Raw genomic sequence first — 72,089 nt, 5'->3', positions numbered from 1 at the left:
AAACCGCTCAGGGATTTCACCATGAGGTCAATGGTGACTTTAAAAAAGTTACAGAGTTTAATGGCTGTGATAGGAGAAAACTGAGGATGGATCAACAACATTGTAGTTACTCTACTATATTAACCTAATTGTAATGCCCGTGGTGTAGTGGAGGAAAGAGTCAAACGCAGGAGACAGACGGGCCTGCTGGGTAATAAAACACTACTAATCACCCTAACTAAAAACAGGTGTAACCAATAAACAAATAAGGAGGGGGAGGAAAAAGTCAGTGGCAGCTAGTAGGCCGGTGACGACGACCGCCGAGCGCCACCCGAACAGGAAGGGGAGCCACCTTCGATAGGAGTCGTAACACTAATTGATAGAATGAAAAGAAGGAAGCCTGTACAGAATATAAATATTCCAAATCGTGCATCCTGTTTGGAACAAGACACTAAAGTACTGCAAAAAATACAAAGTGTTATGTTTGGGGCAAATCCAATATAACATATTACAATTTAGACATTAATCTGCTTGAAAATCTATGACAAGACATAAACATGGTTGTCTAGTAATGATCAACAACCAAATTGGCAGAGCTTGAAGAATTTTGAAAATAATCATGGGAAAATATTGTACAATGCAGGTGTGTAAAGCTCTTAGGCTTACCCAAAAAGACACACAGCTGTAATCGCTGCCAAAGGTTATTCTAACATGTATTGACTCAGGGGTGTGAATAATTATGTAAATGATATGTTTCCGTATTTCAGTGTCAATACATTTGCAAACATTTCTAAAAGCATGTTTTCCCTTTGTCATTATGGGGTTTGTGTGTCGATGGGTGAGATTTAAAAAATATATATTTAATACATTTTCAATACATTTTCAATTCATGCTATAACACAACAAAATGTGGAATAAGTCAAGGAGTATGAATACTTTCTGAAGGCACTGCAACATATAAATGCCTCATGAGCTTAGTTGCACTGTCGTACCCCATCAAAACCCCAAATATTACCCAGTTTAACTAATGTTTGTAAACAAAGTAAACATAAACAAACACTGTATAGCCTCAAAACATGGTTAAAACTATAATTTTGATATCATGGATGGTCAGTCTTTGCATCCATAGCTCTGTCTCTGAATTTAAGAGTTTAAATTTCTCTAGCCCTGTCGCTCAGCTTTCTACCAAAACAGTGGTGGGGAATAAACTTTGTTATTGTTTCAACTGTTGATTGGCCCTTTAAGGGATGCGTATGAAATTACTGTGTTTCATGCTGCAAAATTCTCTCAATTCAGATCTGACATGACACCGTACCTTGTCAGAAATGACATCATCATAGTTTTTTCCAACACTGTTCGTTTATGTGTAAGCTACCTTACTGTTTTTTGTTGTTGAAATAGCTAGACTATATAATGCGTTCTGTGGTATCACAAAGTTGTTCATATCAACATATACTGCAGCATAGAATTCAAAATTCTTACACTGCAAGGTGCGTCACCAAGCAAGAATCCTATGCAGGAAAAGGTTTGTAAAAGCTTCTTGTTGGCGGTGAAAACCTTCATTTATAAGGCGAGGCCCATTCTGCCTTCCTCCATGGCTGCCAACCAAATAAGAACCCAACCACCAGTACCGGCCAACCCTGTCAGAACAAACTCATGGGCCACACACAGTGTTGACCAAATCTCAGGCCATACCCAATGGCCATTGCAAACCTCTAAGTTTGATAGACATTTCCTATATTCCACGTAATTTGCCACCATAGCAACTATATTTTCATAACATATCACCACTCAAGCTATTAAACTTCTCCCACACGCTTGTCCACTTCCACTTCCATGTAGGAGATTGCGCAAATAGAGGTGCACTCATTAGCGTTTTTTGTTAAACAAAGCGTATGCATATCGGGCCTGATTATTGACGTGGTATTTAAAGGCGCACATTGCAATTGAAGAGATGACTGTTAATTACCCATAAACCAGTCTGATTGCATTCGCTATCTAATGAAAAGTCAGTGAGGATGAATGGCTTGGCTCTAATGAAACTGCTCCCAGTAACCCCTGGTAGATATCGTTTGGGTTTTCAAAGCACAAAGTAGGATGTGAAGTAATTCTGTAAAAAGTTCCTCTCTCACTCCGAGGTATTGTGCAGGTAATTACTTGTGTTTACTAATGCGACAACACAATTTAGTATGCGAAAGTGGCATCCACTTACTGTATGTTGTCAATTGGTTGAGTACCTATGTTTCCCCAACCTCTACACTCTGCGTTGAGTGATGAAGCCTATAACAAAACAAAGATGGAATATATTGAGGGTATACGTTTCAATAGCAGGAAATGTAGTTCTTCTATTTATATTTTACATTCCAGTCAGTCAGCAGACGCTCTTATTCAGAGCGACTTACAATTTGTGCATCCATCTTAAGATGGGTACAGTTGAAGTCGGAAGTTTAGATACACCTTAGCCAAACACATTTAAACTCAGTTTTTCACAATTCCTGACATTTAAACCAAGTAAAAATTCCCTGTCAGAGAAGAGCTTTTACTGGGCTGAGCGGGAGATCAGAGGTGGTGGAACGAAGTGCTCGGGTTTGGATGTAGGGTTTGAGCATAGCCTGAAGGTAAGAAGGCGCAGTACCCCTTGCTGCTCCGTTGGCAAGTACCATGGTCTTGAAGATGATGCAAGCTCCGACTGGAAGCCGGGGGAGTGTGCGGAGGAGTGGGATGACATGGGAGAACTTAGGAAGGTTTAACACCAGGCGGGCTGTGGCATTCTGGATAAGTTGCAGGGATTTGATGGCACAAACAGGAAGCCCAGCCAACAGAGAGTTGCAGTAGTCTAGACGAGATATGACAGGTGCCAGGATAAGGATCTGCGCTGATTTCTGTGTGAGGAAAGCTCACACTCTAGGGATGTTGTAGAGCATGACCCCGTAGCAGCGAGCCACTGCTTTGATGTTTGCAGAGAACGACAGGGTGTTGTCCAGGGTCACACCAAGGTTCTTTGCACTCTGGGAGGGGGGCACAGTGGAGTGTCACCCGTGATGGAGAGGTCTTGGAGTGGACAAACTATTCTCGGGAGGAAGAGCAGCTCCATTTGGTCTAGGTTGAGCTTGAGGTGGTGGGCCGACATCTGCCAGGCACACAGAGATATGTTTCACCACCTGGGTATTAGAAGGGGCTAAGGAGAAGAGTAGTTGAGTGTCATCCGCATAGCAATACTAGGAGAGACCATGTGAGAATATGACAGAGCCGAGTGACTTCATATAAAGAGACATTAAAGGCATGTGAAATATCAGTACTAGCCTGAAATCCTGATATGAATGGTGAAATGGATCATGTTGGATTCCAGGCTAGGAGAGTCCCTCAACCTCCACAACGGTACCATCTAAAACACATGCAACCGTATAAACCTTAATCTTCCCATGGTTCTTTTCGCGGAGCCTATTCCAAGGGTGCATTTCATTTCCCACGAGCCTTTGTGGGTTGAAAATTGACTTGCTTACCCAAAGAGAGAAAGGCGTTATATGTTTGTTTGATTCCTCCCAGTCATCAGTGGCTTCCCAGTGAGCTTTATAAGATGGGACCAGTCACCTAAAAAACCCTGTAGATTTCCCAGAATTCATGAGCGAGTTCCATTATGGTGTGAGGAGGCCTGAAATGGAAGGTGTGTTGACCTGAAACACATATAAAACATATTGGTCTGACTCACAGGGTTGCACAGTGTGGGGGGGGCCCCAGAAAACACGTTGTACCACCACAGTCCACATCACTCAAACCACTTCCCCTCCTCAACAAACAGGAAGGTGTCATTACCAACTAACCAGAGTCTTGAGTGGGTTCAAAATAACCTGGTGCTGCTGATTCTCTCTCTCAATGTTATTGTTTCAACTCCGTCCCTTTATTTGATCTGTTTATGCTTCCTGTCACTTACTCGCTGGCATAGGTGTGCATGTGTGCACACACACACACACACACACACACACACACACACACACACACACACACACACACACACACACACACACACACACACACACACACACACACACACACACACACACACACACACACACACACACACACACACACACAGTGGAAGGAAAATTCTGTAATTACGGTAGAAAAAAAGACGGGTTTGAGAGACTCAATCAAAGAAAATAAAAAAAGAGTGGCTGCATTTATCATGGAGCGCGACAGGTGGAGAACGCCCTCATCAGCCATCGCCACAGTGATTGTGCGTCATTAGGCAGTTTTTGAGATGGGCAACCAATCATGGCACACCGTTGATTGCTGGGCTCAACAAATTATTAGATACGTTTGGCTGGTTTCAAGCTGCGAGGCGCAATGCTACTCATAGTCACACATACCATGATTTGAAGGTCACTTATAGTGACAATGTAACACAGGTCATCCTTCCTCAGTGACCTTGAACATATACTCATCATTATATGTATCAGCCTGTTAATACCCAAAAGGAACAATCTAGAAATCGACTGTAATAATAACTGCCTACTCAATTCAAACCCATAGGCCTAGGATACAGTATGTGTAGTGTCGATATTCCAGCCATGTCCTCAGTGTTGGCTCACCATTGCTCTCTTCACACTCTCCCAGCCTCCCAGGTCCTGAGCACTGACGGCTGTTTAATTAGGTGACAATAACATGAGTGACATAGACAGGAAAGACCATCGGCTGGCTGCTAGTGTACATGTCCACTTTGACATGTGGTTGAGATGGACTGACCGGGGGCTTGTAAAAGACATGTCTTATCCTACGCCTCAGGATGCTCAGCCACATAGCATGTTTCCAAGTTGTGGGTTACCAAGGAAACTTATTAAGGGGAGGGAGAATAACACCACACAGCTGGTGAGAGAGAGTGAGCGACAGTGAGAGACAGAGAGAGAGAGAGCGAGGGAGAGCGAGAGCGAGAGCGAGAGAGAGGCAGTAGGCCTAAGGATACAGTGATTTAAGTCTCTCGTAGACAGATACTGCAAGCGTGCTTAGGTCCGTGGTATGTGGCCATGTTTATTTTCAGGCCAGCTGTGCTAAACCTTTTAGTGTCCCCGGTCCAATGTTGTAAAAACTTGGACATTTCTCGTAAACCAGCACTGTTTATATTCCAGACGCACCTGTGGGTAGCAGATTTCAAGAGGATAGTTTTCCATAATGTAATAATGTGTGGTTCCTTTGTATACTGTACAGTACTTTTGGAAAGTATTCAGACCCCTTTTCTTTTTCCATATTTTGTTACATTACAGACTTATTTTAAAATGGATTAAATAAATGTTTTTCCTCAGCAATCTACACACAATACCCCATAATGACAAAGCAAAAACAGTGTTTTAGAAATGTTTTAGAAATGTATTAAAAATAAAAAGTATTCAGCCCCTTTGCTATGAGACTCACAATTGAGCTCACGTGCATCCTGTTTCCATTGATCATCCTTGAGATGTTTCTGCAACTTCATGGGAGTCCACCTGTGGTAAATTCAATTGGTTGGACATGATTTGGAAAGGCACACACCTGTCTATATAAGGTCCCAAAGTTGCAGTGCATGTCAGAGCAAAAACCCAGCCATGAGGTCGGAGGAATTGTCCTTAGAGCACTGAGACAGGATTGTGTCAAGGTACAGATCTGGGGAAGGGTACCAAAACATTTTTGAAGCATTGAAGGTCCCCAAGAACACATTCTTAAATGGAAGATATTTGGAACCACCAAGACTCTTCCTAGAGCTGGCCACCCGGCCAAACTGAGCAATCGGGGGAAGAAGGGCCTTGGTCAGGGTGGTGACCAAGAACCTGATGGTCACTCTGACAGAACTCTAGAGATCCTTTGTGGAGATGGGAGAATCTTCCAGAAGGACAACCATCTCTGCAGCGCTCCACTAATCAAGCCTTCATGGTAGAGTGGCCAGACAGAAGTCACTCCTCAGTCAAAGGCACATGACAGCCCGCTTGGAGTTTGCCAAAAGGCACCTAAAGACTCTCAGACCATGAGAAACAAGGTTATCTGGTCTGATAAAAACAAGATTGAACTCTTTGGTCTGAATGCCAAGTGTCACGTCTGGAGGAAATTTGGCACACTCCTTACAGTGGTGGCAGCATGGTGGTGGCAGCATCATGCTGTGGGGATGTTTTTCAGCGGCAGGGACTGTGAGACGAGTCAGGATCGAAGCAAAGATGAACAGAGCAAAGTACAGAGCGATCCTTCATGAAAACCTGCTCCAGAGCACTCAGGACCTTAGACTGGGGCGAAGGTTGACTTTCCAACAGGACAATGACCCTAAGCACACAGCCAAGACAACGCAGGAGTGGCTTCGGGACAAGTCTCTGAATGTCCTTGAATGGCCCAGCAAGAACCCGGACTTGAACCCGATCTAACATATCTGGAGAGACCTGAAAATAGCTGTGCAGCATCACTCCCCATCCAACCTGATAGAGCTTGAGAGGATCTGCAGAGAAGAATGGGAGAAACTCCTCAAATACAGGGGTGCCAAGCTTGTAGCGTCATACCCGAGCAGACTCGATGTTGTAATCACTGCCAAAGGTGCTTTTGCAAAGTACCGAGTAAAGGGTCTGAATACTTAGGTAAATGTGAGATTTACATTTTTTTAAATATAAATTAGCAAAAATTTCTAGAAAATTGTTTTTGCTTTGTCATTATGGGGTATTGATGAAAAAAAAATGTCAATGTGGAATTAGGCTGCAATGTAACAAAATGTGGAAAAAGACAAGGGGTCTGAATACTTTCCGAAGGCACTGTAGCAAACCACACACAGAGAGAAGATGCCATGACTTCTCCAAAAAACAAAAGAGCGTGAAAAACCACATAAAACCACATCACAACTGAGCCAATCAGTTGTGTTGTGTCAAGGTAGGGGTGGTATACAGAAGATAGCCTTATTTGGTGAAAGACCAAGTCCATATTATGGCAAGAACAGCTCAAATAAGCAAAGGCAAACAATCCATCATTACTTTAAGACATGAAGGTCAGTGAATCCGGAAAATGTCAAGAACTTTGAAAGTTTCTTCAAGTGCAGTTGCAAAAACCATCAAGCGCTATGATGAAACTGGCTCTCACGAGGACTGCCACAGGAAAGGACAACCCAGAGTTTACGACCCAGAGTTACGAGATAAGTTCATTAGAGTTACCAGCCTCAGAAATTGCACCCAAAATAAACACTTCACAGAGTTCAAGTAAGTTCAGAATTCAAGGAACACGCCATCTCATCTGGTTTGCTTTTAGTGGGACTATTATTTGTTTTTCAACAGGACAATTACCCGTGTTCATGTTCAATCTCTCCCTATCCAAGTCTGCTGTCCCCACATGCTTTAAGATGGCCACCATTGTTTCTGAACCCAAGAAGTCATAGGTAACTGACCTAAAGGACTATTGCCCCGTAGCACTAACTTCTGTCATCATGAAGTGCTTTGAGAGACTAGTCAAGGATCATATCACCTCCACCTTACCTGTCACCCTCGAACCACTTCAATTTGCTTAACGCCCCAATAGATCCACAGACAACGCAATTGCCATCACACTGCACACTGCCCTATCCCACCTGGACAAGAGGAAAACCTATGTAAGAATGATGTTAATTGACTATAGCTCAGCATTCAACACCATAATACCCTCCAAGCTCATAATTAAGCATTAGGCCCTGGGTTTAAACCCGCCCTGTGCAATTGTGTCCTCGACTTCCTGACGGGCCGCCCCCAGGTGGTGAAGGTAGGAAACAACATCTCCACTTCGCTGATCCTCAACACTGGGGCCCCACAAGGGTGCGTGCTCAGCCTCCTCCTGTACTCCCTGTTCACCCATGACTGCGTGGCCATGCACGCCTCCAACTCAATCATCAGGTTTGCAGATGACACAACAGTAGCAGGCTTGATTACCAACAACGACGAGAGAGCCTACGGGGAGGAGGTGAGGGCACTGTGTGAGTGTGGTGTCAGGAAAACAACGTCAACAAAACAAAGGAAATGATCGTGGACTTCAGGAAACAGCAGAGGGAGCACCCCCCATATCCACATTGACGGGACAGCAGTGGAGAAGGTGGAAAGTTTTAATTTCCTCTGCATACACATTAAGGACAAACTGAAATGGTCCACCCACACAGACAGTGTGGTGAAGAAGGCGCAACACTGCCATGTCAACCTCAGGAGGCTGAAGAAATTTGGCTTGTCACCTAAAACCCTCACACACTTTTACAGATGCACAATTGAGAGCATCTTGTCGGGCTGTATCACCGCCTGGTACGGCAACTGCACCGCCCACAACCGCAGGGCTCTCCAGAGGGTGGTGCAGTCTGCACAAAGCATCACGAGGGGAAACTACCTGCCCTCCATGACACCTACAGCACCCAATGTTACAGGAAGGCAAAAATGATCATCAATGACAACAACCACCCAAGTCACTGCCTGTTCACACCGCTACCGTCCAGAAGACGAGGTCAATACAGGTGCATCACAGCTGGGACCGAGAGATTGAAAAACAGCTTCTATCTCAAGGCAATCAGACTGTTAAACAGCCATCACTAACACAGAGAGGCTGCTGCCTACATACAGACTTGAAATCATTGGCCACTTTAATAAATGGATCACTTGTCACTTTAATAATGCCACTTTAATAATGTTTCCATGTCTTGCATTACTCATCTCATATGTATATACTGTATTTTATACCATCTATTGCAACTTGCCTATGTGTCTTTGTGTCTTTGCTCATCCATATATTTATATGTATATATTCTTATTCCATTCCTTTACTTAGATCTGTGTGTATTAGATAGTTGTTGTGGAATTGTTAGATTACATGTTAGATATTGCTTCACTGTCGGAACTAGAAGCACAAGCATTTCGCTACACTCGCAATAACATCTGCTAACCATGTGTATGTGACCAATACAATTTGATTTGATTTTGTCACACCTCCAGGCTGTGTAAGGACAATTTGACCAAGAAGGAGAGTGATTGAGTGCTGCATCAGATGACCTGGGCTCCACAATCCCCTGACCTCAAACCAATTGAGATGGTTTGGGATGAGTTGGACCACAGAGTGAAGAAAATGCACCCAACAAGTGCTCAGCATATGTGGGAAGTCCTTCAAGACTGTTGGAAAAGCATTCCAGGTGGAGCTGGATGAGAGAATACCAAGAGCGTGAAATCTGTCATCAAGGCAAAGGATCGCTACTTTTTTGCTTACTGCATGATTTCATATGTGCTATTTCATAGTTTTGCTATCTTCACTATTATTCTACAATGTAGAACAAACAGAGGCGTTCATGCTGTAAAATGTATAAAAAATTCATGCTAGACACAAAACGTGGCCCAAACGGAATGTTTTTCTGTCATCATTACAGTATCTATGCTGGTTTTACTGTTAAGTGAAAAGTTACATCTAGGAATATGTTTCATCCATTACGAATGTAGAAACATAGTATATCGCTGACTGAAAGAGGCAACTGTGTCCATTTTGCACATGTCAAATTCCATGAGGGATTAGAACAGGCCTGTGCTGACAATGAGTTTGTGTTTCTATGAATTCTAAATGAGTTGCCCGGCGTATGATCCATTCCATCTCATTTCCCACAGCATTGACTTACTGAGATTCATATTACTGCTGCCATGTTAGCAGCGGTGAATCAATGAAAATCTAATTCTGCTAAGAATGACACTATTGTCACCAGAAGAAAATTGGCAGGAATTTGGTTCTACCGAGGACTAGACAATAGAATGAGGGAATAACACAGACTCAGAATGTAATCATCGCTCATATTGTAGGCTTAGATGCTAAGCTAATGCACTGTATTAAACAAGATCAATAAGTGTCCTATCTCATATGCTCGCCTGAATATTCCATCATTGTGATGGGCTCTAATTGCTCAATGAGTTAACAGCTGTTGAGGCTTGAACTTTTTGTCACAGAGCTGGAGATGAATATTGATGCACTTGAATTCACAGGGTTTTCATCTGACAACATAGTAGCTAGAAGACTGACTCGCACCTTAAACAGTTCAACACGCATGCAGACACACACGCACGCACGCACACACATGCACTTCATGTCAAAATGTATCCTTATATACACCTTCCTTACAAATGTCCCAGTTAATGTTGAAAAACTTTAAAATAAATAATCGATGTACTTTAGATTTCATGCGACACTACACACCAATCTTAAACTGATCCTCCATTGTTCACACTCGAGCTAAACATTAATTCCACATAATGAAATTCTTCTGGAATTATTACAGTTTGATTCCAACATTTAACATTTCAACCTTGAAGAAAGCAGTAATCCCTTCCCTTTGCGCTAACCTTTAAGGAAGGGCAATGTGATGAAGAAATGTTGTGATATAATGATCTATGCCATTGATTGCACAGTAGTTTGCCGTACCTGGTAGTTTCAACTGATTGGTAACAGCCTCAGTGTAATCAGAGATGATTGTCAGAGATATCCAAAGAAATAAATGGATGTTCAGGCATGATGATGAATTTGCATTAGGTAAGGGGCATACAGTGGGGAGAACAAGTATTTGACACACTGCCGATTTTGCAGGTTTTCCTACTTACAAAGCATGTAGAGGTCTGTAATTTGTATCATAGGTATACTTCAACTGTGAGAGACGGAATCTAAAACAAAAATCCAGAAAATCACATTGTATGATTTTTAAGTAATTAAATTGCATTTTATTGCATGACATACAGTGGGGCAAAAAAGTATTTAGTCAGCCACCAATTGTGCAAGTTTTCCCACTTAAAAAGATGAGAGAGGCCTGTAATTTTCATCATAGGTACACTTCAACTATGACAGACAAAATGAGGGGGAAAAATCCAGAAAATTACATTGTAGGATTTTTTATGAATTTATTTGCAAATTATGGTGGAAATCAAGTATTTGGTCACCTACAAACAAGCAAGATTTCTGGCTCTCACAGACCTGTAACTTCTTCTTTAAGATGCTCCTCTGTCCTCCACTCGTTACCTGTATTAATGGCAGCTGTTTGAACTTGTTTAACGCTTTTTTAACGCTTTTTTGGTTACTACATGATTCCAAATGTCTTATTTCATAGTTTTGATGTCTTCACTATGATTCTACAATGTAGAAAATAATGAAAATAAAGAAAAACCCTTGATGAGTAGGTGTGTCCAAACCTTTTACTGGTATATATATATATATATATATATATATATATATATATATATATATATATATATATATATATATATATATATAGATATATATATATATAGATATATATATATATATATATATATATATATATATATATATATATATATATATATATATAGATATACACACAAAGCATTCGGAAAGTATTCAGACCTCTTGACGTTTCCACATTTTGTTACATTACAGCATTTATTCTAAAAACAACTATTTAAAATGGATTAAATAGTTGTTTCCCCTCATAAATCTACACACAATACCCCATAACGACAACGCAAAAACAGGTTTCTAGAAATGTTTGCAAATGTATTGAAAAAAGAACAGAAATATCACATTTACGTAAATATGCAGACCCTTTACTCAGTACTTTGTTGAAGCACCTTTGGCAGCCATTACAGCCTCGAGTCTTCTTGGGAATGAAGCTACAAGCTTGGCACACCTGTATTTTGGGGAGTTTCTCACATTCTTCTCTTCAGACCTCTCATGCTCTGTCAGGTTGACTGGGGAACACTGCTGCACACCTATTTTCAGGTCTCTCCAGAGATGTTCGATCGGGTTCATGTCCGGGCTCTGGCTGGACCACTCAAGGACATTCAGAGACATGTCCCGAAGCCATTACGTTGTTGTCTTGGCTGTGAACTTAGTTTCATTGTCCTGTTGGAAGGTGAACTTTCGCCATATTCTGAAGTCCTGAGCGCTCTGGAGCAGGTTTTTCATCAAGGATCTCTTTGTACTTTGCTCCGCTAATCTTTTCCTCGATCCTGACTATTCTCCCAGTCCCTGCTGCTGAACAACATTCCCACAACATGATGCTGCCACAACATGATGCTGCCACAACCATGCTTCACTGTAAGAAGGGTTTCCTCCAGATGTGGTGCTTGGCATTCAGGCCAAAGATTTCATTCTTGGTTTCATCAGACCAGAGAATCTTGTTTTTCATGGTCAGAGTCTTTAGGTGACTTTTGGCAAACTCCAAGCGGGCTGTCATGTGCCTTTACTGAGGAGTGGCTTCTGTCTGGACACTCTACCATAAAGGCCTGATCGGTGGTGTTGCAAAGATGGTTGTCCTTCTGGAAGGATCTCCCATCTCCACAGAGTAACTCTGGATCTCTGTCAGAGTGACCATCGTTCTTGGTCATCTTCATGACCAAGGCCTTTCTCCCCCGATTGCTCAGTTTGGCCGGGCGACCAGCTCTAGGAAGAGTCTTGGCGGTTCTAAACTTCTTCCATTTAAGAATGGTGGAGGCCACCGTGTTCTTGGGGACCTTCAATGTTGCAAAAATGTTTTGGTACCCTTCCCCAGATCTGTTCCTCGACACAACCCTGTCTCGGTACTTTACGGACAATTCCTTCAAACTCATGGCTTGGTTTTTGCTCTGACATGCACTGTCAACTGTGGGACCTTATATAGACAGGTGTGTGCCTTTCCAAATCATGTCCAACCAATTGAATTTACCACAGGTGGACTCCAATCAAGTTGTAGAAACATCTCAAGGATGATAAATGGAAACAGGATGCACCTGAGCTCAATTTTGAGTTTAATAACAAAAGGTCTGAATACTTATGTAAATAGTGTATTTCTGTTTTTTCTTTTTAATACATTTGCAAACATTTCTACAAACCTGTTTTTTCGCTTCATCATTATGGGGTATTGTGAGTAGATTGATAACGTTTATTTTTTTAATACATTTTAGAATAAGGCTGTAACGTAACAAAACGTCGAAAAAGTCAAGGGGTCTGAATACCTTCCGAATGCCCTGTGTATAGAGCATATACATAGGAAGAGAAGCTGAGGCCCAATCCCGAGAGATAGAGATATGTCAGATGGCTACTGCTATACAGACATAGACGTACAGAAAGAGGGTAATTCCTTAAATTTCTATCCAAATATTTTATATAAAGATAAGCATTATATTGTTAGATTATTGGAGTTACTCTGGTAGGCCTGAAACAGTCTTCCTCACCTCAAGTTCAACTGTCGGAGTCAGTTGGAGCGCCAAGGCGCGCTGCCTTCTTAACATATGCCTGCAGTAGCTAAAGCTTAATAATAGCCACACCTTACCAAACCTTCACAAAACGTTTCTAAATTGTATTAGGGTAATATCAAAAGTCAAATCATTGTGTATCGGGGATTGACGAGCAGAAGAGCGAATGTAAACCAGGGGGAAAATGCACTACACTCCCCTGTACCCCCCCCAGGAAAACACAACCTTCCCCAATGTGAAAAAAAAGTTTGACAACCCTCCCGTATTTTAGACCACCCCTCCCCTCCAGTAAATGTTGATCTGCCCCTAAAGATATCACTTTATAATCAGCAGTTTGAGAAGGACAGAGTTTGTAGAGACCAACATTGAGTTGTAATATGAGACAGTTCTCCAGTGGCCTCAAGATGATTCTGTTTTAACGTTTTAAAGTGAAGGCATGGTCAAATCATAAAAGTATTTGAACAAACACATAACTCTAATTGCATAAACGCATACATGAATACAGACTGGCGTGGTGTCAGAATGGCACATTACAGTATATCAGAAATATACCATGACTCTTGTGATTATAAGTAATATGACATTTCCTAAGACAGGTAGATGAGTTGATTGGCAATATCATTCACTTCCTGATAGGATCAGACTAAGGACAGGATGTTAAATCCTTCAAACTGAGACAACAATGAGCAAATTCCACGGAATGCCATCACAGCTCGCTTCTGTCTCCAGACAGATGGATGGCAGCCCTTAAGCTAACCCTCCAAGATGGTCTCACCACGCGAGCATGATGTTACTTAGGTAACCGTCGCCAATGTAGACATCCGTGACATCACAACCCCTTAAACCGGTAAACAGAGGGGGGCGGATAGGGAAGCGCTTCGGCAGCAGTTCAGCTTAGTCCAATTTTTATTTTGTTCCAACACAGACTGGCGTGATGTCAGAATGGCATAGCATTGTTTTCTGCCAGTGTCATCTCCGTAGTCTCTTACAATCACGGGCCATTGACCACAGCACAAAATGTTGCTTCTGTTCTACTGCACTAAACTAAAATAGAATTACTGTTAAAGGGAAGTATTTCAAAGTATATTTCAAAAGCTGAAATGAATTAAGTATATCCAAAAAGTCCTATTAGTTTCACAGTTATTTCTTCCCTGACAAAGCAGGTGGCAATATCTTACTTACCAAAATCGCCGCCTTGCCTCTCAGGTTTACATGAATCAGTAATAGAGAACATTTCCCCCATGACATATTCAAAGCCGTAAATCAACAAATGCAGGAGGGGTGTGAAAATAAGACATGAATAACTCACAAAGAGGGGAGTCAAGTGTTGCTGATGTTTCCCACTCACTTTCTCACTCTCTTTCTCCACAGAGAGAAAGTTGTAAAACATGGACTTCCTGAATGGTGCTCTTCCTGTTTCCAGGCCTATCCTGGAGAGAGAGAGAGAGAGAGAGGTCTCAGTGTGCTCGTTCCAAGCTTCCAGCGCTGGGTCAGGGGACTGAGGGGTGAGCAGCTTACACTATGTCCGGAGTGGAGGGCGACTACGTCAACATGTGGTTATGCACCTGTGATAACAACTGTCCAGCCGTTCGTACGCAACGTCGTACACCTAGGAGCTACCTTCTGGCCAGGTAGGGTGCAACGCCAGCTTCTTATCTGCACGTGTAGCGTTATTTAAGCGTATTTCTTCTGGACAGCTTGTGAGGTGCTACGTTGTCTTTACATTCGACATTACGTTATTAGACGTGACGTTATACCCCACGACATGAATTGCAATTCCTCCCTACTGTTATTTTGCGAGGCTAACACCGGTGTAAACGTATGCCCTTGTTACCACGGGGAAAACCAGCCTGGGATATAGATGATTAAGGTTTCACTGGTACAGTAAGCCCTGTGAAAATTAAATGTTTGAGGTTCTATAGCTAAGTCCTAGACAAGCACGATTACCTTGTGCATGTAGACCTGGGCGGGGTATGATAAAAAATAAATCCATCCACACCACCAAATTCCATCATTAAGTAATCAAAGGCTCAGAGAAGTTGATGGGGAAACATTCTGTATAGTATACACAGGGAACTTCCCAAAATTCGGAAGAGAAGCAAGTTTTGATTCCCTCTGATGTTGTCGAGACCTCCCATAAGCTGCACAAATCTTTTGATTGAATATGAGTTAAATCCCAATGACATGATGGATGAGGTTCTACGCCTCTTGGCGCAGCCAGAGACACTATATGTCACCTCGGATGAACATTAGATTCTCAAAAGGATAATAATGCTCCGGATATGCCCTGGATAATTTATTTATGCAATGATTTTTCCACTTTTGTAGCTGAGGTTAGCGTTTGGATTCATTCAACAGCCCTCCGTGATAAGTGGATGAGAAATGAAAAGGTGTGTGTGTGTCTGTCTGTGTGTGTGTGTGTGCACGCTCGTGTGTGTGTGTGTCTACGTGTGTGTGTGCACCCTCATGTGTGTACTTACTAACTACAGTGCTTTGCCTTCAGAAAGTATTCACACCCGTTGACTTTTTACAATTTGATGTGTTAAAGCCTGAATTTAAAATGTATTAGATTGAGATTTGTTTTCACTGGCCTACACACAATACTAAATAATATCAAAGTGAAATTAAATAGTTTTAGATTTTTACTAATTAATAAAATATTCAAGGCTGTGAGTAAATCAAATCCAATCAAATCAAAGGTATTTATATAGCCCTTCTCACATCAGCTGATATCTCAAAGTGCTGTACAGAAACTCAGCCTAAAACCACAAACAGCAAGCAATGCAGGTGTAGAAGCACGGTGGCTAGGAAAAACTCCCTAGAAAGGCCAAAACCTAGGAAGAAACCAAGAGAGGAACCAGGCTATGAGGGATGGCCAGTCCTCTTCTGGCTGTGCCGGGTGGAGATTATAACAGAACATGGCCAAGATGTTCAAATGTTCATAGATGACCAGCAGGGTCAAATAATAATAAGCACAGTAGTTGTCGAGGGTGCAACAAGTCAGAACCTCAGGAGTAAATGTCAGTTGGCTTTTCATAGCCGATCATTGAGAGTATCTCTACCGCTTCTGCTGTCTCTAGAGAGTTGAAAACAGCAGGTCTGGGACAGGCAGCACGTCCGGTGAACAGGTCAGGGTTCCATAGCCGCAGGCAGAACAGTTGAAACTGGAGCAGCGGCACGGCCAGGTGGAATGGGGACAGCAAGGAGTCATCATGCCAGGTAGTCCTGAGGCATGGTCCTAGGGCTCAGGTCCTCCGAGAGAGAGAAAGAGAGAAAGAGAGAATTAGAGAGAGCATACTTAAATTCACAAAGGACACTGGATAAGACAGGAGAAGTAAGCCAGATATAAGAGACTGACCCTAGCCCCCCAACACATAAACTACTGCAGCATAAATACTGGAGGCTGAGACAGGAGGTGTCAGGAGACACTGTGGCCCCGTCCGATGATACCCCAGGACAGGGCCAAACAGGCAGGACATAAACCCACCCACTTTGCCAAGCACAGACCCCACACCACTAGAGGGATATCTTCAACCACCAACTTACCATCCTGAGACAAGGCCGAGTAAAGCCCACAAAGATCTCCGCCACGGCACAACCCAAGGGGGGGCGCCAACCCAAACAGGAAGATCACGTCAGCGACTCAACCCACTCAAGTGACGCACCCCTCCTAGGGACGGCATGGAAGAGCACCAGTAAGCCAATGACTCAGCCCCCGTAATAGGGTTAGAGGCAGAAAATCCCAGTGGAGAGAGGGGAACCGGCCAGGCAGAGACAGCAAGGGCGGTTAGTTGCTCCAGTGCCTTTCCGTTCACCTTCAAACCCCTGGGCCAGACTACACTCAATCATAGGACCTACTGAAGAGATGAGTCTTCAATAAAGACTTAAAGTTTGAGACCGAGTCTGCGTCTCTCACATGGGTAGGCAGACCATTCAATAAAAATGGAGCTCTATAGGAGAAAGGCCTGCCTCCAGCTGTTTGCTTAGAAATTCTAGGGACAATTAGGAGGCCTGCGTCTTGTGACCGTAGAGTACATGTAGGTATGTACGGCAGGACCAAATCGGAAAGATAGGTAGAGGCAAGCCCGTGTAATGCTTTGTAGGTTAGCAGTAAAACCTTGAAATCAGCCCTTGCCTTAACAGGAAGCCAGTGCACTGGAGTAATATGATACAATTTTGAGGTTCTAGTCAGAATTCTAGCAGCCGCATTCAGCACTCTGAAGTTTATTTAGTGCTTTATCCGGGTAGCCGGAAAGTAGAGCATTGCAGTAGACGTAACAAGAGTATGACTGTGACAGTGAGTAGGTCCAGAGACATGTTGGACAAAACCCACTGAGTAGATGATGGCTCCGAAAGCCTTTTGGAGTGGGTCTGTGGACTTTTCCATGTGAATATTAAAATCACCCCAAAAAATTATATTATCTGCTATGACTACAAGGTCCGATAGGAATTCAGGGAACTCAGTGAGGATCGCTGTATATGGCCCAGGAGGCCTGTAAACAGTAGCTATAAAAAGTGATTGAGTAGGCTGCATAGATTTCATGACTAGAAGCTCAGAAGACGAAAACGTCATTTTATTTTTGGTGAATTGAAATTTGCTATCGTAAATGTTAGCAACACCTCCGCCTTTGCGGGATGCACGGGGGATATGGTCACTAGTGTAACCAGGGGGTGAGGCCTCATATAACACAGTAAATTCATCAGGCTTAAGCCATGTTTCAGTCAGGCCAATCACATCAAGATTATGATCAGTGATAAGTTCATTGACTTGAACTGCCTTTGAAGTGAGGGATCTAACATTAAGTAACCCTATTTTGAGATGTGAGGTATCACGATCTCTTTCAATAATGGCAGGAATGGAGGAGGTCTTTATCCTAATGAGATTGCTAAGGCGAACACCGCCATGTTTAGTTTTGCCCTACCTAAGTCGAGGCACAGACACAGTCTCAATGGGGATGGCTGAGCTGACTACAATGACTGTGCTAGTGGCTAGTGGCAATCAACCCCTTTGTTAATAATTTATCTTCTTACGGGTACGTGGGACGGTAGCGTCCCACCTGGCCAACATCCAGTGAAATTGCAGAGCGCGAAATTCAAAAATACAAAATTAAAATATTTAACATTCTTGAAAATATATGTGTTATACATCAAAATAAAGCTTAACCTCTTGTTAATCCAGCCGCCGTGTCAGATTTCAAAAAGGCTTTACTGCGAAAGCAAACCATGTGATTATCTGAGGACAGCACCCCGCATACAAACACATGAAAATCATATTTCAACCAGGCAGGTGCGACACAAAAGTCAGAAATAGCGATATAAAAAATGCCTTACCTTTGAAGATCTTCTTCTGTTGGCACTCCAAAAGGTCCCAGTTACATCACAAATGGTCCATTTGTTCGATAATGTCTTTCTTTATATCCATAAAAACTCAGTTTAGCTGGCGCGCTTCAGTCAATAATCCACCCAGTTTCCCTCCATCAAAATGCATACAAAATGAATCCCAAACGTTACTAATAAACTTTTCCAAACAAGTCAAACAACGTTTATAATCAAACCTTAGGTATCCTAATACGCAAATAAACTATCAAATTTAAGACGAAGAATAGTATGTTCATTATCGGGCTTTCCTCCACACACTTGGAAACACTACAGCCAAAATGGAAGTCACCTAGAGAAACTACAATTTCTGTGTAATTTTTCCATAAACCAGCCTGAAACTGAAACTGAAACTGAAACAGCCTGAAACATCTAGTGGAAGCCCTAGGAACTGCAATCGGGTAGGACTTGGCCTTATTATTAAAATACTAGCCATTGAAAATAGTGGTAAGCTGAATTTTTGGGGAGGGGGTGTTTTGTCCTCGGGGTTTCGCCTGCCATATCAGTTCTGTTATACTCACAGACATTATTGTAACAGTTCTAGAAACTTGTGAGTTTTTCCTATCCAAATCTACCAATTATATGCATATCCTAGCTTCTGGGACTGAGTAACAGGCAGTTTACTTTGGGCACGCTTTTCATCCGGATGTCAAAATACTGCCCCCTACCCCAGAGAAGTGCAGCTATTGATAGATGTGTAGAAGTTATTAAGAAGTTATTAATTACACTTTAGATGGTGTATCAATACACCCAGTCACTACAAAGATACAGGCGTCCTTCCTAACTTAGTTGCCGGAGAGGAAGGAAACCTCTGAGGGATTTCACCATGAGGCCAATGGTGACTTTAAAACATTTAGATTAAAGGCTGTGGAAGGAGAAAACTGAGGATGGATCAACAACATTGTAGTAACTCCACAATACTAACCTAATTGATAGAAGCCTGTACAGAATACAATTTTTCCAAAACATGCATCCTGTTTGCAATGCATGAAAATACTACTGCAAAAAAATGTATACAAAGTGTTATGTTTGGGACAAAATCCAATATAACACAGTCTGGTTCAGATGAGTTCCCCTTTCAGCAGGACAATAGCCTAAAAAACAAGGCCAAATCTACACTGCAGTTGCCGAGTTACAGTTTTGACTTAAATCTACTTGAAAATCTATTTCAACTCCTGAAAATGGTTGTCTAGCAATGATAAACAACCAATTTGACAGAGCTTTAAGAATCGTTTAAAGAATAAAGTGCAAATGCTGCACAATCAAGTTGTGGAAATCTCTTAGAGACCTAGAAAAAGTCAAAGCTGTAATCGCTGCCAAAGGTGCTTCTACAAATGATTGACTTCAGGGTGTGAATACTTAGGTCAATTTAATTTTCAAGAAATTTGCAAGACATTTTAAAAACGTGTTTTCACTTTGTCATTATGGGGTATTGTGTGTATACGGGTAAGAAAACATATATTTAATCCATTTTAATTCAGGCTGTAACATTAAAAAAAATGTGGAGTCTAGGGGTATGAATACTTTCTGAAGGCACTATAATTAGCTAATAAAAACATTTTTTTATTTTTTATTGTTGTGGTTCAGAGTGGCTCAGCCTACAATCTATAGATATACATATAAATGGCCATATAAAAAAAAGCACACAAAAACCTAACAAAATATATGTCCAAAAGGCTTTCATTGCCAAATAATTTAGGCCTTTTCTTTTCAGCCCACCACTAAAAGAGCCTTGGTGGTTGGTGCGCGGATTAATTGCACATCTGGTATCAGTTAGGGCTGCGTACTTGGCACCGCTGAGGCTTCTACAGTCGAGGAAAGCAGCACGTTCCAGGAGCCCGGCCCAGCCTCTGACTCTCCCCCACGTCTCCTGGTCAGAAACAAGACTCATTTGTCTCTGAGGGATTTTGACCCTTGATCTCCATGGGTGGGAGAGGATCTCCTTGTCATTGACTTTTAGTCATTATTTGATTGCATTTTTTTTTGTTATTAGACAGTGGGAACGTTGCTCTGGGAAGAGTGTGGGAGAATGTGTGCAAAGGAGGGAGAGAGAGAGAGAGAGCTAATGGGTTGTGTGGGGGATGGAGGGAGCGAGAGATAAAGAGCAAGAGAGATGGATGATGAGAATTGTGATCGTGGCTCAATGGGTTGTCTATTGACTATCTATTGTGCCTCTTACAATGCCACATCTCCCTGCCCTTGCCATATTCAACACCTCTCGCCCATTCTGTCTACATTCAGACATAAATGCTGATTTTTCAGTTTAAAAATCCAAATTATTTTCTATAGATAAAAGGATGTAGCGCACTCTGGGTGAATTACATCAACCATGACTAAACTGACTGCCTTTGTGTTGTTTTGATAGCCAACTCCAGAGGAGACGTAACACTCTGTTGTTTTGATAGCCAACTCCAGAGGAGACGTAACACTCTGTTGTTTTGATAGCCAACTCCAGAGGAGACGTAACACTCTGTTGTTTTGATAGCCAACTCCAGAGGAGACGTAACACTCTGTTGTTTTGATAGCCAACTCCAGAGGAGACGTAACACTCTGTTGTTTTGATAGCCAACTCCAGAGGAGACGTAACACTCTGTTGTTTTGACAGCCAACTCCAGAGGAGACGTAACACTCTGTTGTTTTGATAGCCAACTCCAGAGGAGACGTAACACTCTGTTGTTTTGATAGCCAACTCCAGAGGAGACGTAACACTCTGTTGCTGGAATGCTGTGTGGTCCCTGGGCGCAGCAAACCTAGCCTCAGGATACGCTAGTATGGCAATACCAGACAGACCACAATCACACACTAGAACATAGCAACACACCAGGCCAGTCGCAACAGTAACACTTCCTGTCAACCTAGACCGGTAAACACCAAAACAAACACATTATCAAAGCCATGTGAACTTCCACGAGGTAGGTAACACTCACGTCATTCGCAGTTCCGTAATACCAAACACCACGATTGGTGGAATGCTGGTTTCTCAAGCCAACTGGTCGCAGAGCTCTCCAAAAACAAGCCATGACAACTATAATCTCCACAAAGACATAAGTACATATAATCACAATAATCACCTACTTGTGTGGGTTCTTAATATCACTTTCCTATTATTGGAGGGTAAATGCTAGGTTTGGCTAGCATAATTGCTATATACTAGTAAGCTAGTTTATAGTTGCTCTTGCAAAACAGTGCTGTGATAAAGTGACTGTTATTCAGCTGGGGTGGAAAGCAATTATAAATACATTATGAGGAGCTGAGAGCAGCAGTACAGGATGTGCCGATGAGAACGGCATAATTCCAACCGCCGAGACACTTTGCATATCTGCAATCCAAGCAACTTCCTCGCCTTCTCACCATAGTAATGGCCAGGCATGGTCACAGTCTCCTTGGCACAGTCCATCTGTTGTTTTTGCTTTTTCTGGAGGGGTTAGTAGAGGGGGAGAGGTGAGGAACGAGAACATGAAGGGAGCTCCGACCACATAAGCGGAGCAGGCCTGTTATTACGGCACATTAGCGTTAGCACTGGGCTAACGCGCTGCATGACGTCCATTTCTAAATGCAGTCTGCTGACGCAATTGGTCAACTCAAGTGGGTCGTAGTGGAGGAGGCAGTAGTGGTGGTACCCCACCACAGAAACAACCTCACGACAGGAAGCTAATCCACATCCGGACATTCACAAAGGTCACATTTCTTTCATGTGGTGCTCTATGACTTGCTTTGCCAAACTGTGAATAATAGAATAGAGTGATGTGATATCCTATCTCCCAGTAAGATCTCATTTACATTCTAGATCCACTCATGCTGTACTTGAGTTGCAATTTTCTCAGTAAGGCAATTTACAGTTTCTCTCCAAAATCCACAACATTCACAATGAGACTAGTGTGTTTGAATACACCTGATCCCGATAGCAGCCAATCCTTAAACTATCTCTGACTGGTAAAGCCAGCAGTATGATTCTGATTCCTCTAAGAGTGAGTTATGATTGACGACAGCTATTGTGGCATCCTTATTTGCGGCCCGCATGAGATTACATTGCAATTACACTGGCATACCAGCCCATAACGTGATTCTAGCGCGGGTACAGTATTCCAAACAAACAGTAAAGTTGCTGAAGAGGCTGCAGAGCGAGAGGCTCCTGCTCCCTTGGTGGGGGAGAGTGCTGCAATGTGACGCAGTTGTCTTTTCATTCGTGGACAGGCCACCTGCTCAGCAAGCGAGGTGTGTGTGTGTGTGTGTGTGTGTGTGTGTGTGTGTGTGTGTGTGTGTGTGTGTGTGTGTGTGTGTGTGTGTGTGTGTGTGTGTGTGTGTGTGTGTGTGTGTGTGTGTGTGTGTGTGTGTGTGTGTGTGTGTGTGTGTGTGTGGTGTCTTTGTATCTGTGTGCATGCACTCTGAGGTGGTGTGTTTGTGCCTGTGTGTGTGTGCGTGTTCAGTCTGTCTGTGTGTGTGCCCATGTGTGTGCGGTGGGCACAGGGGAGAGAGATGGCAGGGGCACCCTGACTACCCTCCCCTCAGATGGTGTGAGACATGGGCAGATGTGGAGTGGGGTCAGAGATGGAGGGGGTAGCATCCATACTAGAACACAGCCAAGCAAAAGGTCAAGGTGAAACACCTACCACTATGTTAAGACGGAGGACTGAAAGCGGGACACTGCTATACCATCCCCAAGTATAATAAGTGTATCAAAATTAAAAATCTAATCTAATCTTCGGTTTTCTCAGGTGGGTGGTTTGGGCGGTTTGAACTAAAGGTCCTGACATTTAAAGATGCTCTGTCCAATTCAATATTTGACAGTCATGCTCTGGTTTATAAGGAGCTTCTACTGTGTGATGTAATTGATCTTATTTTAGGACAATTCCACAGTAACGGAATTACTCTGAGACTCAGATTTTTCACTTTAAACTGAATGTAAAAATGAATGATTTTTGTTTGGTATACAGTTTAAGGTGAAAAATCGGCGTCTCGGCATAATTCCTTTACCATGAAATTGCCCTTTAACATTCCAGTCAGTGTGGTTTTGCCACCGGAGAAGGAATATATACAGTACCAGTCAAAGTTTGGACACACCTACTCATTCAAGGGTTTTTCTTTATTTTTACTATTTTCTACATTGTAGAATAATAGTGATGACATCAAAACTATGAAATAACACACATGGAATCATGTTATTTTATATTTTATATTTGAGATTCTTCCAAGTAGCCACCCGTTGCCTCGATGACAGCTTTGCACACGCTTGGCATTCTCTCAACCAGCTTCATGAGATAGTCACATGGAATGCATTTGAATTAACAGGTGTGCCTTGCTTGGGCCAAGAAACATGAGCAAAGGACATTAGACCGGTGGAAATATGTCCATTGGTCTGATGAGTCCAAAATGTGAGATTTTTGGTTCCAACCGCCGTGTCTTTGTGAGACGCAGAGTAGGTGAACGGATTATCTTCTCATGTGTGGTTCCCACCGTGAAGCATGGAGGAGGAGGTGTGATGGTGTGGTGGTGCTTTGCCTATGACACCGTAAGTGATTTATTTAGAGTACAAGGCACACTTAACCAGCATGGCTAACACAGCATTCTGCCGTGATACGCCATCCCATCTGGTTTGCGCTTAGTGTGACTGTCATCTGTTTTTCAACAGGACAATGACACAACACACATCCAGGCTGTGTAAGTGCTATTTGACCAAGAAGGAGAATGATAACCTGGCCTCCACAATCACCTGACCTCAACCCAATTGACATGGTTTGGGATGAGTTGGACCGCGGAGTGATAAGGGAAAGCAGCCAAGAAGTGCTCAGCATATGTGAGAACTCCTTTAAGACTGTTGGAAAAGCATTCCAGGTGAAACTGGTTGAGAGAATGCCAAGAGTGTGCAAAGCTGTCATCAATCAAATGTATGTATAAAGCCCTTCTTATATCAGCTGATGTCACAAAGTGCTGTACAGCCTAAAACCACAAACAGCAAGCAATGCAGGTGTAGAAGCAAGGTGGCTAGGAAAAACTCCCTAGAAAGGCCAGAACCTAGGAAGAAACCTAGAGAGGAACCAGGCTATGAGGGGTGGCCAGTCTGCTTCTGGCTGTGCCGGGTGGAGATTATAAAAGAACATGGCCAAGATGTTCAAATGTTCATAGATGACCAGCAGGGTCAAATAATAATAATCACAGTGGTTGTCGAGGGTGCAACAGGTCAGCACCTCAGGAGTAAATGTCAGTTGGCTTTTCATAGCCGATCATTAAGAGTATCTCTACCGCTCCTGCTGTCTCTAGAGAGTTGAAAACAGCAGGTCTGGGACCGGTAGCATGTCCGGTGAACAGGTCAGGGTTCCATAGCCGCAGGCAGAACATTTGAAACTGGAGCAGCAGCACGGCCAGGTGGACTGGGGACAGCAAGGAGTCATCAGGCCAGGTAGTCCTGAGGGATGGTCCTAGGGCTCAGGTCCTCCGAGAGAAAAAAAGAAAGAAAGAAAGAAAGAGAGAGAGAATTAGAGAGAGCATACTTAAATTCACACAGGACACCGGATAAGACAGGAGATATACTCCAGATATAACAGACTGGCCCTAGCCCCCCGACACATAAACTACTGCAAAACAAATACTGGAGGCTGAGACAGGAGGGGTCGGGAGACACTGTGGCCCCGTCCGAAGAGACCCCCGGACAGGGCCAAACATGCAGGATATAACCCCACCCACTTTGCCAAGCACAGCCCCCACACCACTAGAGGGATATCTTCAACCACCAACTTACCATCCTGAGACAAGGCCGAGTAAAGCCCACAAAGATCTCCGCCACGGCACAACCCAAGGGGGGGTGCCTACACGGACAGGAAGTCCACGTCAGTGACTCAACCCACTCAAGTGACGCAACCCTCCTAGGGACGACATGGAAGAGCACCAGTAAGACAATGACTCAGCCCCTGTAATAGGGTTAGAGGCAGAGAATCCCAGTGGAGAGAGGGGAACCGGCAAGGCAGAGACAGCAAGGGTGGTTCGTTGCTCCAGTGCCTTTCCATTCACCTTCACACTCCTGGGCCACACTACACTCAATCATAGGACCTACTGAAGAGATGAGTCTTCAATAAAGACTTAAAGGTTGAGACCGAGTCTGCGTCTCTCACATGGGTAGGCAGACCATTTCATAAAAATGAAGCTCTATAGGAGAAAGCCCTTCCTCCAGCTGTTTGCTTAGAAATTCTAGGGACAGTAAGGATGCCTGCGTCTTGTGACCGTAGCGTACGTGTAGGTATGTACGGCAGGACCAAATTGGAAAGATAGGTAGGAGCAAGCCCATGTAATGTTTTGTCATTAAGGCAAAGGTTGGTTATTAGAATAATCTCAAATCTCAAATATATTTTAACACTTTTTTGGTTACTACATGACTCCATATGTGTTATTTCATAGTTTTGATGTCTTGCTACGATTCTACAATTCTACTGCCAGGTCGCAGTTGTAAATGAGAACTTGTTCTCAACTGGCCTACCTGGTTAAATAAAGGTGAAACAGAAAAACAAAACACTTTGTTTTTAAATAGTAAAAAGAAAGAAAAACCCTTGAATGAGTAGGTGTGTCCAAACTTTTTACTGGTACTGTACCTTCCTATGTGGTGACTGAAATTCTGGGTTAAGTTATGGTCCTATTGGATTCATTGTGAATGCAGTATATACCAGAGTTGTGGACTCGAGTCAGATGATTTGGACTCGAGTCTTACTCAAGTTTCAAATTTGATGACTTGAGACTCGACTTGACAGAAAATAAAATTACTTCAGACTTGACTTGGACTTGGAGCCTCAAGACTTTTACTTGAGACTGAATACTTTATCTGGATAGGTTTTGTAATGTTTTGATTACTCTACATGCAGCCAGAGCAAGTAGCCGCAGCATGGCCCTTGTAAAAAAAAATATATATGCAAGTTGCAACAGCAATTAACACAGGTCGCGTCAGCTAGCGAACAGATTGCAGACTTGCTGTAGGATCAGGTGAAGCTCAAACTTCAAATTGTAGGGAGAGAGGATTGCCCAAAAAAGTTATGTGATCAATAGTATTAACTGTTAACTTTGCATGTTCACCAGCAATGGGGCAACAATTACTAGCATAGGCCTACTGGTCTTTTGGTATGTAACGATTACTTGAAATGTATCATTTAATTATGAAGCTTGCATTTGGAATTTGTTGTTAAAAAATAATTATTAGCCCACGATAGGAAGACGCTCTCCAAACTCCCGCCAGTGGAAAGTTTTTTTTTTCCTGTTGTTGAAATGTTTGCTTTTGCCTCTCACACATTTAAATGCATGTGGTAAATCTTTATTCCATTTAATACTAAAATAATCGCTAGCGTTTCATCATTCCACCCCCATACCTATTGCAACACGTAGACATTTCTGTTTCATGTTTGATAGGCCTGTAATACATTTTAACTTAGCCAACCGTTTCGTACCCTGCTCTGAGTGGGCACAATGTTTATAGTGCACACGAACGTTCACAAGACTCATGAGGTAGAAGTTATGTGTATTTAATTCAATGTATGGTTTCCTCTGTTCATATTTCCTGGGTTATGTCAGAGTTACGTGTGTCTGTGTCCGCATAGAACGCATTGGAGTCAGAAAATGAATAATGGAAAATTATTGTTTCATGTATGCGTGGTGATGAAATATCATTACAAATAATTACTCAACGTCCGATTAAGACGAATGTAGCAATGTAACAATGGATGTGGAAATTGCCTTTTACATTGTAGAACCAGTTTATAAGTTGTAATTGCCAATTGTGTAGTTGTATGGTCCAGGGGTCAAGTGCTTACAGTATATTATGTAGGCCTGCCTGTTTGAGCTCCTGCTAGACAGGTTCCATTTGGTTTCTCAAGGGGAGGCTGTATACAGTCTTGCCCTCTACCTGTGTCCGTTCAGATAGGACTGGTTAAACCTGACACAGAGACTATTTATTTTTGGCTATTGCCCGTGTATATTTGGCAAATATACTTGTATATTTTGTATGATATGGCGCTTTCACCATTGGATCACCAAGAACTGTAAATAAATCTACTCTCTGAGCACATCAACCTGCCTTGTCTTCTGCTGATTTCATGACCTCATGACTGCTACATGTCCCTATTTTACAATTAGAGTAGACAAAATAATGAGAAGGGCTGTCTGGTAACCTGTCTGACTGTCTGGTAATCTGTTGTAATCACTGGTACTGTATTGAGTCACCGCCACAAACAGTGTTTGTTCTGTTCTATTTCATCGGGGGAGCCCATTTGAGACCAGGGTCTCATTTTCAATGGTGCCCTGAGAACAGAAAATAAAATAGAAAACTACAAGATACAATAACAAATACATTACATTAGAACATCACAAAAATCACAGGCCTCATAAACAAAAAAATGTAAGTCAATCAATCAAAACAATTGCACACCTCTGTGAACTCATTTATCAGGGTTTTAAACTGCCCTAGAGGCACTAGGGAATCCAAATCTAGTGATTTCTGCCAGTGATTCCAAAAATGTGGAGTGTTAAAAATGAAAAACGGATTTACCTAGTTCGGTGGAGACCTGATGAATCTTAAGAGTTAAGCAACCCTGCGAATGGGTTTGGTATCTCATGTTTTTATACTTTAACAACAAAGTTAGCTAAGTCGGAAGCTTGTATAGTAGAGCTTTGTAAACTGAAAGGGAGATGTGAAGTGATCTAAGAGACTTTTAATGCGGACCAGCCAAACATTTGATACAGGATGCAGTGATACTTATTTTTTTTTAAATCTCTCCCTCTCTCTCTCAATTAAAGGGCTTTATTGGCATGGGAAACATATGTTAACGTTGCCAAAGCATGTGAAATAGATAATAAGCAAAAGTGAAATTTACAATACAAATTAACAGTAAACATTACACTCACAGAAGTTCCAAAAGAATAAAGACATTTCAAATGTCATATTATGTCTATATACAGTGTTGTTGTGATGTGCAAATAGTCAAAGTACAAAAGGGAAAATAAATAAACATAAATGTGGGTTGTATTTACAGTGGTGTTTGTTCTTCACTGGTTGCCCTTTTCTTGCGGCAACAGGTCACAAATCTTGCTGCTGTGATGGCACACTGTGGTATTTCACCCGGTAGATATGGGTGTTTATCAAAACTGGGTTTGTTTTGGAATTCTTTGTGGATCTGTATAATCTGAGGGAAATACGTGTCTCTAATATGGTCATACATTTGGCAGGAGGTTAGGAAGTGCAGCTCAGTTTCCGTCTCATTTTGTGGGCAGTGTGCACATGGTCTGTCTTCTCTTGAGAGCCATGTCTGCCTACGGCGGCCTTTCTCAATAGCATGGCTATGCTCACTGAGTCTGTACATAGTCAAAGTTTTCCTTATGTTTGGGTCAGTCACAGAGGTCAGGTATTCTGCCACTGTGTACTTTCTATTTAGGGCCAAATAGCAATCTAGTTCTAGTTCTTTCTAATGTGTCAAGTAATTATCTTTTTGTTTTGTCATGATTTGGTTGGGTCTAATTGTGTTGCTGTCCTGGGGCTCTGTGGGGTCTTTTTGTGTTTGGGAATAGAGTGCAAGTACCACCTTGCTTAGGGGACTCATCTCCAGGTTCATCTCTCTTTAGGTGATGGCTTTGTTATGGAAGGTTTGGGAATCGGTGGTTGTAGAATTTAGGTGGTTGTAGAATTTAATGGCTCTTTTATGGATTTTGATAATTAGCGGGTATGTGTCTAATTCTGCTCTGCATGCATTATTTGGTGTTTTATGTTGTACACATGTAACGTCTGCTACCAACTCACACTCTCAAACACGTAGAACCCCTGAACGCAGCTCACTTTCCAGCTCACACTCTCAAACGCATAGGTTCCCTGAACGCAGCTCACTCTCCAGATCCCAATCACCTGAATTCTAATCACCTGTTCACACACCTGTAGGTCATTATCACACACTATTTAGTTCAGTTCTTTGCACCCCATCATTGTGAGGTATTGTTTGTCATGTAACACACTTCTATGTAGAGTGCTGGGTTTCACCTGTTAGTCTATCATCATGTGTATGATAGTTTTTGCCTGCATCACTAACGATGCCTTTTCCCTATCCCCTGCCTGTACTCTAGCTGGCTTTCCTGTTATCAGCCTATTGCCTGATCTCCCAGACGACGTTACTAGCCTTTTCCCTGCCTGTAACGTTGTCTTTTTGGACCCACTGTGTATGACATTCTGCCTGCCCCTGGACCCAGCTACCTGCCTCCTCCTGTGGTCCTTTACAAATAAACACCTGCTGCGCCCTGCGCTTGAAACCAGCTCCCTGTTTCCCCTCGTGTTCATTACAACACAGAGTATATTTTTGCAGAATTCTTTGCGTTCGTCCCATTTTGTGAATTCTTGGTTGGTGAGCGGACCCCAGACCTCACAACCATAAAGGGAAATGGGTTCTATGACTGATTCAAGTATTTTTTGCCAGATCCTAATTGGTATGTTGAATTTTATGTTCCTTTTGATGGCAAAGAAGGCCCTTCTTGCCTTGTCTCTCAGCTCGTTCACAGCTTTGTGGAAGTTACCTGTGGCGCTAATGTTTAGGCCGAGGTATGTATAGATTTTTGTGTGCTCTAGGGCAACGGTGTCTAGATGGAATTTGTGGTCCTGGCGACTGGACCTTTTTTGGAACACCATTATTTTTGTGTAACAGATTTACTGTCAGGGCCCAGGTCTGGCTGAATCTGTGCAGAAGATCTAGGTGCTGCTGTTGGCCCACCTTGGTTGGGGACAGACGCACCAGATCATCAGCAAACAGTAAACATTTGACTTCAGATTCTAGTAGGGTGAAGTCGCTCTCTCAATCCAGTAGACTCTCCCTCTCTCACTCTTAATCTAGCAGTCTCCTTCTTTCTCTCCCTCTCTCTCTCTTATACGTCAGAAACATTCACTAGGCACGGATGCCTCTACAGAAACAAGAGTACTTCAAACAAGAACTGACAACACTTACTAAACATCATCTCTGACAACAGGAGTGGGAGAAAAAACTATTTGACCTGACTTCTGGGGCAGACTAGTACTCAAATACACTAACAGGTTATCAGACCAATAAATGAACTAATAACAAGCAATGACAACACACATCTACCATGGGAGCTTCCAAGTCAGAAAGGATCAGGTGAATAAAAGTGAATGGCCATTCGTTGTGGTTCCCATGATGTAGTGTATTAGCTAAACCCTGCACATAGTGTTTGGGAGGTATGAGACAGTACCCCCCCCCTTCCCCCCCACACTCCCACTGTCTCACTCTGTATGATATGATTTTCACTGTTGTGATTCGGATTCATATATCTGAGTCTAGTCTCTCTTACTCTCACCTTTCACACCAGATACCAAAAACACTTAGTTATGCTTCTTTAAAGTGAATGAATGACACATACAGTGATTTCATCTTTCAGAACAGTAGGATTTCTGTTTATAAATGTTTATGGAGATATTCGATGTTTATAAGGGAAGGTGTGTTTTTAAATGCGTGATTTCCAACTGCCTCTTTAAATAGTCTTCACCATAGAGTGACATATAGAACATTACTAGTTTAAAGTATAAGCTCTTGGTTATCACCCTTTACCACCAGTGGAGGCTCGACCTTAAGTTAATATCCCAAAGTCAACTCTAACACCAAATGACAGTGATTATCTTCAACTTCGTCGCCCACGTGTGTCATTAGAGACGTGTTGTACTGTGCTGAACATTATACAGTAAGCACTGTGGACTGGAGTGTGCAGTCAAAATAAACTACCTTTATCTAATTTGGGGGCGATTTGAGCCTCTGATGTCAGGTTCTATCACAATCCTCTTCAGAAGGGGGAGGGGTGTGTGTGTGTGTGTGTGTGTGTGTGTGTGTGTGTGTGTGTGTGTGTGTGTGTGTGTGTGTGTGTGTGTGTGTGTGTGTGTGTGTGTGTGTGTGTGTGTGTGTGTGTGTGTGTGTGTGTGTGTGTGTGTGTGAGAAAGGACCACACATTCAAAGGATTAGGTTTTTCCAATGTTGGACAATGTGGAGAGGCTTTGCTGGTTTGAGAACTCCAAGGTCCAAATCATGGAATTAGAACCGCAATGACACGAGCACGGGGGAGTATGGTGATTTGATGGTGATTGGACCGGGGTCTTTTCTGACATTCCACAGTAACGGAATTATGCTGAGCCTCAAATGTTTAACTTTAAAAACAAAGAACATTGATTTCAAAGGTTAACAAACCACACGACTCTGTGCACAATGACTACAGAACTTTGAACAATTTACACAGAAAAAATGTAATATAAACAAATTAACTGGAAAAAGTTATTCCTGTACAAGTGGTTTTGTAAAATGTTCAGTGGAAATTGTTAGAAGTAGTCCTTGTGCATAGATTTGTGTTGTTTGTTAAACTTTGAAATCAATGTTTTTTGTTTGATATACATTTTAATGTGTAATTCCGTTACCATGAAATTGGCCTTTATTAACATTCCGGTCATTGTGGTTTTTGCCACCGGAGGAGGAATATATACATACATACATACATTCCTATGTGACTGAAATTCTGCGTTAAGTTATGGTCCTATTGTATTCATTGTTTAAACAGCATACACCAAGTGATGAAAAGCAGGCCCCAAACATTGAGAGATTACACAGCTACTGTAAGTTGTTGTCGAGCTTGTGAGGATGTTCCATAATATTAATAGTCCTCTTTTCCACACTTCCTCTTTCACCCCTCCGCAAGTCACTCCACATGTTTAGTACGACCACACTGGGCCTCTTCAAAACCAGCCGATGCACCGTCTGCCCACGTCATACCCCCCCTATAAAAAATAGACAAATAACAACAGTCATTCTAGCTATGACCCTCACATCTGTTGTCATGACATTTTACAATCCATCATCTACGGTATTTATGACACATCATCTGAAACCCCAGCAGCTGAGATAGCCGTCTCCACACTGTGCAGACAGATTTACAGACTGATGCACTCCAATAGTGACTGGGAGATTTACAGCAGGTTTGTTGCCTTTGAGCCCGAGACACCTCCTGGTGCAGTCTGGGCCCGTTTCTATTAAGATTAATAACGGCTGTATTTACGAAGCAAACTGTCCCTCCAGGACCCTTCAGGCTGCCGTGTTCCAAAACGCCACTGGAAGAAATGGGCTGACGGAGGGAGAATCAAAGGGATGGAGCGAGAGAGTGTGTGTGTGATAGAAATGAATAGATTGGCAGTGTGTGTGTGTGTCTGTCAGTCTGTTTGTCTGTCTGTTCGCCTGCCTACAGGCCTGCCCGTTTGCCAGAGCCTGTGTGTACCAATGTCTGTGTGTCACTTCACTCTGATTCCCCTGCACCAATTATTCTACTGTGACACCCACAGTGTGTCACAGTGTGACTCTGCTTTCTGTTGTAATCACTGGTACTGTATTGAGTCACCGCCACAAACAGTGTTTGTTCTGTTTTATTTCATCGGGGGAGCCCATTTGAGACCAGGGTCTCATTTTCAATGGTGCCCTGTGAACAGAAAATAAAATAGAAAACTACAAGATACAAGATAGAAGAACAAGATACAATAACAAATACATTACATTAGAGCATCACAAAAATCACAGGCATCATAAACAAAAAAATGTAAGTCAATCAATCAAAACAATTGCACACCTCTGTGAACTCATTTATCAGGGTTTTAAACTGCCCTAGAGGCACTAGGGAATCCAAATCTAGTGATTTCTGCCAGTGATTCCAAAAATGTGGAGTGTTAAAAATGAAAAACGGATTTACCTAGTTCGGTGGAGACCCGAGGAATCTTAAGAGTTTAGCAACCCTGCGAATGGGTTCGGTATCTCATGTTTTTATACTTTAACAACAAAGTTAGCTAAGTCGGAAGCTTGTATAGTAGAGCTTTGTAAACTGAAAGGGAGTAGTGAAGTGATCTAAGAGACTTTTAATGCGGACCAGCCAAACATTTGATACAGGATGCAGTGATACTTATTTTAAAAAGCTCACTCTCTCTCTCCTTCGCTCTCTCAAATTCAAATTCAAATTCAAGCTGCTTTATTGGCATGAAAAACATTGTGTCAATATTGCCAAAGCAACAATGTATACAATATACATTGTAATACAATTAAAACAATGACAAATAATAATATAGAATGGCAGTAAATAATAATACAAAATTAAATATAAAAAATAGTAACAATAAAATGGTAACAGTCAATAGTCGAATGTAATGTATGGTGTAATGCACCACTACCACCACCACTATCATTAAACTGCTATCATTACCATTACCACCCATACCATTACTATTTGGAATGATTAACAACAATAATAATACTAATAACAATAACAGTAATAACAATAACAGTCATAATAAGTAAGTTACTGCTTACTATGTAGATGTTATTATTCAGTGTCCCTCAGGCTATGGCAGGCAAATACATATTTGGCTGCAAGAGGAGCCATTGCTCCTTCGCCCATGAGTATTTTTAGTTTTTCCTCTGGGTTTAATAAGTTAAAATTTGGAAGAAATGTAGTCATTTCTGTGAATAATGAATCTCTTGGTGAGGAATATTTATCACAGTAAAGGAGAAAGTGCATCTCTGTTTCTACCTCCCCTGTCGTGCAGTGACCACATACACGCTCCTCTTTGGGTAGCCATGTCTTTTTATGTCTGCCGGTTTCTATTGCCAATCGGTGGTCACTCAGCCTGTACTTGGTAAGGATCTGTCTCTGCTTCGAATCTCTGACAGAGTAGAGATATTCAGCCAATTCATATTCTCTGTTTAGGGTCAGATAGCAATTTAGTCGGCTTTGGGATTTTGTTTCGTTTTTCCAATGTTGTAAATATGAGTCCTTTGATTGGTTCATGATTTTGTTTATTGGAATTCTTTCTTTTGAAGCAGTGCCGGTGTCAGCTTGGTTGGTTAGGTCCAACACCAGCTGACTGAGAGGGCTCGTTTCTGGGCTCAGTTCTTGGGTTTGAAGTGCTTTAAATTGCAGACTCGAATTTGGACTTGAATTTAGATGTAGCCAAAATTTTAATGATCTTTTCTGTATTTTCATTATTACTGGAAAGCGGCCCAATTCTGCCCTACATGCATTAGTTGGTGTATTTCTCTGGACTTGTAGGATTTTCCGACAGAATTCTGCATGTAGGGTTTCAATTGGATGTTTGTCCCACATTTTAAAGTCCAGTTTATTGAGTGGCCCCCAAACCTCACTTCCGTAAAGAGCTATTGGTAGGATTACACTGTCAAATATTTTGGTCCAAATTCTAATTGGGATGTTGATTTTGAATAATTTCATTTTTATTGCATACAATGCTCTGCGGGCTTTTTCTTTGAGTGCATTCACTGCCATATTAAAGTTTCCCGATGCAGATATGGTCAGACCAAGGTAGGTGTAATTTTTTGTGTGTTCAATTATGGTGTTGTTCAGGGTGAATTTATATTTGTGTTTCTGACATCTGTTTTGTTTTTGGAAAATCATGATTTTAGTTTTTGGGAAATTTACTGCCAGGGCCCAATTATGGCAATATTGTTCTAGAATATTAATGTTCTGTTGAAGACCTTCTCTCTCTCTCTCCTTCGCTCTCTCTCTCTCTCTCTCTCCTTCGCTCTCTCTCTCTCTCTCACTCTCTCTCTCTCTCTCTCTCACTCTCTCTCTCCTTCGCTTTCTCTCTCTCTCTCTCTCTCCTTTTCTCTCTCTCTCTCTCTCTCTCTCTCTCTCTCTCTCTCTCTCTCTCTCTCTCTCCTTCTCTCTCTCTCTCTCTCTCTCCTTCTCTCTCTCTCTCTCTCACTCTCTCTCTCTCTCTCTCTCTCTCTCTCTCTCTCTCTCTCCTTCGCTCTCTCTCTCTCTCTCTCTCTCTCTCTGAATTCAATTAAAGGGCTTTATTGGCATGGGAAATATATGTTAACGTTGCCAAAGCAAGTGAAATAGATAATAAACATAAGTGAAATATACAATACAAATTAACACTAAACATTACACTCACAGAAGTTCCAAAAGAATTTCAAATGTCATATTATGTCTATATAGAGTGTTGTTGTGATGTGCAAATAGTCAAAGTACAAAAGGGAAAATAAATAAACATAAATATGGGTTGTATTTACAATGGTGTTTGTTCTTCACTGGTTGCCCTTTTCTTGTGGCAACAAGTCACAAATCTTGCTGCTGTGATGACACACTGTGGTATTTCACCCAGTAGATATGGGAGTTTATCAAAACTGGGTTTGTTTTGGAATTCTTTGTGGATCTGTGTAACCTGAGGGAAATATGTGTCTCTAATATGGTCATACATTTGGCAGGAAGTTAGAAAGTGCAGCTCAGTTTCCACCTCATTTTGTGGGCCATGTGCACATGGCCTGTCTTCTCTTGAGAGCCAGGTCTGCCTACCACGGCCTTTCTTAATAGCATGGCTATGCTCACTTCGTCAGTCACAAAGGTCAGGTATTCTGTCACTGTGTACTTTCTGTTTAGGGTCAAATAGCATTCTAGTTTGCTTAGTTTTTTTGATAATTCTTTCCAATGTGTCAAGTAATTATCTTTTTGTTTTGCAATGATTTGGTTGGGTCTAATTGTGTTGCTGTCCTGGGGCTCTGCGGGGTCTGTTTGTGTTTGTGAACAGAGCCCCAGGACCAGCTTGCTTAGGGGACTCATCTCCCAGTTCATCTCTCTGGCTTTGTTATGGAAGGTTTGGGAATCGCTTCCTTTTAGGTGGTTGTAGAATTTAACGGCTCTTTTCTGGATTTTGATAATTAGCGGGTATGTGTCTAATTCTGCTCTGCATGCATTATTTGGTGTTTTATGTTGTACACGGAGGACATTTTTGCTGAATTCTTTATGTGTTTGTCCCATTTTGTGAATTCTTGGTTGGTGAGCGGACCCCAGACCTCACAACCATAAAGGGCAATGGATTCTATAACTGATTCAAGTATTTTCAGCTCGTTCACAGCTTTGTGGAAGTTACATGTGGCGCTGATGTTTAGGCCAAGGTATGTATAGGTTTTTGTGTGCTCTAGGGCAACGGTGTCTAGATGGTATTTGTATTTGTGGTCCTGGCGACTGGACCTTTTTTGGAACAACATTATTTTTGTCTAACTGAGATGTACTGTCAAGGCCCAGGTCTGGCTGAATCTGTGCAGAAGATGTAGGTGCTACTGTAGGCCCACCTTGGTTGATGATTCTAGTAGGGTGAGGCATCTCTCAACTACTTACTCTCTCCTCTCTCCTCTCTCCTCTCTCCTCTCTCCTCTCTCCTCTCTCCTCTCTCCTCTCTCCTCTCTCCTCTCTCCTCTCTCTCTCATACGTCAGAAACATTCAGTAGGCACGGATGCCTCTACAGAAACAAGAGTACTTCAAACAAGAACTGACAACACTTACTAAACATCATCTCTGACAACAGGATTGGGGAAAAGAACTATTTGACCTGACTTCTGGGGCAGACTAGTACTCAAATACACTAACTGGCTATCAGACCAATAAATGAACTAATAACAAGCAATGACAACACACATCTATCGTGGGAGCGTCCAAGTCAGAAAGGATCAGGTGAATAAAAGTGAATGGCCATTCGTTGTGGTTCCCATGATGTAGTGTATTAGCTAAACCCTGCACATAGTGTTTGTGAGCTATGAGACAGTACCCCCCCCACCCCCCCCCCCCCCCCCCCACCCCCCCACCCCACCCCACTGTATAAGCTCTTGTTCATCACCCTTTACCACCAGTGGAGGCTCGACCTTAAGTTAATATCCCAAAGTCAACTCTAACACCAAATGACAGTGATTATCTTCAACTTCGTCGCCCACGTGTGTCATTAGAGACGTGTTGTACTGTGCTGAACATTATACAGTAAGCACTGTGGACTGGAGTGTGCAGTCAAAATAAACTACCTTTATCTAATTTGGGGGCGATTTGAGCCTCTAATGTCAGGTTCTATCACAATCCTCTTCAGAAAGGGGACATTCATTCTGACACAGCAAGGAGGGGAGGGAGGGAGGGAGGGAGAGAGAGAGAGAGAGAGAGAGAGAGAGAGAGAAAGGGAGGGAGAGAGAGAGAGAGAGAGAGAAAGGGAGGGAGAGAGAGAGAGAGAGAGAGAGAGAGAGAGAGAGAGAGAGAGAGAGAGAGAGAGAGAGAGAGAGAGAGAGAGAGAGAGAGAGAGAGAGAGAGAGAGGGGGAGAGGGGGAGAGGGGGAGAGGGGGAGAGGGAGATTTAAAGGATTAGGTTTTTCCAATGTTGGACAATGTGGAGAGGCCCTGCTGGTTTGAGAACTCCAAGGTCCAAACCATGGAATTAGAATTGGTACCGACCGCAATGACACGAGCAGGGGGGAGTATGGTGATGTCATAGTAGAGTCATTTGATGGTGATTGGACCGGGGCCTTGTCTGACCTAATGGGAACTTCTCCGGGTAGATTGGAAATGATTTAGCTAAGTGCTTAAGTTAATATCTACTAGGAAATGATGCAGAATTACTTAGGGATATAGAAACAAACAACAAAACGTGTTCTTGCCAGATGCATGTTTTTTTTAGCTACTATGTTAAAAAAAAAGAAAAAAAAAGAGAAGAGCGATTCTGGATGCGATAAATGTCATCTACCGAGCTGGATGAACTGATTCATGTGTCACAAGAATTTTGCTCGGATTACTTGTTAATTGAATATATCTGAGGGGGTCTGCTTGACTTTGGCATCAACAGTGAACTGTCAAATTGACAAGCAGTGCAGTCTGTGTCCAATATACCCAGTATTCTACTACTTTATTGGTGTCCTTTTTTCTCTCCGTGGGTATTCATGTTACAGAAAATTGGATTCAAAGATTAAAGATTTCTAAGTTCCAAGGAAAGCTTTCAAGTGCGCCCATGTGAAATAATGTCTGCCATATGATATACTGGCAAAGTGTTGCTTAGCGTAAGCGCTTACTTTGGCCAATTTGCGACATGAAAGGCTTTCCGTTACTCTGTGAAATGTACTACTTTTCAACATATAACCACACACTGACTCTAAGCTGCATTACACCACTTAATAAATATGAATTAAATGCTATCATTTTATATACTTGCTCTGTGGGGAATATAAAAGTGCTTGGTCTCCCCCAGCCTCCTAGAGCCTGATGCTAAAAATTACATTTAAAAAATAAAGATAAAAATAAAACTAGGAACGAAGCGAAAACATCGCTTGCATGAACTATTGAGCTTAATAAAGTCATGGGACTTTTGAAATGTCATTTGAGGTTGGGAGAGTGACGTTTCAAAAGACAGGTTCATTCGAGTTTCCTTTCTCTCGATGAAGTCTATGAATGTAACGAGGTTTCCATATAAAATCTTAGTCATAACGGATGTTCTCAGATACTCTTTTAGAGGCTGAGATTTTGAGAAAATGCCTGGTACTTTTGGTTTGTTGTCGATGTTGGTTCCAACCAGACCTGGGTACAAATACATTTGGACGTTTTTGTCATTTAGCAGACACTCTTATCTAAAGCAACTGAGTGCATACATTTTGCACAGTACTTAGTGCATACATTTTCATACTTTTTTGTACTGGTCCCCCATGGGAATCGAACCCACATCCCTGGTATTGCAAGTGCCATGCTCTACCAAATTTCTTTTAAATACTTTGAGCATTTAATTGAGCCAGCCTGGAGTGCCAGATGGGTGGGGTTTGCACTAATCATTCTGTCATTGGTTCCATTGCACCAGGCAAGCTCAATCAAGTGCAGCTTGTTCATTTGAAAGAACATAAATACTATTTGAAACCAGTTCTGTTTTCACATGTGTCTTTGAAACTAGGATTGTTTCTCTTCCCACACTGCTGAGTCATATTAACCAGGATTTATAGCTGAATTATAATGGCTTAGATATCCATCTTTGATCAACTATAATGGGAATATGGTATCTACTATTTTGGTTGTTGTTTCAGGATCCATATTCACAATGACTGATTCATTCAAATTCAATTTTTTTTTTTAAATAGAGGATTCAGCTCCTTTTCTTGGTAAGACTTTGTTGTCAACGATTTCATGAGCACCAAACCATTATGTTTTAACCCCTGGGTGTAGTTCAACTGCCACCCAGCAGAGGCCACTGTGGGCAAACATCTTGCTATGCCAGGATCTTTGACATCATCAACCTAAAGCCTTGACATGCACACATGCACCAATGTATTTGCTATGGAAACATATCTGTCCATGGAGTTAGGAAGAACGACTGTATCTTTGTAGTGACTGGGTGTATTGATACACCCTCCAATGTGTAATCAATAACTTCACCATGCTCAAAGGGTCTTTGTGGTTGGATCTGTGTTTGAAACGCACTGCTCGACTGGAGGACCTTACAAATAATTGTATGTGTGGGGTACAGAGATGAGGTCATTCAAAAATCATGTTAAACACTATTATTGCACACAGAGTGAGTCCATGCAACTTATTATGTGACTTGTTAGGCAAATCTTTACTCCTGAACCTATTTAGGCTTGCCATAACAAAGGGGTTGAATAATTATTGACTCAAAACATTTCAACGTTTCATGTTTTATTACTTTGTAAAAGTTTCAAAAAACATACTTCCACTTTGACAGTATGGGGTATTGTGTGTTGGCCAGTGGCAAACAATCTCAATTTAATACATTTTAAATGCAGGCTGTAACACAACAAAATGTGGGGGAACTTAAGGGAAGTGAATGCTTTCTGAAGGCACTGTATAGGGACACTTTCCTGCAGTACCTTTGCCATAGAGGAAGGCCAATGGTGACTTTAAAGCAGTTACATAGTTTAATGGCTGTGATAGGAGAACACTGAGGATGGATTAACAACATTTTAGTTACTCCACAATACTAACCTAATTGACAGAATGGAAAGAAGGAAGCCTGCACAGAATACAAATATCCCAAAACATGCATCCTGTTTGCAATAAGGCACTAAAATAATACTGCAAAAAATGTGCCAAAGCAATTATCTTTTTGTCCTGAATACAAAGCGTTATATTTGGGGGAAATCCAATATAACACATTACTGAGTATCACTCTCCATATTTTCAAGCATAGTAGTGGCTGCATCATGTTATGGGTATGCTTGTAATCGTTAAGAACTTTGGAGTTTTTCAGGATAAAAAAGAAACGGAATGGAGCTAAGCACAAGCAAAATCCTAGAGAAAAACATGGTTCAGTTTGCTTTCCAACAGACGCTGGGAGATGAATTCACATTTCAACAGGACAATAACCTTAAACACAAGGCCAAATCTACACTGGAGTTGCTTACCAAGAAGACAGTGAATGTTCCTGAGTGGCCGAGTTGCAGTTTTGACTTAAATATGCTTTAAGATCTGTGGCGAGGCCTGGAAATGGTTTTCTAGCAATGATTTGCAGCCAATTTGACAGAGTCTGAAGAATTTTGAAAATAATAACTGTCAAATGTTGAACAATCCAGGTATGGAAAGCGCTTAGAGACTTAATCCCACTTTGTAACACAAAGGCACTGTAGTGACTATTGAATATCTTCTTAGTCTGTTTACTTTCAATGAAAGTGAGAGGTACCTTAGACACCTCTAAGATACGTTATCACCCTACCTTTCAGAGCCACACTCAGTACCACCTCACTCTCTCTTTATCACACCATAACTCTATGCGTTACAAAAGGAAGCTTGCCAAACACCTCAGTGAGCAAACACAATAATGAGTGCTATACCTAAACAGTGATTTGCAGGCTGTACTATAATTCAGCCAGGCGCGCCACAGACACCAGCTAGACACAAGATGGATGACTTCAACAAGACGAGCCCAGAGACAATGTGTACCATCTTTCCTGTCTGAAGCAGACTAATGGCCTGTAAGATAGCAGGTGTGTGTGGGAAGAGACAGAGGAAACACAAAAGCACTGGCAGACAAGCTTAATGGATCAGAAACATTGGCAAACAAATCAATCTCCTCTCCTGCATTTGTTCTAGATGCTGGTGTTGTTTCCCATGTGAAAATGACAAGCTCGGGCGCCTCGATGAGTCACAAGTGACTGTCATTCCATTCATCCAATAAACAGGCTGGGAGATGTCACTGCCATTTTGTCTTTGAAATTATCTTGCATCCAAAAGCAGTTTTATATCTGTTTTGTTTTTTTATATCTGTTTTGTGTGTGTGTGTGTGTGTGTGTGTGTGTGTGTGTGTGTGTGTGTGTGTGTGTGTGTGTGTGTGTGTGTGTGTGTGTGTGTGTGTGCGTGCGTGTGTGCGTGCGTGCGTGCGTGTGTGTGTGTGTGTGTGAGAGAAGCAGGCTTTCATTATTCTCATAACAACCTGCTTATGCACTGAAACAGCACACCATTAATGATTAAACCAAGCTCAGAGGCAACCAGTCTTTGTAGATAAACTCCAAAGCAATTGTTTATTGCAGGCAGAGAAGAAAAACATCCATCTGATCCAAGACTGTAAAATAAATGAGCCTGTGAAAATCCACAAACCAGTCCCAACCCTATTTGCTTTGTTAATAGAACTGCTTGATACTGTGTAGCCAACAAAGGGGAGAGGGAAAGGATGTTTTTCTCATAGAATGACAGCATTATTGAGTTCCTACCTTTACTGGCAGGCTTTTTTACATGGATCCATGCCAGCAAATACTTACTGTAATCCATTTATATTGTTCTCCAGGAAAGTGCACTCATCTTACTGCGATGAGCTGATCCTCAAAGTTATAGCCTACTTGAAAAAGTATCTGACTTGACAGAATACTGGTCCACAGGGTTTCCCAGACATATATCTGGAACTTTACTGGTTTCAGTTGACATTTTGTCCACCTGGGCAATGTTACCTGTCTTCAACTCAAGTGCCTTGTCTGTACAGGCCAAGAGCAAAAACTGCCAGTCATCTTAAATGGCCACACCAGTAAAAATGCACTTTTTTGGAGCTGAAAGATAATGACCAGATTGAACCCAAGATGTTGCACAACCATTTAAGTAAATAGATATTTGTTTTAGTCAAAGTATGATATATTTGGGCTTGAAGTAACAAATCCGAAGTGACCACTTCGTGCAAATCTGTGTGAATGTGATGTCTTTTCCTGATATGACATACAAATAATTTTACCACCCACCAGCATGGCATTGTTTATTAATCAGAAACAACTGCTAAGTTATTCCTTTTCGTGACTGAGATGAGCCAAACAGCCTTGTGTCCACATGGCTGGGTCATGGAGCAAATTAAAATAGTTTTTTAATCAGAAAATGAACATAATCCATTGGGTAATTTGTCAATTTTCACATGTCTTTTTTATTTAGTTTGTATAATAAAAAATGTACAGTACCAGTCAAAAGTTTGGATACGCCTACTCATTCAAGGGTTTTTCCTATATTTTTACTATGTTCTACATTGTAGAATAACGAAATAACACATATGGAATCATGTAGTAACCAAAAAAGTGTTAAACAAATCAACATATATTTGAGTTTTGAGATTCTTCAAAGTAGCCACCCTTTGCCTCAATGACAACTTTGCACACTGTCATGTGACCATTTTATAAATGCTATAATTGCATCATATAAAACCCGCCCCCCCCCCCCCCGTCACCCAAGATGAATGGTTTTGACCACTAAAGTTCTGCTTCACTACACACTCCACTGCTTGGATTGGTGTCATGTTAGCTAGAAACCACACGTGTCTTACCAGATAATAAAAAGAAAATTCAAGGAACTTATATATATATGTCATTTGAGGTGTGCATGATCATCAGCAAAGACACTGTAGCCTATCATTTCACTTCCTCTGTGAGAACCATGAGCACGGGCTGACTTGGCCAAAGCCTCCCAGCAGCCTACCTACCAAAGGTTGCCGTGTGTCCATTACAATGTAGAAAAATGTGTGTCCATTACAATGTAGAAAAATGCATATCAGCTATCTAAATAGTTATCCATATTACCGGAGCTTCATCTAATTCTTTCAAACTCTTTCTATGACGGATTCGCGGCCGCCATTTATGGAAGATTCCAAAACGTTGGCGATTACAATAGATGGCGAAGTCAAAAATAGCTAACTAGATAAGGTTAGCATGCTAGCTAGCTACACCGACAGCTGTCAGTGCCCTGTTTGTTGATGTTTATCAACTCCACATGGAAATTCCCCCACCCAATTTGTAAATATGTATAAGTAGCCTTTGTCATTCTTCAGAGGGCGTTCCTAAACATGCATTTCCTCTCTAGGATAGGACCCTAAGTAACTTCCTAAAAGTATAGAACTAGATATCAAAGGGTTGTCATTGAGAAAAAGGTGTGCTACAGCAACCATGTTCCCAACCCTATAGTCTACATACCCTCCCTACACAATACCTAAATACTTGACCACAAATCCATAAAGAGCTATACATGGTGAAAGAAACAAGGTCCATGTCAGACGATTTATATTAACTTGCGTGTCTCAAAGTACAAAAAACATGAACCATAATCGAAGACCACGACACATGAATGCGTTCTAAGACCCAAATGTTCATAATCAAACCCTTGGGTCCATTCATTTCCCATGCTTCCGATTCTGACTCAAATGGTCAAGAGGAAACAGTTGATATAGGATATTACTCAAGAATGACTTCAATTAGCCGTGGAGAATGTGAACCCTGGGCATGTGCTTCATGGTTAACAGCGCCAAGCGGCAAACGGCAGGCGAGTACGACATGTGACTGTGACTTTCAGAGCAGCGACAGGCTTATTTGAAAGGCAAATTTCCGAGCGTTTTCATAGACGGCAATGAATGTCAGAATGTTAGACTGAGAGGACAGATTCACTCTGAATACATCGAGATGAATACACAATGTTGGGTTGCTATTTCTAGGAACAGGATGCACTGTATCCACGGTAAATTAGGTTTTAATGTACAGCTACTGCCTTAACATTTTACCAAATCACTCTGATACGCAGTGGACAACGATTGAACTGTAGTGGAATCATGACCACAGTGGTGGGTGTGGCATTGACAGAAAAATGCATATGAAGAAAATAACCCCATACCTACTGCAAAATATGGTGGTGGATCTTTGATGATACGGGGATATTTTGCTTCCACTGGTTCCGGGGGCCTTGTTAAGGACAACAGCACTATGAACTTTACCTAGTACCAGGACATTTTAGCCAAAAAAATCTGTCTGTCTCTGTGAAACTTGGCCACAAGTGTATCTTCCAGCAAGACAATAACCCGAAGTATGTCCAAAATAAAGCGCTGCTCTGCATTCTTAACAGCACTATCAACAAGGCAGGTCCTAGTTTTGTTTCATCTGGACTACTGCTCAGTCGTGTGGTCAGGTGCCACAAAAAAGGACTTAGGAAAATTGCAATTGGTTCAGAACAGGGCAGCACGGCTGGCCCTTGGATGCACACAGAGAGCTAATATTAATAATATGCATGTCAATCTCTCCTGGCTCAAAGTGGAGGAGAGATTGACTTCATCGCTACTTGTATTTGTGAGAGGTATTGACATGTTGAATGCACCGAGCTGTCTGTTTGAACAACTGGCGCACAGCTCGGACACCCATGCATACCCCACACGACATGCCACCAGAGGTCTTTTCACAATCCCCAAGTCCAGGACAGACTATGGAAGGCACACAGTATTACATAGTGCCATGACTACATGGAACTCAATTCCACATCAAGTAACTCATGCGAGCAGTAAAATTTGATTGAAAAAACAGATTAAAAAAACACCTTATAGGAACAGCGGGGACGGTGAAGCAACACAAACATAGGCACAGACAGACACACACACACACACACACACACACACACACACACACACACACACACACACACACACACACACACACACACACACACACACACACACACACACACACACACACACACACGATAACATACACACTATACACACATGTACACATGGATTTTGTACTGTAGATATGTGGAAGCTGTGGAGTAAGGACCTGAGGGCACAAAGTGTGTTGTGAAATATGTGAATGTATTGTAAGGTTTTTTAAATTGCATAAACTGCCTTAATTTTGCTGCACCCAAGGAGGAGTGGCTGCTGGGGATCCATAATAAATACAAATACAAACCCTAAGCACACATCAAAATTGGCATAAAATCAAGCTCAGTATTTTTTTCGATATTTTATACAGTATTTTTTGCTCATGGGCAATTCCATGGAAACGGAATTACGCTGAGACACTTTAAAAAGGTTTACCAAACAAAAAAACACTGATTTCAAAGTTTGGTGTGCCGGGGGGTGTGATCCTAGACAGGTTAACAAAGCATACAACACTATGCACAAGGAACGCTTTTAACAATTTCCACAGAAAATTGTACAAGAACACATTTACAGGAAGAACTGTGCAGATAAAAAGTTTAGTAACAGAACGAAACTGGGGGAGTATTTGCCATAATTCTGTTCCCAAACTTTGCATCTACATAGTTTTTCCAGTAAATGCTTTTAAAAAAAAAGTATTTACTATGTAAATTGTTGAAAGTCGTCATTGTGCATAGTTATATGGTTTGTTAAACTTTGAAATCTGAGTTTCAGCATAATTCCGTTACTGTTGAATTGCCCTCATCTTTACCAAGGCTGGCAATCATTTTGGACCTGACTGTACATACTGTATTGCATACTACAGTTGATTGTATGCAAAAGCACACACTTTCCAAAGTCATAATAAAAAGGAAAAAAATCACCCAGAACTAAATTCCTTTTTTTTTTTTTTATTCTACTTGGAAGAATATCTACCTGCTGCAATGACCCTGGGAAGCAGTCATTACGGAACCAATTGAAAACCAAACGGAGGCTCCACATTAAAACCGGTATGAAACGCTGACACCTCCTTTTAATTGATGGATGTTTCTGGAGTGGTTGATGATTACCAAACTGCTTTTAATGTGGACACATGAATCATCCTCTGAGGCTGCAAACGCACTCAGCTCACGTCATGGGCTGACAGGGGAAGGAGACATCAGAGAACTCCTATATGAAAATTCACACAGAGAAGATGGGGAGAGTCTGTTAAGGAATGATACTGAACGTATCAATGTTACAATGGCATCTATGTGGGATTTGATTAAGGTTGCTCTCTGTGTGTGTGTGTGCGTGTATGCGCGCGAGTGTGTGTGTATGTATCATCATGACTAAGGAGGACATCTGCGCGGAACATTGTGCCTCTCCACTTGATTTCACACATTTCATAATAACCTGCATTTGTCATTGCTTTTTTAATCGCTTGGCAGGAATAGTCTCTGAGGATTACGCTCCCCATTGGACAAGAGCGGAGTAGAGAGGGGAAGAGTGAGGATTGTGGAGATTTAGCAAGCATTGTTACATTTCACCGGGGAAAAAAACAGGTAATTATGTAACAAGAGAACAATACAAGTGGGTTAAAGGTCCTACCTAAGCAGTACAGAGCTCATGCAGGAAGGGGATGGAAATGAAAAGTCTGAAATGATGTTAGGATCCTGATGTAACCGTGCGCAGGTTACCGTCAGGTATCTTTATCAGGGCAGGAGTCATCTGATTATTGACGCAGGAAGAAGCACTTGGGGCACATTAGCCAACTGCTGTTAACACGCACAACCATGCACGCAGGCGGCGGAACACACTGCAGAGAAACGGACAGACGGATGACGGACAGACAGACACAGCATGCGCAAATGTATCCCTCTTGTTCGATTGGTATACGACAGCGTTTCCACGTACGTACACACATTTACATGTCGGCAAAACCCTATTGCACCGCACACACATCCCGTGCACCAGACGCACCCCAGCACACAACGACATACAATGTAGCATCAAGTCAGTCACTTTGTCCTAAATGTCTGTGTATTTCTCAGCAGATGCAGCTCTCCTAGTCTCAACTGTTTCCAGATGTAGAATGTCAGATAATCTGGCCTATGGATCTCAGTGGGAAGCATAGGGTGTCCATTGTGCAGGCGCTGAACCCGTCCCAGCTCCCCTCATAGACGTCCACTGTTATACAGTTGCTTTAAGGCGGCCCACCCTTCCTTCCAACTCTACTATGCTCTGTTTACTCATTGTTTCCACACTGGAACCACAAGTCTGGACCTGAGTGATCCAATATGTGGGAGAATACAAGCGTAGACACACAGAAAGACACTAGTCTAACATACACACACGTGTGTGTGTGCACATGCCGCACGCACATGTGCATAGATATGCGCACGTGCTTGCATAGAAACATACACACACGCATCAACATAGAATCTCACGTGTAGGTGTGCAGTGTAAACTACGTATATTACTCAGAAAAAAGCAAAGTGGCATTCCACCCAATTCAATTAGTTCATTTGTTTATCAAAGAGGCGTTTTTCTTTCTCATAAGTGTCTCTTCACTGACGATATTCAAGCAAAAAACAGCAGACACTGAGCTAGTCTTTGTTTATTTCTAGCCACCAAGCTCTGGCATTGTACGCCTTGAGTATTGTTTATTTATTTGGCTTTAATGCCTCAATTAGATTTTTGTCAATTACTTTTGAAGTGGAGGACATGTTATTTCACTGGATGACTAACAGATCAAATTAAAACATTTGCATTTCTATATATTTCAAATAAAACATTTAAATATATAGAGAGCAGGATGTTCAGGGGAAAAAAATTGCATGAAATTGTATTTTACACCCTCAACAATACATCCCTTAAAATATACCTCTGTGAGCAAAGTGAGAGGCGTTTACGCTCACCACGAAGCTTCTCCAAACATTCATAACGCTGAGCAGTGGTTTATGAAAGCAGAATCTGTTCTTAGCTTTGGCTTGCTTTGACGTTTGGGGAAATATTCAGTGTACCGTTGCATTATGGTCTGTCTACGAGACTGTCCAGACAGGTCCTGGATGGCCAACACAAACAACCGATCCCCTTTTCGGGCAGCAGGCATCACGACAACCCAAAACGGGCCATGGCAACCGAAGGAGTTGACACCCAGCACCAACCCCTCCACTGTTCATCTGCCCGTAGTGCAGACTGTCATTTTTCTCCACAACAATGAACATAGTTTAGAGGCAAATGCACCTAAGCACTAAGGTGAAAAGAGAAAGGCAAAGAAGAATAAAAAACAACGACATAAACACGGTGCAGAATTAAACTCATTGAAAGGAGCCATTTTAGCTGGCTGCAAAAGCAAAATATTGGTTTTGTCTGAGAGATTAGCAATGCTCGAATTTGTCTGGCGCCAAGGTGGCCATTAAAATGTTTGGCGCTCACTTGCCTATGGGTGAAGCCTTTTTTTTTACTGAGATCCAGATCTAAGGGAAGGGGAATACCAGCCATCCAGAAATGAACAGGCCTGGAATGGGCTGAAGAGCAGCTGAATAGAACAACAGACATGTTGAGCTGAAAATATGTCTCCCTCCTAGACAACCTTTGCCTTTCATGTGTTCTCGAGCGTTCTCGAGCAGCAAGATTTATGTTGTTGAAGGTGGGAATTTTGGAGCGGCATTGCTGAACTTGCTAGTGCAGGTCTTAGGTGGTAGGTGCACATGTCAACAAGACATCTGATCACAGATTATATGGCGTAGCAAGCTCAGGTTTCTGAAAACAGCCTCTTCCAAGTGTGAAAAATAAAAGGTCTGAGATGTGAGAGAGAGAAAAACATGGTTTGGTTGTCGGATTCCAATCCTCCTGTCTCCTTTTTAGCAGAACACAGGGGGCCGGCTGTGTATTTTGGTAGAAAACCAGACATTTGCCAGGTTCTAGGCTTCACACATTGTCCAGCACTATGGCAGAGACGCTGAGGTGGGACTTACACTAAGGGATTTACACGCTGTAAGTGGCTTTTGGTTTTGATATTTGTGCTGTACACTTTTAGAAAAAAATTGTCATTTGTTTTTGTCCCTGCAGAAACCTTTTTGGTTTCAGGTAGATTCCTTTGGTGTTGAAAACTGTTATACTTAGAACCTTTTAGTGGTGAAAGGGTTCCACGTAGAATCTTGTATTAGTGAAAGGGTTCCACTTGGAACCAAAAAGAGGGCTCTCCTATTGGCACAATTGAAGAACCCTTTATGGTTCTAAGTAGCACCTTCTTTTCTAAGAGAGTAGTTTACCAACCTCTCACAGACACTGGTGATATGGAGCAACAGCAAACAAGGGTGAAGTGAGGGATAAACATTGGTCTTGACTGTGGCCTATGTCTCCTTTCCTACCCATCTCATTTCCTCTTTTCACATGGCTCCTGCCCTTCTCTCTATCTTCTCGCTCTAATCTTTACCATTATTTTTTATCTACCCATCTTCTCCCCTTTGCAATCCTTCACTCTCTCCTCCCTCCTTCCCCACCTTTCTTCCTGCTCATATTCTCTCTATTACATTCCTCCTTCCTTACTTTATTTCCCCTCCCTTGCTCCCTCTCTCCTCTCATCTCCTCCTTCTTTCTCATCTTCCTTATCTGCCCTTTACTCTCTTCCCTCTTCATCTCTCTTCACTTCTCTGCCCTTCTCCTCTCCTCTCGTTTCCCATTCCCTCTCTCTCCTCTCACTGAGATGTGAGGAGCGTTTGCCCTCAACGTTGGCTCCAGAACAAAGCTGGCCTTGTGAGGCTCTGTTTGATCACCGACGCGTTTTCTCACATAGCAGCGGTTCACAGCAGGCAAAAGATAACGCCACAGTTACTGAAGTCTTAAACTCAATTGGAATCCCACAAAGGAATTTTTGTATATCTTTTTTTTATATAATAAAATACAGTTTCTCTGCATGAGGCTAAGATACTAAGTTAGTTATTTATACAAAGGGCATGCAGAAATCAGAGTTAAAGACAAGCTGGCCTTAGGGGGGGAAAATATGTTTTTTAAGAGTAAATTAATGGGGGGCTTCCATGGTAATGGTAAAGCAATACCCCTAATCCATAAATCTGCTTCTGGTCCCTGGGTCAGTTTAGCAGTGGAATGACTGGACTGATTTGTACCAATAAGTCTTAGGTCAGACATCCTCTCTACTGGGTATCCAGTGTCCTCCTCTTCTCCTTTTCCTCCATCTTTTAATGTTGGGTTTGAGTTCTCCCGGTTCTCCCAGAGACTTTATCATCCTGGTATTGTGGTTGATCAATGGCATCTGGTGATGTTTATCATGTGGCTCTCATCATTGCCCTGATGAATGAGCACTCGGCAGTAACCTGATTTCTATCTGGCCCCTACATACCCGCATAATAACCTGCATAAGGGGGAATGTAGACGGGTGGCTGGCGGAGCAAACTCCTGCTGCCCCGAGGTCATAACCTCACTGTGACCTCCACTGAAGCTCTAAACATAACTTGTGGGAGATTGTTGTGGTGCCTTAGGAATGACTGAGTCATAACGATGGGACTATCCATAGGGACCTTCGATCAATAATGTCCAAATTCTTGTGTATCAGTACACTGCCATATCACATCTAGCTATGTAGTCATTAGTTATATACTCTAGAAACTCATCTAGCCAGCGGCAAAGTCATTAGTTGTATACTGTAGTCTAGAAACTTCTATGTGAAATCAGCTGACATTTCTTCCTCTTACTCCAGCTGTGATTTTTTATTTATTTTTAATAGATACTGGAGCAATGATTCAGTCTACCAATTCCAATTCTATTGGCTCCAGCTTAGGTGAACTCTGACCCAGTGTCATCATGCTTGGTATGTCCGAATCCAGCTGTCCCTGTGCATTTATCACCAGTCACCTCATCAGGTTCACTTCCATTTAGTAGAGTTCTGAAAACCGCAGTTAGGGTTTGTCATATCCTCATATCCTCCTGGTGTAATACAGTGCATTCGGAAAGTATTCAGACCCCTTGACTTTTTTTCACAATTTGTAACGTTACAGCCTTATTCTAAAATGGATTAAAAAATACAAAATTCGCATCAATCTACACACTATACCTCATAATGACGAAGCAAAAATAGTTTTGGGGAAATGTTGAAAATGTACTGTATTAAAACAAATAAACAGAAATACTTTATTTACATAAGTATTCAGACCCTTTGGTAAGAGACTCGAAATTGAGCTCAGGTGTATCCTGTTTCCATTGATCATCCGTGAGATATATCTACAACTTGATTTGAGTCCACCTGTGGTAAATTCAATTGATTGGACATGATTTGGAAAGGCACACACTTGTCTATATAAGATCCCACAGTTGACACTGCAAGTCAGAGCAATAACCAAGCCATGAAGGAAGGAAGGAATTGTTGAAAGAATTGTCCGTAGAGCTCCGAGATAGGATTGTGTCGAGACACAGATCTGGGGAAGGGTACCAAAAAATGTCTGCAGCATTGAAGGTCCCCAAGAACACAGTGACCTCCATCATTCTTAAATGTAAGACGTTTGGAACCACCAAGACACTTCCTAGAGCTGGCCGCGTGGCCAAACTGAGCAATCGGGGGAAAAGTCACTCTGACAGAATCAATCAATCAATCAATCAAGTTTATTTTATATAGCCCTTCGTATATCAGCTAATATCTCAATGTACTGTACAGAAACCCAGCCTAAAACCCCAAACAGCAAGCAATGCAGGTGTAGAAGCATGGTGGCTAGGAAAAATTCCCCAGAAAGGCCAAAACCTATGAAGAAACCTAGAGAGGAACCAGGCTATGAGGGGTGGCCAGTCCTCTTCTGGCTGTGCCGGGTGGAGATTATAACAGAACTATGCCAAGATGTTCAAAATGTTCATAAGTGACAAGCATGGTCAAATAATAATCATGAATAATTTTCAGTTGGCTTTTCATAGCCGATCATTAAGAGTTGAAAACAGCAGGTCTGGGACAGGTGGCGGTTCCATAACCGCAGGCAGAACAGTTGAAACTGGAATAGCAGCAAGGCCAGGTGGACTGGGGACAGCAAGGAGTCATCATGCTCGGTAGTCCTGACGTATGGTCCTAGGGCTCAGGTCCTCCGAGAGAGAGAAAGAAAGAAGGAGAGAATTAGAGAGAGCCAAGATTTTCAAAATGTTCATAAAATACAAGCATGGTCAAATAATAATCAGGAATAAATGTCAGTTGGCTTTTCATAGCCGATCATTAAGAGTTGAAAGCAGCAGGTCTGGGACAGGTAGGGGTTCCATAACCGCAGGCAGAGCAGTTGAAACTGGAACAGCAGCAAGGCCAGGTGGACTGAGGACAGCAAGGAGTCATCATGCCCGGTTTGCCGTGACGTATGGTCCTAGGGCTCAGGTTCCTCAGAGAGAAAGAAAGAAAGAGAGAACGAGAGGATTAGAGAGAGCATACTTAAATTCACACAGGACACTGGATGAGACAGGAGAAGTACTCCAGGTATAACCAACTGACCCTAGCCCCCCGACACATAAACTACTGCAGCATAAATACTGGAGGCTGAGACAGGAGCGGTCAGGAGACACTGTGGCCCCATCCGAAGATACCCCCGGACAGGGCCAAACAGGAAGGATATAACCCCACCCACTTTGCCAAAGCACAGCCCCCGCACCACTAGAGGGATATCTTCAACCACCAACTTACAATCCTGAGACCTCCAGAACTCCTATGTCGAGATAGAAGAACCTTCCTGAAGGACAACCATCTCTGCAGCACTCCACCAATCACGCCTTTATGGTAGAGTGGCCAGACGGAAGCCACGCCTCAGCTAAAAGGCAAACGACAGCCGCTTGAAGTTTGCCAAAAGGCACCTGAAGAACTCTCAGACCATGAGAAACAAGATTCTCTGGTTTGAGGAAACCAATATTGAACTCTTTGTCAGGTTTGGAGGAAACCTGGAACCATCCCTACGTTGAAGCATGGTGGTGGCAGCATCATGCTGTGGGAATGTTTTTCAGGGGCAGGGACTGTGAGACTTGTCAGGATCGAGGGAAAGATGAATGGAGCAAAGTACAGAGAGATCCTTGATGAAAACCTGCTCCAGAGCGCTCAGGACCACAGACTTGGGGCAAATGTTCACCTTCCAACAGGACAACAACCCGAAGCACACAACCAAGACAACGCAGGAGTGGCCTCGGGGCAAGTCTCTGAATGTCCTTGAGTGGCCCAGCCAGAGACCGGACTTGAACCGGATCGAACATCTCTGGAGAGACCTGAAAATAGCTGTGCGGTGACGCAAGCTCCCCATCCAACCTGACAGAGCTTGAGAGGATCTACAAAGAAGAATGTGAGAAACTCCCCAAATACAGGTGTGCCACGCTTGTAGCATCATACCCAAGAAGACTCAAGGCTGTAGTCGCTGCCAGGGGTGCTTCAAAAAGTACAGATTAAAGGGTCTGAATACTTATGTAAATGTGATATTTATTTAAATGTCATTTTTTTTTGACATTTCAAAATGTTCTATAAACCTGTTTTTGCTTTGTCATTATGGGGTATTGTGTGTACTGTAGATTGATGAGGGGGGAAAAACCGTAGCGTAACAAAATGTGGTAAAAGTCAAGGGTTCTGACAACTTTTCAAATGCACTGTGAACCAAGCCCCGTCTCCATCTAATCTTGTTCTTGTAAAGTTAAGGCTTCATAAGCTGGGTTGATTGTGAGACCCCACTGAGCCAATCACAGGTTCAAGGTGCAGCACAGGAAATCAAGTCCAACCTGTGTCATCTCTGCTATTACATGAGGCCTAACTCCCTACCGCTACTAAGCATTTTGTCCACATCTTTGCCTAACCAAGTGATGATTGATGGTAGTTCTCGTACGATAATTGGTGAGCCTTTTCAATTTGAGGAAAAGAGAGCTTTTAGGCACACCCAACTAAGCACACGAGCTGGACCTTAAAGAACATCTGTAGAAAAAGAATAATATCTACTCATTCTTTGCTGCTGCTGAAGGCTAGCTGTCGGCCGACATGATTTTATATCAAGTTTTTTTACACGCCTACCAGCATTATATTCCCACTCTCACAATGCAATAAGCCATCCACTGTTGAGTATGGCCTTGAGTGGGAAACCATAGAACTAGTCCCAGTCCAGTGATATTATAATCTTCTTACAGCGGGTCAGAACATCAACATCACTAGGAACAGCTCACTGTTTACTGTGGCTTACTGGAGATAAAGCCAACAATTTTGTGGCAGGAACTGACATCACTGGGAGCTGTTCAAAAGTATATTTATATTCAGCTCGGTGCTGCAGTTCCTGTAAAATGTCATGGTATCATCAGAAAATGACTGACTTTCCCTGGAGCATAGATTATTGGTGAACCTATGAAACATTTTAATTTACTCTGACTCTCTTTTCGTGGTTTTCTCCACCGGTCACTTCCTGGTTGCGCTGCCTGTGTTTCTCCAGAACTTGCTGCTGAAGCAAAAGGGAAATGAACACGCTGGCTAAATGCATCATCGACCTTGAGTAAGGTACGGACATTTTGGCATGCCCTCAGAGTAAAGGAAGTATATAGCACCTCATCGATCTGAATTTATCTGACCCGTATGGTGATGTGAATGGCTCTTTCCATCCTCAGTAGAAGTTCAGAGAAACACATTATTCCGCCTCATCATTTGTTACGCTACCTCATTGTATGATAAAGACAGGGAGTTAGTATGTGTCATATTGATGGACTTCATAGAGAATTCAACTGGCATTCGGTACCCAGCAGTCATCTGTAAACTCCCTCTGAACTTAGAAAAAGTCTTGTCTCACATCAAAATAAAGACCCTAGGGTACAACAGATCTTTACTAGGTGCAATGGACTGTGCTGTAAGTTTAGCACGCAAAGAGAAACAGTAGGGCATTCTGCTAGCAATATCTGGAGACACAGCCTGTCAACACTGTTTGGGGGCAGTCAAAAGAGACTGGAGTTGCATGCTTTGAGGTAATGTAGTTGTGCAGAGAGAAGCCTAACATACTGTAGCTAGCTATGACATGCAGGAAGTAGAGTGTGGGATAAGTACGCTAACAAAGACATGTAGTTTCGTGCAGCTAGCATATTGTTTCGTGAAGGTTTGGTGGGTTAGAATGACAGCTCTCTAAAGATCAAAACTGCACTTAATTAACAGATAGAATATCATATTGATTGTGCAGTCAAACAAACACTGTAGCATACAGTCAGCCATGGAGAGTCATTTTAGCATTACAGTTTTTTTACAATCGCTAGGACCGATTTCTCAATACTTAGGTCACTTTTTCAAAACTCTTCACACCGTGAACACAGTCTATGTGGGCAGCAGTCTATGTGGGCTACACTGTGGATCATGTTTCATTGTTTTGGCACAAAATGCATTCAATGACTACATCTTTCAAATTTCATGAATTCTTTTCTCACTCAGACACGACCACCACCAAAACCTTATGTACCTACAGGCCAATTTGCACATGTTTACATTCTCTTTTCAAAACTGTTCAACTTAAGTTCGAAACCTAACATAACACAACATTGAATAAGACAGCAATTTGCTACATTTCTATACTAATACCGTATTGAAATATATTCCAAATCTAAAAAATTAAATACTATCAAAACAAATAGACCAACCACAGCTGATTCCCATTGTATTTGAACACCTACCCAGGTGTTAGTCTTTCAATTTCATTACCATCTATACAAAAGGGGACATCTTAGGAATAATGCTGTACTGTAATGTAAACATGGACCCAGCCAGAGATAGAGAAGTGGCTGACAGAGGAAGAGTGGCTGTGAGAGGGAGAGGAGGAGGGAGAGGGAGAGGGGGAGGGAGAGGGGGAGGGAGAGGAGTACGTATGCGTGGTGGAAGAGGACTGAGAGGAAGATCAAGAGCTGTAGTCTCAGATGAGATTATGGCTACTATAATTGGTCATGTTATAAATCATGGTCTATCAATGAGAGAGGCTGGTCTGAGAGTGCAGCCAAATCTGCTACTCCCAACAGTAGCATCTATTGTGAGACATTTCTGGCAAAACAACAGGTAAGGTGTGCATTCTGCAAAGGCAGCTGACTGAACTGCACATTACAGAAGTAAAATGAGCAAAGCCTCCAAACCCACTTGTGTGTAATTGTTTTTGTATTTCTCCTAAGGACCCAACGGTTACCTCCCGCAGGCGGGAGAGGTAGGATTTTCACTGCTGTGCAGGAAACTGCAATTGTTGATATGGTCATCAGAAACAATGGCATAAAACTCACAGAGATTCGGGACAGAGTGTTGGCAGACAACATTACATTTGGAGATATTCACCAATGTAAGCATAACAACTATTTCTAGAGTCCTGAAACAACATCAAGTCAGGATGAAGCAGTTGTACACTGTCCCCTTTGAGAGGAACTCTGAACGAGTCCAGCAACTCAGGAACCAATATGTCCAGGTAAGATGAATATAAAATACAGAACTGGTTTTGAACTAAACCAAACAGGGCAGAGGCACACAATGGCATGTTTTTAGGTATAATGTAAACTACCGTAATAGCCTAACTCTTATGATGCTGTAACGGCTGTCGTCTTCCTCTTCCTCGGACGAGGAGAGGAGAGAAGGATCGGTGGACCAATACGCAGCGAGGTAAGTAGACAAATGAATTTATTTGAAATACAAAGACGAATACGAAAACACTTGGAAAATTACAAAATAAGAAAACGACGTAGACGAAACCTGAACATGAACTTACATAACTACACGCAGAACTCACGGACAGGAACAGACTACATCAAACGAATGAACAGCCAAAACAGTCCCGTGTGGTGCACATACACAGGCACGAAAAACACAGGAGACAATCACCCACAAACAAACAGTGAGAACAACCTACCTTAATATGACTCTCAATCAGAGGAAATGCCAAACACCTGCCTCTAATTGAGAGCCATACCAGGCAAACCTTTAACCCAACATAGAAACACAACACATAGAAATGCCCACCCAGCTCACGTCCTGACCAACAAAACAAAGGATTAACACAATAACTAGGGTCAGAACGTGACAGATGCCATGTGGATTTATTTTAGATAGTCATGGAGATTGAAGGCAAACACCCCACATATTCATCTTTGTGGATGAGGCTGGTTTCAACTTGGCCAAAACACGGCGGCGAGGAAGTAATGTGATTGGGAAAAGTGCCAGAGTGGATATCCCGGGCCAGAGGGGTGCCAACATCACAATGTGTGCAGCAATATCCTCTGATGCATTGCTGTTACACAAACAGCTAATTGGGCCGTACAACACAGAGCGTCTCATTTCATTCCTGGATGACCTCTATGGAAGGGTTGTGCCAGGTGACGAAAGGGTTGCAGTGAGGCAGAATCGGCCGACGTTTGTAATTGTATGGGACAATGTGGCATTTCACCACTCCCGTGCAGTCACAGAGCGGTTTGCAGCCCATCCCAGGATGGTGTCACTTTTCCTCCTTCCTTACTCTCTATTCCTCAACCCCATAGAGGAATTATTTTCCTCATGGAGGTGGAAGGTTTATGACCACCATCCACATGATCAAATGTCCCTCCTGGACGCAATGCATGCGGGATGCCTGGACATACGTATCCGCAGAAGATTGCCAGGGATGGACCAGGCATGCCAAAAGATTCTTTCCTAGGTGTATTGTCTAAGATGACATAAGATGTGATGTAGATGAGAACCTGTGGCCAAATGCATAAGACAGGGTTGACTAGCATTGCTACTGTAACTGTATCAGTAGATGGTGTATATACAAATTCTTGTATTTTGGAATCACTCAATGCCAAAAAATGACATAAAACATATTGAAGCATATTGCATCGTGTCTGATTCATTCCTGTAACATACACTGCAGTAGATTCTAAACAGTAGAGAGGTGTCATTCTTGGTTTGTAAAGAAATTACAAAAGGAAACATTGTGTAATGCTACTTGTTGTTAGTGGGGTTTTTTAGGTCATTGTTTTATGAGTGACAAAGTGTGCTTGTTGGGTGACAACCTTTGCTAGTGTTATGGAAGAATGAGTTGATTTGAGACGTGTAAGAAGTGATTTGGTAGTTTTAGTGCATTTTGGATGTGAAATGAACTGCTGAAAGTTGGTTAGGAGAACTGTGTGAAGAGTTTTGAAAAAGTGACCTAAGTATTGAGAAGTGGGTCCAAGCGATTGTAAAAAATAAAAAAAAAAACTGTAAGTGACATGAGTACTCAATGTATGGTAAATCGACCGACTTTTGATCTTGGGTTTTATTATGCTCTGATCTTCCCAGATGTTTTATGTTTCACGTGTACAGGTGGCTATATACTGAGTGTTCAAAACGTTAAGGGCACCTGCTCTTTCAATGACATAGAATGACCAGGTAAATCTAGTTGAAAGCTATGATCCCTTGTTGATGTCACTTGTTAAAGAATGATTTTTAAGCCTTGAGACAATTGAGACAAGGATTATGTATATTCTTTATTATAAACTGGGTGTGTCAAACCCTGAATGCTGATTGGCTGACAGCCGTGGTATATCAGACCATATACCACGGGTAAGACAAAATATTTATTTTTACTGCTCTTACGTTGGTAACCAGTTTATAATAGCAATAAGGCACCTCATGGGGTTTGTGTCCAGGCACAGAACAACCCTTAGCCGTGGTATATTGACGATATACCACACCTCCTCTGGCCTTATTGCTTAATTATTGTGAGTTGTCTCAGGTTGGCTGTATGGTACAAGAGGGCTAACCCAGAAACAGGCAGTATCGATAGAACATTTAGCAACGCTGCTAATCTGAATATCAGACACACACATGGTTGAATAAGTGGCCCCTAAAGCTGTTTATATGTTTAAAGAGTCTGGTGTTTGAGTGGTGGAAGGGGTCAACTGTAGCGGATTGAGGGGGAGTTTCAGGGTAGCAGCCAGGGATATGATTTCACTCCCTCAGCTTCAGCAGTGAAATACTTGGCTTGTGTAAATCGCCCGGAGGAACGACAGAAGTCACGAAGGTGACACCTATGAGGCACTAAGGGTTCATAATGGGGAAAGATGTGGCTGGACACACTGTCTCTGGGTACATTTTTACCCATAACACATCGCTCTCATGTACCCTTTGGTAATCCCCTCTGATTCGAATGCACTGCAGAACCTCACCCACTAATCCTTCAGACCGGGGCGGCAGGTAGCCTATTGGTTAGAGAGTTTGGCCAGTAAGCGAAAGGTTGCTGGATTGAATCCCCGAGCTGACAAGGTAAAAATCTGTTGTTCTGCCCCTGAACAAGGCAGATAACCCACTGTTCCCCGGTAGGCTGACATTGTAATTAAGAATTTGTTCTTAACTGACTTGCCTAGTTAAATAAAAAATAAAAACAAAAAATACTCATTATCAAGTTTTTGTGTTGTGACAGAGGCTTAATGCGTCTTATTTTGATTAAAGTACATTTGTATTAACAGAGAGAGATACTGATTTTATTCATTTCAAAAGCACAGCTTAGTGCTCTGTGGCTTTGAAAGCAGCAGGATATTCTTTAACGCTATAGGGAACGCAGGCAGGTTCCTGTGTTCATTAAGTTATGGCTCTACACAACATAAATCCTCCTAATATGAGCAGATTTTAAGTGGGTGCGTGTTGATACTGAACAAGCGCTTATTGGGGCCCACTGTCTGGAACCCAGCTTAGACCCAAGTCACTAACATTAACAATGGAGACGGATACAAATCTGAGAATGTCCCACCATAGCACTTTCCACGGGGTGCTGTCTCAGGTTTTTAGGGCTCGAAAACTCTGCCGACCCTGCTTTAACAAGAGGGTGGCCATGGCGAAGGGATGACTGCCAACAATAGAGCTGTCATAAACCCCAGACACGTCTGCCTAAAGCACTGCAGGAGAGTAATGTGTGTGTGTGTATGAGGGTGTATAAGGGTGTTCCGTGTGTGTGTGTGTGTGTGTGTGTGTGTGTGTGTGTGTGTGTGTGTGTGTGTGTGTGTGTGTGTGTGTGTGTGTGTGTGTGTGTGTGTGTGTGTGTGTGTGTGTGTGTGTGTGTGTGTGTATTCAGTCGCTCCAGAGCTATGAACCTTGCTCGCAGGACAACTAATGGACCAAGGCATGCAATGCTTTCCTGTTTTCTCTGTCAACAAACGGAAAAGGACATTTTCCAGGTCTTCAGATTTTTATTGGAATTGCTTTTGAGAAAATGAAAATGTGCAAATGAGAATTTGTCAACAACACTCCGCCAGAGCAACTGTAAGAGTGACAAGTGCTTCCCGAAAATGACTTGTATGACGACCAAACCGTCTCATCGCGCGCGCGCCATCGTGCTCGTGTTGATTTTGTCTATACCCACCAGACACATTCATGACACGCAGGTTAAAGTACCAAATCCAACTGTGAACTGGGGACAGGTTGAAGCACATGATCATGGTCATTTAGCTAGCTTGCTATTGCTAGTTCATTTGTCCTAGGAGACTAACATGGGTTGTTATGTTACCTGAAATTGCATGTGGTAATGTTTTTTTGCTGGATCTTTGTAGAATATTGACCCATTTTGAGTGACAAAAACAATCCTGTGTTCTCTACTCCAACAACGAATCAGTCGTCGTCATCTTCTTCTTCTTCTGTGGATTTTACATGGCGGTTGGCAAGCAACCTTACGGTGCATTACCGCCTCCAACTGGACAGAAGTGTGGAGCTCGTTCAGCTTTCAATCACCTACTTGGGTATATGCTCGTAAAATCCAATGAGGTAGATGGGAGAGGCGGGACTTGCAGTGCATCAAGCTTCTAAAATAAAACCAAGTGTTTATAACCAATTACTTTAGCACCTGGCTATGCAGATGCATGTTGACGCATGGAAGCAGTTTGGATGAAATGATTGAATAACATGTATACACTGGCGGTCTGGTCAGCATTGTCAAACTAGGGTCAAGATGGTTGATAGTCCATAATTCTACGTACTTAAAATGAACTATATAATTTTAATGATGTGTCAGTAACTGTTGCTTTAAACACCAATAATATTGCAGCAAAATCAGGAGGCAGCTAGTGACATCTGACTACATTTACTGTTTTGAAATGTATGTAGCCCTGTAAGCATTGATATATGAGTCTTTCCACACATATACAGATGTAGGATCTTAATTTGAGCCTTTTTGCTACAGCAGGAAAATAATCCTGCAGCAACAGGAATTTTGAATTATTATGTGGCTTATAATTAATATACCTTTTTGCAGGGGTTGATAAAAAATTTTCACAAGGGAAAATCAAGTCTTAAATTTCAAAGTAGAAATTACAAACTTCAGAAGCCTTTTAAAACCTGACATACGCGACAAGTAAAACAATTTGTGCATTTCAGGAAAATTCTTCTGCAACAGGGGGATCAAATTAAGATCCTACATCTGTAGTAAGATCACATGTGAACTCAGTCTCTCAGGCAGATGGCTGTCAATAATGTTGCATACCTGCCCTGAGTAAAATCCGTTCTAGATTGTTTGACAGGAGTTTACTGTTTCTGTAAATTGACTATCTATCTGACTAGCCGTCAATCTGAATCTATAGCTAGCAGGTCTTCAAGTACACATTCCACTCTACGAAATTACATTTGGAACAGATTTGTAACACTTCTGAGAAAAAAGTTATTTACATGATGGATTCTGAGAAACTTTTAGAAGAGGACGATCTAAACACATACTTTAGTACAAATGAATTTGAATCAGACTAAATACCATGCAGTGTGTTGTATTTCTCATGGCATTTGTAAATCCTTGCAAAGCCAATGTTTCTCTGCTGTGTGAGATGAGTTGAATGTTAAATTTGATTTAGTCCTCAGACAGAATAGGCCTAGCTGGAGCCAAATCAACAATGGTGGCATTTCAAGATAAAGGAACAATATTTCAAAGTTGATCAAACTGTCATTGTGGAATTCTGTTGTTGAATATTTTGGGCAATTCCAAATTTGGGAAAGAAAAATAATGTGAGTAATGGCAGGAAAGATGTCTGTGGTGAGAGGCAAAACACAACCATATGAGGTACTATGGGCCCAGGCTCAAGACAAACCCGTAGGGCCCAATGCACAACGCACTGCAAATGGAAGGTTTCGACATGTATCTTATCTTAAATCACCATGTACTGCACCACAAGAGAGAAACCTAACTCTCGCAGGGCTGCAATGGAATCCATGTTAGTGAGGCAGAAATAAAATATCAGGGAGGGTCACAGAAACTACACTCAGGGAAAAATAACACACATCACATGGATCAGAATGCACGAGACAGGGCCAATGAGGAGCGTCGGACGAAGAACATTCCTAAATGATGTGTGTGTTCTTTATTTCTCACGCTCCATCTGAAAAAGTTCAGTCAACAGTCCCTGGTCTCTGTACCTCGCCACTCCTGAGACGCCGGAGAGTTGCAGTTCGCCTTCCCAGATTCATAATGAATAAGTACATTTACCACAAACTGACCAAAGGGACCAGCATTTCCATCTCTACTTTTGTCCTTCAACAGAAGAGAACTAAGACACCTATTAGCACTGTACGTGAAACCTGACAAGTCTGGAATCTAGCGATTCTAATCAGACAAGGACAAGGTTCGAGCCTAATTTGCTTAAAAAGACAGCCGTGTTTAATTACGGATAATTTCTCACTCCTCTCTCAAACGGCATTTTTTTTTTAATGAGAGATACAGTGGCGAGCTGTTGAAGGAATGACACAATGGCTGTTATCGCCTCCATTTCAGACACGGTTGAGGTGTTTAATAACTGAAGTACAATCTATATCTCACCAGGGGTTCACTGCTCATTTTAAACCTAATGTTATGTTGCTCTTCGGACTTCGCTTACGCTCCGAAGGCAATTCAGGTCTGTCAAATATCCCCTGCCAGACAGTTCCCCCAGTCTATCCTGCCCACACCTGATCTGATCTGCTGCTCCACAATGTGGAGCGACAGACAAAAACACCACTCTTATGCAACCCAGAGTTTTAGAGCACGTTCCCTACTCGGAATAGTGAATGGCCACAGTCAGACAGACGGGGGATTACAGGAGTGCAGCAAAAAAAGGCGAGAAGGGACAGCAGATCAGATTGCATGTAAATGAAGATTTTGAGCTTTTAGTGATAATAGTCCCATAGAGACATCTGTATTACACAGAGTTCACAAGATGGCTAACTGCTTATGCAACTGGGGAGTGGGGACACAGTGCAAAGTCTCTGCATATTACGTTAACTCCTCAAATCCCTGTAAAATTCAACCTGCCCATAGAGACTCACTCAGTTGGTGGTCTTTCTATCTGAACACCAGGAAGAGTATGAGCCATCTTTCGTGATCGGGTGGATAACAAGTTCCTTGATAAAAGCGGCCATTCCCCTTTGGTAATTTCCTCGGAATTCTTTAGCGGTAGCACATTTCTTACATCTTGAGAAATACACTACCTTTCTAACATCAGACACCTGCACCCAACTATGCTGACACAAAGCTACACACTTTGAGGTTTGGTCCTGAAACCAGCACACTAACGTGACAACCCTCAGACTCCGACACAGGACTCCATTTTAGTAACACACGGAGTACTTTTAACCCCCCACCCCCTACCGCATTTGCAAAAACAGAGTGCTCTTACTGCTGCTCCGGCAGAGTGATCCAGCTGGGCTTTTATGAGATACTGGAGTGGGGCTTGCGTCAGGAAGACTGACCCGGCTTGTGAGGAGGACAGAGGAGCCATTTAGTTAGCCCCGTCCCCTCACTGAGCCTCTTTAAAACATTCATTCATAAACTCCCGGAGCCATTACTCTACATCAAACATAGATCCTATATGAAAAGCACTAAGCCGATGCATGTAGGAAAGAAAATAGAGAGAAACGAATAAACAGGACTATGTACAGATAGAAATGTAAATAGATATTCATGTGCTAAATATATTCAAAGGATTCTTTATTTTTTTTGTGCAGTAGTGTGTCGGGGATGCTGATTTAAAAACAAGAGGACTTGAATAGATTTTGAATGGCCAATTAAGCAGCTGCATCTTGGAAGTTCAAAGTGTGGAAATGGTATTTACTGTCAGTTATACTGTATATTCTCCAGGGTCTTTCTCTAGAAAGGCTGAGATTTTTTAGCTTTTTCAAAAGGCGTGTGCATCTGTTCTGCCTTCACTTAGAGAGTTCAGTGGTTCTTTTTTTTCTTCTCCATTGTGGCATCTTTTGTTAATGCTGCCAAAACTTTAGTCAAATCCCAGTACGGAGGAACCATCCACATTTTTGAAATGATAATATAATACCATTTAACGTCATGGTAACAACTTAATTTAACCCTGATCACCCTTTGTGGGGTGTTGAAAGACTGAAAATGCCGCCAGGCATTTCTACATCCCCAAATTAAAACAATATATGGGATAATCTTGTATTTTACATCGGAGGTAGTCTACATTTTGGCTAGGCTGTATAATGTTCTGTGGTGATAGGAATGGGTATGCTAACCTCACTAGCCCTCAAGTCTTTGGATGTCACTTGTCCTTTTTTGCAGGTGTTTAACTTCCATATTCAGCCGACCTGAATGTTGAAAGGATTTCCACTGTGTAAATACCCGTTCAAGCATTAAACTTGGATGTATCACTTATTTTTCGATCCACTGAAGTGGACACGCTAACCATGGCAACAAATAGAGTAACAGACACAACATAAACAGTACTGTCTCGGAACAGACGGCTGTTGTGTCTCTCTCGTGTTTTTTTTTCTTCTTTTCCCAGAAGTCTGAATTCAGAAATGTCGTCCAAACTTGCTAGCTCGCCACAGATTCCCATTTTCGTCTAGAATGTAACAGTTAATGCAATTTGGCATGACAAATGTATGCTTTAAATACCAGGGACATTACAATATGAGAGCAAGGCAGAAATCAAAGAATGAGATGGAGGAGAGCAGGAGGATGAATGTGATTACGATGAGGAGGCCCAAGTGGAAGAAGATGAAAGAGAGATATTCACATGCGAATTCGATTGGACAGGCGTGTCTCTCAAACACTCCGCGGTTCACTTCACCATCCATTAGAACCATCCATCCTTTCTACAGAGCATCAGCCCTTTCACTTTCTTCACTGTCAAGGGGAAGAGACAAAGTGGACATCGACGGCGAAGGTGGGGGGGGTCTCTCGAAATAAATATTGGAATGTTTCTTTATTCAATGTCACATTTGATTTGTGGCTAACGCCATACGTCGCCTTTGATTTGTTGCTATTGGGTTTGATATGCAAAAGGCCTCCGTGCCAGATCCGGTGATGCACAGCTAATTGGCTCGGTGGGATGCGGAGTCGAATCTGGAGGCACCGTGTTCTACTGAGCTTGAAACCTGCGTGCCCCTTGTTCATTCCTAAAATCACCTTGGCTAAGGTTTTACAACATGGCATCCCTTGGTTTGTCATTAGCAAGGGCAGCAAATATGCAGGCTGCCAAAACATCCCATTCTGGATGGGGTGCTGGCTCGCCCCTCTCCTCCCCTCCTTCGAACCACATAAATCACAGACTGTCTCTTCAAGGTTGACCTCTTTGTGAACTGCTGCTGGCTTTTGAGAGCTGTTTAAATAGCAGAGGCAAGGAAAAAGACACTAATGCTTCACAGGGGGATTTTACTATTCAGATTGCATACTTTAGCTCAGTCGTAGAGTATGTCAAGAGGGTGATTAGAAGTGAAAACTTTGTACAACGACAGACCCATTTAAATGAATGGGTGAAATCACACTCAGTGGACGAGACGCTGTCTCCTACTCCTAATGGGTAATGACATTTGGTTAGGCATACAATAAAAAAACATAAGTTGACTTCTTCTAGCAAGAGCATAGTCTCCTTGCTTTTCAATATTGCTATTTGTGTATCTCTTACGAGAATAATTCATTCTGGAAGACAATCAGTTTGATACACAAAGCAAAGGGCCAGTATGAACAGGTTGTAGCTAGCCGTGGTTACTGTCCGTGACTGGCACGACACCAGAGTGGTCACAGGCTCTGATAGGCTACTGTGACACCCCACAGAGATAGTGTAACGAACGTCGTCGGGAGAAGGAGAAGACCAAGGTGCAGCGTGGTAAGTATTCATAATACTTTTAAAAAATACGAATACTTGAACAAAAAAAACAACAAAACGACAAACGAACAGTTCTGCAAGGTGCACTACACAAAACAGAAAACAACTACCCACAAACACAGGTGGGAACAGGCTACCTAAGTATGGTTGTCAATCAGAGACAACGATTGACAGCTGCCTCTGATTGGGAACCATACCAGGCCAAACACATAGAAATACAAAACATAGAACAACATAGAACACCAGACATAGAATGCCCACCCAAACTCACGCCCTGACCAACCAAATAGGGGCATAAAAAAGATCTCCAAGGTCAGGGCGTGACAGTACCCACCCCCCAAATGTGCGGACTCCGGCCGCAAAACCTGAACCTATAGGGGAGGGTCTGGGTGGGCATTTCACCGCGGTGGCGGCTCTGGTGCGGGATGTGGACCCGCCTCTGGAGCGCCTCTGGAGCACGCCTCTGGAGCGGGGACCCTTACCGCCGACCCCGGACTGGGGACCCTCGCAGCGGGCCCCGGACAGGAGGGAGACTCTGGCTGCTCCGGACAGGAGAGAGACTCTGGCTGCTCTGGACAGGAGGGAGACTCTGGCTGCTCCGGACAGGAGGGAGACTCTGGCTGCTCCGGACAGGAGGGAGACTCTGGCTGCTCCGGACAGGAGCCAGTCGCTGGAGGCTCCGGACTAGAGGGCGTCGCTGGAGGCTCCGGACTAGAGGGCGACGCTGGAGGCTCCGGACTAGAGGGCGACGCTGGAGGCTCCGGACTAGAGGGCGACGCTGGAGGCTCCGGACTAGAGGGCGTCGCTGGAGGCTCCGGACTAGAGGGCGTCGCTGGAGGCTCCGGACTAGAGGGCGATGCTGGAGGCTCCGGACTAGAGGGCGACGCTGGAGGCTCCGGACTGATGGCCTTCGTCGGAGGCCTCGTGCCATAACTCCTCACTGGAGGTTTCTTGCCATGGATCCTCACTGGAGGCTTCGTTCCATGGATCATCACTGGAGGCTTCGTGCCATGAATCATCACTGGAGGCTTCGTGCCTTTGATCATCACTGGAGGCTTCGTGCCATGGATCATCACTGGAGGCTTCGTGCCATGGATCGTCACTGGAGGCTTCGTGCCATGGATCATCACTGGAGGCTTCGTGCCTTGGATCATCACTGGAGGCTTCGTGCCATGGATCATCACTGGAGGCTTCGTGCCATGGATCGTCACTGGAGGCTTCGTGCCATGGATCGTCACTGGAGGCTTCGTGCCATGGATCATCACTGGAGGCTTCGTGCCATGGATCATCACTGGAGGCTTCGTGCCATGGATCATCACTGGAGGCTTCGTGCCATGGATCACCACTGGAGGCTTCGTCCCATGGATCATCACTGGAGGCTTCTTGCCATGGATCATCACTGGAGTGGAGAGGCACACAGGAGGCCTGGCTCTGGGAGAAGGCACAGGACTCACCAGGCTGGGGAGACATGCAGGAGGGTTAGGGCTTAGCACAGGCACAAAACTCACCAGGCTGGGGAGACATGCAGGAGGCCTTGTCCTTGGCCGAGGCACCGGATGTACTGGGCCGTGGAGGCACACTGGAGGTCTCGAGCAACGAGCCCGCACAACTCGTCCTGGCTGGATACCCCCTGTAGCCCGGCAAGTGCGGGGAGTTGGAACAGGCCGCGCTGGGCTGTGCTGGCGAACCGGGGACACCGTGCGTAGGGCTGGTGCAGTATACCCCGGGCCGAGGAGACGCACTGGAGATCAGAAGCGCTGAGCCGGCATCATCCCTCCTGGCTCGATGCCCACTCTAGCCCGGCCGATTCGAGGATCTGCGATGTAGCGCACCGGGCTATGCGTGCGCACTGGGGACACCATGCGCTTCATCGCATAACACGGTTCCCCCCCGGTCACTCTCTCGCCACGGTAAGCGCGGGGAGTTGGCTCAGGTCTCCTACCTGACTCCGCCAATCTCCCCGTGTGCCCCCCCCCCCCCCCCCCCCCCCCCCAAAAAAAAATATTCTAGGGCTGCCTCTCGTGCACGTTACCTCGAGCCAATTCCTCATAGTGTCGCCGCTCCGCTCTAGCTGCCTCCAGCTCCTCTTTCTGACGGCGATACTCTCCCGGCTGTGCCCAGGGTCCCTTGCCGTCCAATATTTCCTCCCATGTCCAGGAGTCCATTCCACGCTGCTTGGTCCTGTGTTGGTGGGTAGTTCTGTAACGAACGTCGTCGGGAGAAGGAGAAGACCAAGGTGCAGCGTGGTAAGTATTCATAATACTTTTAATAAATACGAATACTTGAACAAAAAAAACAACAAACGAACAGTTCTGCAAGGTGCACTACACAAAACAGAAAACAACTACCCACAAACACAGGTGGGAACAGGCTACCTAAGTATGGTTGTCAATCAGAGACAACGATTGACAGCTGCCTCTGATTGGGAACCATACCAGGCCAAACACATAGATATACAAAACATAGAACAACATAGAACACCAGACATAGAATGCCCACCCAAACTCACGCCCTGACCAACCAAATAGGGGCATAAAAAAGATCTCCAAGGTCAGGGCGTGACAGATAATGAGAAGGACAAGTACACAGACAGGAAGAAAGGGAAAGTAAAGAGAGTAAAAGAGACAAAATCATTGTGGGGTGCGGTAGGCAGGAAATTAAGTCAACAGTCTCCCTCCTTTCCTCCCCTAAAGAGCCTAGAGAATGACTGTAGCAGCTATGGGGCCATGGTCCTTTGCTTTCTCTATTCTGCTTCGGGGGAGTTAGCGAGCTAGTTTTTTACAAAACAGCCACTACACTGAACAAAAATCTAAACGCAACATGTAAAGTGTTGGTCCCATATTTTATGAGCTAAAATAAAATATCCCAGAATTTTTTCATATGCACAAAAAGCTTATTTCTCTCAAATTTTGTGTGCAAACTTGTTTACATCACTGTTCGTGAACATTTCTCCTTTGCCAAGATAATCCATCCACCGGACAGGTGTGGCATATCAAGAAGCTGATGAAACAGCATGATCATTATACAGGTGCACCTTGTGCTGGAGACAATAAAAGGCCACTAAAATGTGCAGTTTTGTCACTCAACACAATGACACAGATGTCTGAAGTTTTTAGGGAGCATGCAATTGGTATGCTGACTGCAGGAATGTCCACCAGAGCTGTTGCCAGAGAATTGAATGTTAGTTTTCTTCCATAAGCCGCCTCCAACGTCGTTTTAGAGCATTTGTCAGTACGTCCAACCAGCCTCACAATTGCATACCATGTGTATGGCGTCATGTGGGCTAGCAGTTTGCTGATGTCAACGTTGTGAACAGAGAGCCCCATGGTTGTGGTGGGGTTATGGTATGGGCAGGCATAACCTAGGGACACAAACACAATTGCATTTTATCGATGGAAATTTGAACGCACAAAAATACCGTGACGAGGTCCTGAGGGTCCATTGTGAGGCCCATTTTTTTTATGTATCTGTGACCAGTCATGTGAAATCCATAGATTAGGACCTAATGAATTGATTTCAATTGACTGATTTCCTCATATTAACTGTAATTCAATAACATCTTTAAAATTGTTGCATGTGGCATTTATATTTTTGTTCAGTATAAAATGAGTTGAGAAAATGTAACTCGAGCTGTGTGGACTGTGGCATCAGATATGAAAACATAGCTACAAAGGAATAGAGCAAATGTGTGTCCAAACCTAAACACAGATATGCATGCATTGCTGGGTAGGATAATTGTATTACTAGACTTTGTAGCAGTGAATACGAAATTAGGAGTTTTCATTAATCATGTTCTGGGGTAACCACTCATGCAAATGTCAAATGTTTTCAAAATAGATGACAAAGGTCAGGTCTAATACGGAATCAGATATCTCGTCTTTTTTAGAGTAATGTTGTATTCTTTCTATGCTATTGTCACAAAGACAAAAGGTATGCAGAAGGAGATTGAAGCTATATTTCTGGGTTTGGGAACAACTAGCTAAATGTCCAACTGCAGTAGTGGAAGCCAGTGGTGATTCAGCCAGGGCTTTTTGGTAAAAGAAGATGAGCACCCCACACACGGGCAAGTGAAAGTGGGCTAATTAATGATTCATCTAACTTGGCCACAACAGAAAGACAAAAACATATCCCAGGAAGAGAAGCACTTCAGATTTCTGGCAGAGAGGGTAAACGCAGGCAAAGATGTCATCCTTCATGCTGTTTACTGGACCTTATGCACATTGTGTCCATAGGAAATGGACCAAGAAGAAAGGCAGACAGGCTAAGGGCATGAATGGACCTCCATCAATGCTGAAAAGTATTCTTTCTGACAGACATTCATATTGAGTTATTAGTTAGCCAGCTAGCGCAAAACTGTATGGTATCGGGAATATGTGAAAAGGAAAATAAATGGAGATAGAAAGATATGTGGAGTAAACATAACAAGGGTTTTTAATGTTGATTGGTTTTAATGAGATTCTAATTAGCCGGTAAGGAACTCTTAATTATTGAAGACTTTCATTAATATAGTCTGGCCATTAATCAAATCCACCATATTAGGGGTGAGATAGCAGTGTTTTCCGTGGAATTTCAATTAACTTGTTAAAATGTTTAAAAAAATGATGTCACGTGCACAAGTACAGGGAAATGCCTTTCTTGGGAGCTCTTTCCCAACAATGCAGTACTCAATGATGTAACAAATATCAGTAGTACTATAAAAAAAAAACGAAATAAGAAGATGATGAGAAAGTAAGCTAGCTATATACAGGATCAGTTCCAGGGTCAGTGCCAGTACCATATTTACAATGTGCAGGGATATTGGAGTGGTAGGGGTAGATATGTATAGGGGAAAAGGTGATTAGGCATTAGGATATATGATAAACAGAGTAGCAGCAGTGTATATGATGAGTGTATGTGAGCGTGTGTGAAGAGTCAGTATGAATGTGTATATTGCAGAAACCTGAGACTGGGCAATTCCACGTAAACGGAATCCCCCCTCCTTATTGATTTCGAAGTTTAACAAACCATACAACTCTATGCACAAGGACTACTTTGAACAACTTAAACAGAACATTTCACAAAAACACATTTACTGGAAGAACTGTGCGATGCAAAGTTTAGTAGCAGAATTTAGATAATATCTCCCTCCGTTTTTTATGCGGGCACGTTTTCCCAAAAAATCTTAAATATCTGCTCCAAATTAAGATTCAAAGATAGTCTGCAGAAAGAATGGGGTGTCGGCTTTGACATGACACCTTGAGTTTGAAAAAAAAATATGTTGGTTATTGAGCTACAGTATGTGAAGTGGATTTACATCCGGGTAACGGAATTACGGGTAACAGAATTATTATGGGTCCCTGATCTGTACTATATAGAAATGCGTAGTTATTTATATGAATAACATTATCTACATGATAATATATCCTGAATAGGTACACAAAGGTAAAAATATGCAATATCCTTCTTTCGCATATTTGGGTATTATTCTACACACTGGCTATTATTGTAATGAGCTCCGCCCCAAAACAAGACCACATTTGGTTGGTCCGGGCCTGACTAAATCGGAAAACAATCTTAATCTCACAAAAAAAACGAATGTTCAGGAACTCATTCGGGATCTCAATGTATTGTTGTTAGTTATAGTAGAATAATAGTAGAATACACTGACAGGCACTCAATTAGCCACGTCAGTTAACCATTTTAAGATTGGTAAGGTAGTCTAGCCAGCTATCAAAACTTGTAGCAATCATGGCCGAACAGTGACCAGGCACGCAGGGAACGTGCCCAAGGGCCCTGACTTCCAGGGGGCCTCCATCAATTTTGCTAGTCACTCTCACT

Source organism: Salvelinus fontinalis, chromosome 32 (assembly GCF_029448725.1).
Source record: "Salvelinus fontinalis isolate EN_2023a chromosome 32, ASM2944872v1, whole genome shotgun sequence".
NCBI lineage: Eukaryota > Metazoa > Chordata > Actinopteri > Salmoniformes > Salmonidae > Salvelinus > Salvelinus fontinalis.
The sequence above is the reverse complement of the archived record's forward strand: the minus strand, read 5'-3'. Positions refer to the sequence as shown.